Source organism: Platalea leucorodia (genome assembly GCF_965183815.1).
Source record: "Platalea leucorodia genome assembly, chromosome: 5".
In the NCBI taxonomy this organism is placed as follows: domain Eukaryota; kingdom Metazoa; phylum Chordata; class Aves; order Pelecaniformes; family Threskiornithidae; genus Platalea; species Platalea leucorodia.
Genome location: NC_138827.1, coordinates 3,566,725 through 3,638,813, shown reverse-complemented (window position 1 = coordinate 3,638,813; position 72,089 = coordinate 3,566,725). Strand labels below are relative to the sequence as shown.

At 42.7% G+C, this 72,089-nt stretch overlaps 1 protein-coding gene across 7 annotated transcripts; it reads right to left on the bottom strand.

The window, feature by feature from the left end:
- Positions 1-35,001: 35,001 nt before the first annotated feature.
- On the bottom strand, positions 35,002-71,643 carry LITAF (lipopolysaccharide induced TNF factor). Of its 7 annotated transcripts, none has more exons than XM_082313965.1 (6): positions 71,462-71,643; positions 46,046-46,114; positions 45,702-45,811; positions 37,295-37,477; positions 36,748-36,904; positions 35,002-36,414 (listed from the first exon to the last, which is right to left on the bottom strand). In XM_082313965.1, exons 4-6 carry the CDS (start codon positions 37,470-37,472, stop codon positions 36,306-36,308), a joined length of 444 nt encoding a protein of 147 aa, XP_082170091.1. In that variant the 5' UTR covers positions 37,473-37,477; positions 45,702-45,811; positions 46,046-46,114; positions 71,462-71,643; the 3' UTR covers positions 35,002-36,305. The 7 variants fall into 7 exon arrangements, with proteins under 7 accessions (XP_082170091.1, XP_082170090.1, XP_082170089.1 ...); XM_082313964.1 differs by lacking the exon at positions 71,462-71,643 and adding an exon at positions 54,492-54,643; XM_082313963.1 differs by lacking the exon at positions 71,462-71,643 and adding an exon at positions 50,365-50,442.
- Positions 71,644-72,089: the final 446 nt, after the last annotated feature.

The window sequence follows — 72,089 nt, the reverse complement described above, 5'->3', positions numbered from 1 at the left end:
ATAACTCTTCATGTGGACATTTCATTGCTATGTAATAAGCAGCAATCCTTATTTCCACATCTTCGCTGGTTGCTTGATACAGCTGAACTAATATAGCATTCTAAGAGAAAAAGATAAAAAGATAACCAAAAAAGACAAAGACAATTATGATATTTACTCCTCTAAAACACCTCATGTATACACTTTCAGGTACAAGTGTGTTTTTCCTTCTGAAAGAGATAACCATTGCTTTATACCCGACAAAGTCGCTTTGTGCAACACGTATGCAAATGTATGGACATACTCTCTATACTACCTTATCCACAAATTTCCGGAACAAACTGTCGTTACGACCTGAATCCTTTACTGACTCATTTGTACAGGACTGTCTGCAACACAGAGCCTCGCTCGCTAGCATTGCTGTGAACGATGGTGTTATCCCAGCGCAGGGGACAGTGCCACACACACGTGCCACAGCTAATACACAGACAGCAATGGCTACATTTTTGTTAACAGGCTATTGAGGTCATTACTCCTGGTCTCAATCAAAGGGTAGGACTGTAACAAGTTTATTCCGTTCAATACTTCCCTGGTATCAACAAATAGGAGTTGTTTGGTGAACTTCCAGGAATTAAGACATGGGTGACTGATACTATCAACATTTCTATGAGCATTTAACCACCCCAGTCCACCCTCAGGGTGTCGGTTTAGCAGTTCATTTGGTAGACAATGATGGGGTGTATGACAACATATAGACTTCATGCTTTCAACAGGTCTAAGGAGCAACACCGAGCTTCATAACTGCAGAACAAGCAGATTATGCCAATCCGTGCTGCGATTAAATTTTAAAAAGCCATAGAAAATGCTTCTCCAAGTGCAAGTCCATGTGGAACCTCTTGTTCTTCTGGAGCAGGACTGCCAGCTTTGCCCAGGCTAGCACTCATGGCTTTGCCATTCTTTTTAGTATCAAGTTACTTGAGATAAACAAGTTTTGTGTTTTTCTATTAAACCATTAACAAAATGTTCCAAGTATGACAGTGTATTGTCAATTACAACAAGCTTCTGGCATTAATACTTAGCATTTCAGAGAATGACACAGTGGAACAGACTACAGGAAAAATCAAGCACTGCGCATTTTCAGCCACTCAACTGAAGTAACTTTTTAAGAAGTCATAAGCATTACCTCAGCCACTGGATGTGTCACCTCAACTATAGAAAAGCATATTATAGGTCCGTTCATCGGGGTGGTCCTACCAACCTCTCCAACAGCAGAGGAGCTCTGCTGGAAGACACGTTTGCACTTGTTCCTTATTCGTTTGCATGTTTCATAACTATTTCAGAAAGTCAAAACTCTGGGACAGCGCCAGGAAGCCATCAGTCACCTGCTGGCAATAAATCACTTACCCTGACAGAACAGGGAAAGCGCCTGAAGGCCTGGATAGCAGCTAGACGAATTTCCATCGGATTACTTTTCAGGGAAGCACACAAGCTCAAAACAGGAGCTAGCGAAGCTGCTGCCAGGCCCGCATTTCCAATGGCTTTTAACACCAGCTGCATCTGTAAATACAAAGCAAGGTAGAGTAAAAAGTTCTCCACATGTTGTCAGCTGTACATAAAATTTTATTGCATTAACATTTTCTGTGCAAAATTCTCTGTTTAAAATGATCACTGATCGTTTGGGGGAGTTACTGCAGCCCCTGTTGTACCACCTATACTCTGGCTTTAGTGTGAGGACGAGACTCATATGAATATGGACAGCTCTTCTAATGCCACTTTTAAGTAAAGTCTGGCTTAGACCTGGTGGAATACAAAGGCATTTAAAAAAACTGCATTGCAATGGAAAAACAGAAGTCATGGATTTGATGTACAGTAAAAGTTTTTCAAGTACTTTGATATTTTGTCTCTTTTGATTACAGACATTTTGACCTTTTAGTGATTCAACACAGAGTTCTGGACACAATAACAATTTAAAATAATAATTTGTCAACAGATACCATAACATTACCAGTTTTCTTCGCTTAATACACAGAAAACCTGTGCAACTTCGGAGCCCAGAAAGCATGATCCTGCTGGAAATCAATGAACTCTTAATGACAAGCTCTGTATTAAACTTTAGAGCCCGGGGACTTCAATGCAATATGGGGCCTGATTTTCCTTTTACTGGCTGTCCCCTAGAAAAAGCTATACTGAAGCCAGCAGAGTTAAAATGTTCAAAAACCTTCCACAACTGTTTGGGTCAAAGACTCCATTCACTGTTGGTTTGAGACATCAGGCGAGAGGTCTCTCCTATTCTGCCCTGCATATTCAGGAAAGTTGTCGTAGTCAAAGATACCTCTCCCACACATCTGTACGCTCACTCACGGCAACACGCCGCTGAGTTTCAATCTGATTTGTTGGAAGACAAAAAGGGTTTAAAAAAGCAAAGTTTTCATGAAAACAGGCAATTGGGTGGGTGTACTGGTTTTGGCTTGGATGGAGTTCATTTTCTTCATCACAGCCTGTATGGTGCTATTTTAGATCTGTGACCAAAACAAAGTTTTAGCTATGGCTGAGCAGTGCTTGCACAGCGTCAAGACTTTCTCTGTTTCTTACTCCACCTGCCCAGCAAGTAGGCTGGGTGTCGTAGGAGGCTGAGAGGGGACACAGCCAGGACTGCCGGCCTGAATTTACCAAAGAAATATTCCAAACCATACGGCACCCTTCTCAGCAATAAAACTGTGTGTGTGGAGGGAGAGGGGGTGCTTCCAAGGTATCCACTGCTCAGGAACTGGCCGGGCATCAGTCTACTGGTGGCAAGCAATTGCTTTTGCATCACTTTGGGGAATTTTTTTGTGGGTTTTGGGGGTTGTGGTTTTATTTTTCCTCTTTACCTCGACCAATGAGTTTTGTGTTTTGCCCTTCCAGTTCTCTCGCCCATCCCACTGCAGGGGGAGTAAGTGAACGGGTGTGTGGTGCCTAGCTGCCTACTGGGGTTAACCCACCACAGCAGAGCCCAGAAATTAGTGCTCTTCCCCACAGAGAAAGATTGCAATGTAAACTGAATAGACATTTGCTTCATTTAGTCAACTGCTAGCAAAATTGGCACGTACAGTCACCCAGTCCAGCAGCACAATCCTAGCTCGGAACTACCCACATGGCTCTCCTTGCCCAGCTGGCAGCAAGGGGCGTAAGAGGAAGCAGGGAGAGAGCAGATGCTCAGGTCCCCATGCCAATCCCACTGACAATCAGTTAGCGACATTGAAATCAAAGCCTCCCTTGAAAATCCCACCCCACATCCATCTTTGGGAACTTAAATGGCTGGTTTGACTTGTTGAAACACTTCTTTTTAAGAGCTCAGTAGAGACCAGTGAGGCACCTCTGAGAGACATGAGACTGCTCACCGGTGCAGTGATGCCTCTTTCCGATGGAGAGCACAGACTTTTAAAAATACATCATCTATTCCAATTTTTTCTAATGAGAGTAACGTATCCCGAAACCACGTAAAATCCCGATTCTTCCAAAATGAACTAGGTAATTTCATACAGCACAGAGTAAGAAACCAAAAACATACACAGAAACTACGATTCTATGGTTAACAGGAAGACGATAAAGTTCAGCAATGGAATCTCTTTTGGGTTTTTTAATTAAAATTTTGTTCAAGGCTCCCAATACATAAAATCTGTTTTTTAAAGTTATTCCTTCAATAAATGGGGTAAGAATTAAAAGTGAACAGACTGCTCACACTGTGGGACGAAAAATACAAATCCTGCGGGTTTAGCTTGCACACTGGAAAATTAAACAGACACAAATACATGAGATAAACTTAGCTCTTGGGCTCTTACTGCTGTCTGATGCACTGTTGCCAGTATCTCTATTTTCTAAGCATGATAAGGAAGAACCGATTGTTTAAGTAGATCATCAAACAGAAGATATAAAGACATTTCTTCCACAACAAATGTCAATTAAAGATAAAAAGCCCCAGAAAAGTGACAGGAATTACTCCTAACTCCAGATCACACACAGCAACTAAGAACGATTTTCCTCCTCTGTCAGTCCCCCAGTATCGTGACTGACTTACAGCCAGTAACATTGCGACCCAGCAGAACTTATTATCCAGTAATAACACAGCTACCACTAACTGTACGTGAATTTGAGTCAACAAAGGAATAGGAAACTTTCATCAACGTGCCATTTTACAGGGGGGCGATGGGTGTTCTTCCGTAGCCCAAGTTATGAAGCTTACTTCATCAGAAGACCCAAGACGTTTCCTTATTTAAATACACAAGAACACCCATGCTGATAGGTTGTACGTGTTGGATTACAGAATTTTATCTGCCCATCCTACCAAAGACTAGTCATTTACAGAGCTTGTATTCATGGCTTTCTGGAAATCCACTGAATGCCATTTTTATCAAACAAGTTCTAGATCATAAAGGGAATAGAAAAGTAAAGCATTATACCATACGCTTCCATAGGATTGATACCTGGCTGAGTCCTTCTGAATCTTGCACGGTACAGTTTCCTCCCAAAAATTTCCCAAGAGTCCTCATCACACTCTGCACGGCAGGCACATCATCACAGGAGCTGTAAGCTGAGCAAAACCTATGCAAGAGAGCAGTTACTCCTAAGAAGCAGCTCTGGCTTGCTCCCGGTGCCTTCAGCAAGGGCTGTAAACAAGCACAAAAAGAACAGGGTGTTTCAGAAAAGCCATTCTCATTATTACCGTAACACACAACAGAAAATAAATGTATCAAAATATTTACCCACTAAAACTCAGTCTCAACAATGCATATTTTCAAACAGCCCTGAAAGGATTTAAACAAACAAACAAACAAAAAAGGACAACCCTGCAGAGATACACTGGAAAATTCTTCCACCTTCATATGTAAACATATAGGCTAAATTAGTGTCAACGTGATATAGACGTCAGTTCTTTTCACAAGAACTCATGCCCTGCGCCCTTCGGAAGGAGTGTGAAAACAAATCTAAACTATTTACCAGGACCCTCAAAATAGTAAAACCCCCACCGGTACACAGTTTCTCTAAGTCCCACCTCAATGCTTAGCAAAAAGCACTGACAGCTCACTAAGTCACGAGCAGTTTACCGTTTCTAGAATGAAAATATGTTTTTCTGTACCATAAACCTGCAAATGCCAAATTTCTGTATCTTCTGAAGCAAGCCTGTTACTGTTGAAAATCCCACCACTTCAGCCAATGTTTGCAAAGCCCAAATGAACCGAAGATGAATTATTTCACACAGATGCTGTGGAAAGCCTGCTAACACTGAGAGCTGTTTTTTGTAATCCTGGTCCGAACCTGTATGATTTGGAACAGCAGGTTGTGATATATTCCGCAAGATCCTCCGTGACTGATCCGTGGTTCATCAGCACACAAGCCAAGCAGGCATAACATTTTACTTAATTAAAAAAATATTCTTAATGGCTTATTTAAGCTACAAGAACATGATTTTACCACCTGGAACACTGCAGCTTCACCAAAAAACATAGCAAATTCAACTTCAGACTCTAAGAGCGTGACAGATTACACTGTATAAATCCAGCAGAACAATAGATCTTTAAAGGAAAAATATACTATAAAATGGAGCCAGTATTACTCTGCATACAATTAACTTAGTTAAGGAAAAATATCAAAAGCTGCAACAGCGCTGCATATAAAAAGGACTGAAATGTCTCCAGGTGCTAAATACAAAGCTCGCAACAGACCAAACTGGAGAATAAAGCTCTCTGTCCAAAGCAGGGGATAGCTGCAACAGCATCGTTCCCCTCACACTGACCTGACCTTCAGCCTCAAAACTAATTAGCCCAAACCAGTCTCTGGAGTCCACAGGGTAGTTCACACTTTTTTTTTTTCCCCCGTAAAGTCTCTAGGCTACAAATGCAAATCAAGCTCCAGTGACCAAACATGACTGCATCCTCCTTTGCAATCAGGATTAAAATAGCCAGTAGTCTCACTACCAAAATTACCTGGACAGATAGAGTTTTCTATATATCTGTGAAAAAGGCTATTACTGTAAAATACAAAAATTATGAGCCAGCTGGACTGATGATAAATTAAAAAAGAAAAAACCCATCTGCTCACAGCAAGAGATTCGATCATGCCCAAGGTGGGTTTAGGAATGAATGCAAATGACCAGAAGAAATATTCCACTTTCTCTTCCTCGACTTCTCCAGAAGCTATAATTTCTTTCATTAGGACAACACATGCCTCTGTAGCACAAGCTGGGAGAGCATCTATTAGAGGCTGCCTGTAACGAGAAAAAAGTACAGCAAATCTAAAATGACCAGAATACTCAAGAATCAAACAACAAACACATTGAGGCTGGGCTTCTTTCAAAGTAAATAAAAGTCCACAGGCTTAGCAAATGCCAGATTCCATAGAAATCAACACTATCCTTTGGTTTAGTGACCTTACAGAAATATGTCTCAGCCAAGATGTGATGAAGTGTATTGGTGTTTCAAGAACTGTGTGTAACCAGGCTTTTAAGAAAATATTCAGTTGCTTTCTCTGAAAATGAAGCCAAAACATACCCCAAGTTTGACTTCTACAGACTGAGGTATCTTAAAGCACTGATCTTTTATTAAGGTGTTGGGGTTTTTTCTTTCATTTCACCAATAACAAATGAAAATACTAAAACTGAATTGACTAGCTTTTACTCCCCGTGCTTTTTTAGACCTTATCTAAGTGGAAAGGTTACACCAGCATGACAGACAATGCACATTTCAGTGCTTAACAGTCCCTCTGTAAACATTCTGTACCTACCTGCTCTGCTGGTGGATGGACACTTTTGCATTAACTAGGAAGCAGTTAAACTAAACTGGGTAAAAGCACTTGCATCAGAGTAAGAGTCTGCGTGGGATTCTTTTTAGCTCCTAATGACCTTGTCCTAGTAAAATTAGTCTAAAGTTAATACAGAAAGAGGCAGAGTAGTTTAGACTACTTTCTAATATTTAAGAATATTAACATGACTATTTGTCAAAAGCTGAGAATAAACCTAAGTCGGAACAAAACTTGCCCCTTTTGCACGAAGTAAAGTTTAAGATACCGTTACAAATGTGAAACCTGACATTAGATGAATTTCAAACAGGCTGATGACATTTTGTACTGGAATCAAGTAAAAAAACCTTGTTTCTTTGTTTACACTTTTCAGAATATTGTTTTCGGAGGGAGAAAAAAATTATATTGATTTTAATAATACTGGATTAGTATTTCTGAAAGTCTCAAACCATTGGATCAGAACTATTCCTGGCTGCAGAGGAGTGGGGGCCTTCATCTTTAAAGCTGCAGGTCACTGATCGGTGTAAACCATCCTGAGACCAGGCTGCTACTGAAAGATGTGGCCCCACCATGTCCACGCTCCTGGCCTAATGTTTGTCTCCTCTCCCCCATGAGGACTAAGGGCACTGAAGGTACAGATCCAGGTAAGCTTTTTCATAACAAATAGCAGGAGACACTTAAAACCAGCAGCACTAATTTCCATCTAAGCCATGACTCAAGTTTCCTGTTCCTGAAACAGGAAACCTGTCCATGGGAATGGGCATGGGACAGGAAAGCGTCTATTTTGTACACAGCGTTCATTCAGTAAGGAGAGAATATCATCCTTCTGTCACATAAACAAGATCTGCAACACACATTCTTCCTTTAAAGTGCTCCAAATTTAAATCCAACATTTGGGCATGGATTTAAAACATTAATCTATTTTAAATATTTACAACACACTTCTTTCCTTTTTTTTTTTTTTTTTTTTTTTTAATGCAACTACTAGCGGGGCCTTACCAGTTGTCTCTGCATTTGAATGCAGATCTTTGCCATAGCGCTTTTAGGGCCTCAAGAGAAAGATGTCGAAGCTCAAACACAAGAGTCGTGAAAAGGTCTGCGGTCTGTAAGGGAGCACAACAACGAATGTAATACTACAGCTGGGCAGAAAGCAGCTTTAGAGAACAGAGCACAACAAGAGACTTTGCGTTATACCAGCATTGCCATTCATTTATAAAGTAATCTGAGAGTAAAACCTCCTTTCTTCCCTCTGCTCCTATCTTCCTTCCCTCCCTTGCTTTTCTCTTCAGGCTGCAAACATGTAAGGAGAAGGGCTTTCACTTAGGATGTCAGTCAGTCCCTCAAGCAACACTGCTCAGCGACCGCTGTGCACACCACTAGCATACAGATGAATGGTATGTGTGAAAATATCCCATCTTACTGAGGAAAAGCTCAAGCATAACCGCTCTTACCTCCGCGGGCAGCACAGGATTAGTTAAAACTGAATAGAATAGACTATTTCAGTCGGAAGGGACCAACAACGATCACCTAGTCCAACCGCCTGACCAATTCAGGGCTGACCAAAAGTTAAAGCATGGTATTATGGGCATTGTCCAAATGCCTCTTAAACACCGACAGGCTTGGGGCATCGGACTGTAGTAGCAGAAGAGCTGTTCCCCCTGGCTAAGCTGAATTGCTACACCGTAGAGCAGCGATTTTACCTGCAGTACATCATCACACACACTTTTCAGCGTAAGGGAAGCCTGGGCCTTCATTCACAAGCTGCCCCTTGCTCTTGTGGGCAAAATGGAAAAACCTACTTTAGGGTTACTTCATTAAAAAACCCCTAAGTATTTCAATCTGACTGTACAGTTGAAGCTGAATAGTTCTGTTTAATAATTTATTTGCATGTGCACGGCTGGAAGAAATTGAGAGCAATTCAGAGCTGCCCCACACTTTTCTGTTAAGTGAAGTAGCCACCGGTACTAGCCTTTACATTAAAAAAACAAACGATCACTCCCACCCCCCAACTTCACTTATATGGCACTATCAGTTTCCTATTAGCCGAAACAAATATTTTTTAGAAACTACCATCTCGAGGTACTTTTGGATGTGTATTACATTGCCAGCAAAAATTTTTATTTTCTAAAATGTGATGCTGGAAATCAAATTAATCAAATATTAAATTGAATGTTATAATTATTAATATATTATTAATATATTAAATATTAAATTATCAAGAAGATAGAAGCCTTTCTATTTTTATGCTTTTTTCGGGTTATTTTCATTTGCACATACACATGGTTATTTTGGCCTCAGTAGAAGCTTTTGGAAAATGGTATTTAAAAGGCTAAATAGCACGTAGATGTGTTCCTCTGTGACCTGATCCAAAGTTCAAGAAGGGAGATGGGTGTCATTACTTGAAAAAATATCAGAATGTTAAATACAGTAGCTTTTATGTTCATTGTAACCTAACTTTATAATGTACAAGTTTTCATCATGGTCCATGTCATACAGATTTACTTCAATTCTTCATTCACTTCAGACGTGACAGGCTTGGAGAGAGGACTACTGCTCTGGTTCCAAAGAAAACATTTTTCTTTGTGTAAAAATCATACAAACAAAGTCTAATTCCATTAAGTGACATTTCCAAAGGTCTGGGGAGAGACCTACTTTGACTTCCTGACCTTCCTTCCAGAGGCTGCTTCCAAAAGCAATGAAAAATTAGAATAACCCAGTGCCAGCATTTGATTTTAATTTAAGACTGCCAAGACATTTTCAGTAAAAAGAAGCTGTCTTTCAGTAAGAAGATGGAAAAATTTCTTACTGTGTTGTCTGACAGGCTGAGGGAACAATTTTTCAGATCCAATACAAACATTGTTTATGGTTTTGTTCTTTTGGGACTTCCTTTCTTTTTAGCAAGAATATATTAATTTCATCAAATTGAAATTTATTCCTGTACATGAAGCCCTACCTGGGTATTGATTCCGATAACATTTATAATTCCACAGCTACAGTTCAGTTAGATCCACATGTATCCCATTCCATTCCATCATTACCTTTAAGGTCTATTTTAAAAAGAAATTGCCAAACCCTGGGCACTACGGAGCTAGTGAAACAGATTACATTTCATGGTCTATAAAATATTCAGAGAACTGTATTTAATGAAGTTCTTCAAAAGCATTTGTAAAACACAGGCCTTACGTGCAAGTTTACACGTGCAAATATGCTACGGGCAGCAGGGTTAGGGGAGCTGGGGAGCCTCACGGATCTCAGCACAAGGAGCTGTGCGTGCAGCAGCTGCTGGGCTCAGGTGGTTCATCAGCTGGAGGCCGCAGCACAGTTCAAGATAAAATTTCCAGACTGATATATTTCCAGGTGATATAATTTTAGACTGTAGACTGACTTCATTCTGCTTCACACCTGCTGACGAGACAAGGTCCCATCTAATAACTCAGTGCAAAATTTCACAGAGAAACAGCTATATTTACTTCCTAATAACAAAGCTTCAAAATGAACTGTCTGGTCAGGTGGGCTGGTTTTATTTTTTAAGGTAGGTTGCATTGAAATTGAGCTGTCAGAGAAACAATAACCTCATTGTAAATTCCTCTATTTATAGTATCGTAATAACAAACTACATGCAAATTTGGCTCCCATTCCCACACCTAAATGAAGCATAAGGAAGCCTGGCTTTTATTCTACATAGAAGCTTGCTTTTCCTTCTACCTGTAGACTTACTGTAGCTCTACTTAAAAAAAAAAAATCCTCTGGAGGCATAAACGTGGTATAGTTTAGATTGGAGGGTAAAGCAGTAAAATGTTTCCCAATAAAAGTGTTTCATTTACCCTTTGAAAGCTTGACACCTTATTTGCTGCCAAGTATAAGCCCACATAATCACAAGGGAGGTCGCTTTGAAAATGTGTTCAACGAACACCTTTGGTTTTGCCTACTAATTTATGTCCTCAGTGAAAGGATGACGCCTTCTCTCCAGTAATTTTAGTATATATAACTTTGGAATTACATAGTTGTCTCTTCTCCATACTTCTGGTTTTCAGCTGTCTGATTTCTTTTTTCAACGATACATATGTTAAAGAACAAGTGATTTCCTTGAATTGAAGGCCAAGCGTGAAATCAGGTGGAGGTCACACACTCTTCTCTCTCAAGTCTACTGGTTGCACAGCTATGGTTATTCTCTCCCTGCCATGGCATAACTTCCCTTCCTTCTGATCCTCACCGGTTCTTTCTTATTTGGTTTCTTACCTTGCCAGTTAACCTTATTTCAGCCTCGATTTCAGAAAGGATGTAATTGTGCCTGGTCATGGACCAGGTTTAAGTGACCTAACAGGCCATTCCCAATACTATCTTCTAAGGCTTTCCAATTCACAGCAGACAGAGATTTCTGTTCCTGGTGAAGTTATTATTATAGTCATACAGAAAAAGAACAGTCAAATTTCAAAAAGCAAAATCATCCATGTAACTACAGTATCTTAATTCGTCTTGATAATCAGAACATCTTCCTTACCTGGGAAATATTCTGTTCTACTCCCTACAGCCACAAGTTAGAAACACGCAAATCCTACCACCCAACTGGGTAGTAACTAGCAAGTAGAATGCCTTATGAGAAAAACAAATGGTGAGACCATGCCCTAAAGGTAAACTCTTTTGGGTCAGACTGGGGTACAGCAGTTGGGCAGAGTGAATCTGACACAACTCTTGCCCACACTGCTTAACGCGCACACAGCCACATTCACTAGAGCTGCTAATCCAGCATCCAAATCCGGACGGCCAAATGTAAATGCAGCCACCAGGAGAAGCTGTGTGACAGGCTTCCTTCAAGCCTCTCTCAGTTGAGGGTCCCTTCTCCCCGTCCCTTTGACCATTCTTTGTCAGTATGCGGCTTGTTCACTTAATGGTCCATTAGCTAATCTACATCCACATTGAAATTCAGTCTTGGCTCATAATAGCATTAAAAAATTAAACAACAACTTTGCTTCCTTGGAAGTGACACAGTCTCCACCCCCATTTTCTCAGCCCTTCACTGTTTTCCCTGGAGTTGGGGATTTTCCCTTCCATTTAGTCCTGGTTTTGTGTCATGAAAGAAATGCATAATCTCGCCTCATTCAGAGGCAAACAATAAGGGGACAAACAAGCTATACATGCGTAACAGCGGAGCTGTCTCCCAAGCAACGCTGTGGGCATTCCCATAACTTCTCTCCTGGCCCAAAGGACATTTTATCGGTTGGAATGAGGGATAATAAAGATCCCCTTTGAAATGTCTTGTCACACAGAAGGAACACCCTGAAACAGTGAAAATGGCTGACAACCAATCGAACCCTGTCCTGGGACAGGCATATGATGAATAATTCACCTCTTTTTGAGGCAGTGGCACAGACAGCAGCCACTTGTGCTAATCTTAGTAATTTACAAAACAAATTTCCCACACATGAAGCCAGTGGGCCTCTTTGGAGACAGAAGTGACATCCCACTGTTACTGGGAAAAATCGTCTCCCATTCTTTCAAAGACACTGAATTATGGGTGTTCAAAAGAAGGTAGGATTTAGAGAAAGTTTCTCAGGTCCACTGCAGTAATTTCTTTTTTCGACATTTTCCAAGCAGTATTTAGGTTCTCTAGTCTGTTCCTAAATGCCATTATATACTGCTGTTACGATGACAGCCACATAGAATGAAGCATTATCGGACCCAAAGAGGCTGCTTTTATTCTACGTTAGCAAGAACCATTACATTTATGGCTCTGTTCGCTCTCCATAGCCCCAACCTCTCTAGCGTGCAGCTAAGAAAGATGGCAGAATTGCTTATAACTCAGAGAGAGAAACCTATTGCATATACCACCCCTCCGAAAGGCCACCTGCTGCTTTCTCCTCAGCCCTGTGCTGAGGTCTTTGTCAGGCTGTGATACCAGGTCAGACTCTGATCACCATTTAATAGGTTGGGAGTAACTGCTCGGGTTGTAATTTATCATAGCTGACTGAAGTTGCGTGTTTCAGTTGTCGTGACTGTGATCCTTCTCCAGCCTATGCCTTTACCTTAAGTCTCACACCACGTTACACAAACGCCTACTTGTGCTCATTAATCACAGCTAAAGCTAAGAGAAAGGTGAATATACACAGTATATTAATTTTTGAACAGGCACCACTGGCCTGCAGAGCTGTAATCCAGCTGCGCGCTCTTCTCCAGTCCCCATAAAGCCTGTGCTCCATCTCCCAGCATCTGTGTCCCCCCCCAGGGAAGAGACAGGCAGAGCTTTTGTTGTTTGACATGGGACTTAACCTGGACAAAGGAAGGTGAAGTGCCTTCTCCTAGGCCAGGTCTCAAGCTTTTTGTTAACGTCACTTGTACCTACATGCATTTACAGGAGAGATCACAGCCCCACTGCACAAGAAATAACCCTGATCGAAAGTACGAGCAATCTAACAAGACAAGAACATCAGAGGACAGGGAATATATCAGGAATTAGATGACTAAACTCATCAGTGGCAAATTCATGGAGGAACCAAGGCCCAGTTCAGTGCTTTCCCCGTTAGATCATACTTGTTTTCTAGTAATATTCTGACCATGAATGACTTAATCAAGAAGTGTGTGCTATTTTCAAATTTACATTTTTTTCCCATTGTTCTGTATAGGAACTTCATTACTAGCAAGAACCACTCCATCTGAAGCAGAATGGGATATGAAGTGCCCTCTCTTTTAGATCATTGCCCTCAGTTCATCTCAGGTCAGCAATGATTAAAGTGCCATCATCTGTTGATCCTTCTGTATTGCATATAACAGGTGTTCTTGGTAATGTCTGAATTTCACAGAAGATAGGGATCTTCATTTCAAAGACAGTGACAAATACTGATCCAGCTGCTGCCAGTATCAACAAAAATTACAAGAGCTGAGTGAGCTAAGGAGACAGGCAGACCCTCATCTAGAATGATGGTCATCATAGAAAAAAATGAAGCCACTGCATGTTCCACATGACCAGAATATTCCACCCTGTCTTAGCAGCATTCACCAATGAAAATGGTTTAGGTGAGAAGACATTCCCTTCTGGACCCAAGCAGCATCCCCAGAGAACACGATGGTTATTATTACAATTCATCAGAAGCACGTGGAACCAACCAGACAAGATCCAGAGGCAAGGATTTCATGTGCAAACTATTTTGAGGGGATGAGGCAACAGAAGGACCACAGAACTCCAATAAATATGGAAACAACAGCACTACCAGGGGCAGTATCCCACGCTAAAGCTGTAGAAAATGGTTTTCACAATTAAGCATCAAAACAGTCAGTGATAATCCAAACCAGACACTTTTTTTGTTTGGTTTTTTTTCCACAGCAAAACAAAAATCCAGAACATCTTCCTCCAGATTAACTTAGAATATAGTTCAAAATTGCTTTTGCCCAATATTCAGGGGCCATATGACATTTTGACTCTTCAGTTTGATTTATTGTTTATATAGGAAAATGATACTTCAAAGCATCTTATCTTTCTATAATTCCCAAAACAATGGAAGGCTTCAGTATTTCAAAATTGCTGCTCTCCTGGTCACCTCTTATCTGCGCAGGAGAACTCTCAGACCCCAAAGGGCCTTACAAGGAAACGGAGGTTATGTGTAAAAGCTTACCTCAAAACTCGCACTATGTGCCAAGCAAAGCTTCCACACTAGTTCAGTCACTTCCCCTCCAGTGACTTCCCTCTCGGTTTGTTCCCTTTCATAGAGCATGCTGGTCACATACAGATCCTCGGAGGCCACTGGAAGGACATAAGGAAAAATCAGATATCTGGTGGTTGCTGGCCATTTGCTACGGTTAACCCTAAATACTAGGGGAAAGTTTCTCTCTCAGCTTTATTTCTACAGGTAAGAATCTCTCTAGTCTCAGTAAAGCCAAGGGATGAATATGAATGCCTGCAGTCAGGTTGAATTTAAGAATGCAACAGAATAAAGGCCTAAAGATAAGTGTGACCTGAAAGAAACAGTCAGAGAAACAAGACGAAGAAGATGATACACATGAAAAAAGTCCCACTTTCATCAATATGCCTCTTACAATGGCCCTGCTACTTTACATTCATCACCCTTTCCAATTTTATCTAATCGCTTGCTCCCCTCAAAAACTCAACAGGAGATCTAAGCACCAAGAAAAATAAATAGTTCAGCTCTTAACCTCTTCCTGAGGAAGAGTCTTGTCATCTTATGTCGGTGTAACTATAAACAAAAAGCATCCTGGAAATTTGGATTTTCCTTTAAAAACAAAAAATCTGTTTAGTAGACAAAAAAGTAATACAAAATGTTTCTCAACATTGAGAGCTCAACTTTAAACCTTTCCTCAGGCAAGCCTCCCATTGACTTCAGTAAAATCGTTCTCCTAAGGAGAAGCACAGAGAGCAAAGAATGAGCAAAAACTGAAGCAGTTCTCAGACACGGCATGTCCTTAGTTCCGTTAGGCCTTGCAATTATTTAGGCTCCATTTGTACACAAACTAGGAATTGTCCACAGACACAGGAAGGCTGATGCTCTGCGTACAAGGGAGTTAGGTATGTCAAGTAGGTAAAAAAAGGGTTGGCCGTTAAGGAAATCTATCACTTTTGGAGACCCACCCAGCTTCCAGTTATAGCAGGCCCCAACTCCCAAAGAAGGGGCAGCTCTCAGTAGCCCAGCCTGTAAAAACATCCACTTTCACATAGTTTAATGCATGAAAGGAAACATCTCTGCAAAGGGTTCTCACAGGCAAGACACCGTCCCAAGATTTTTCTAGGAAATAAATGTACTTTCTTTTAGCAGAAACATCACGTTACCTTTTTTGTACAGTGTCTCTGTTTCCACTTGAAAGAGTTTCAGCGAAGACTGTGTCTGCGTCTTTGCCCCGCTGCCCTTCTGAGAGAACGCTGTAACAAGGTTGGACTCCGTACATTTGGCCTCCGCCAGGACTCCATCCTTAACGCTCTGAACACATTCCAGATTGGAGGACAGGATCTGCTGCTCAGACTGAGAAGAACAGATACTTCAGGTAAAGTCCTGATGACCTATGTCAGCCTGCCCAATCTTTTCTCTCCCAGCTTCATGGAGGATTCCAGTTCTGTGATACAGGGTGAAGTCTCTTGTCCAGACCTCTGAGAGCCCCCAGCCTGTGGAGGTTAATACGCTCTTTATTTTCAGTCTAGTTTCTCCATCGCTGAAATGTAACTGCTACTAACTTTCAGTGTCAAATGGTCTCAGTTCATTTCAGCTCACAAAGCATCAGTTTTAAGCAGATCTTTTTGGTAGGCAGAGTAGGGAAAAGCAAAAGGCTGGTAAATTACGACTAGCTAGTACAATACAAGAAGCAAGTAATATTCACCTGATAATAACAGCACAAGATACAAGCATAGACTGTATTTGCCATGAACAGTGGAAAGCTGTAAGTCTGGCTTTTAGAAAAGCTTCTATCTTTCCAAAGTTTTCTGCAAATAACAACTGTCCTTGCACAATGTATTTTTCTTATCCACATCTCTACTTCCAGTTTACCACTATAACATATTTTAATGACAAGAGCTTAATCCAGGTGCCTAACCACCTCTTGCATTTATACTATAATGCTCATCAACTACAATGCAAATTTGCATGAAAAACAAATTCTGTGAATAACAGGCATTACAGGGACAATAATATTCATCATTTCTTTGCTAAGGATTCAAGTTTGGGCAGACACACACAAATATAATTGAGCATAAATTACTATTCAAAAATGTTTTCATTAACATTATGAAGAACGTTCCCACTAGCAGAAGTACCTGACGTGAATTGCAGACCTGGCACCTAGACTCTTCAAAGAAATTAAAAGGCCCTGTGGAAGAATCAGTGTCGTTCCCTAGCACTTACCGACATATGAGGAAGAGGAACAGACTGCACCGAAGTAAAACCAGAATAGCGGTGAGAGCAGCGGTTTAAGTCCCTTGTCTTGACAAGAATAGGGCCTTGTCGCTGATACCTGGTGGGGCATATTCCCAGAACATCCACCTAGTAAGAAAGGTACAGTGTTCAATCACACATGCACACATACAATACAAGCAGGCATTATGGGCTATTACAATTAATTTTAATAATTGCTTTGTTGTAATAACAATGCAACAGAGACCTAAATTCTTCCTTGCAGGACACTGGCTTCACCACAAAAGCCACGGGAAGGCAAATAATTTTAAAGGCCTTAGTCAAACTTTATAATTGCCAGGGTGTCTTGATTTGTTTAACTTCATTGTGTTATTCTGAATCAGATCATTTACAGATGAATGCTTTTTCATTTAAGATTTTGTGGGTTTGCAGGGAAGCATTAATTCAGAAGAGCATTTCTACTCAGAAGAAATGTAATTACATATGGGTGTCCCAAGCATTATTGCAGAACCTCTACTTAAGCACTGATATGTAGCAATAGCATGAGAATGAGGGAGCGCACATCATGCTGAAGGTCAGTCTAGAGATTGCTCTTCACAACAGAAGTGCAGCCGTTGAGGTACCTCAGCTGCACTCACACAAACACACAGGCGACGGTGGGGTACTCCGGACTATTATTTCAGTGTATCACAGCAGAACTTGAGCTTAAGTATTCAAAAAAAACAATTGCAAAGAGCTCTGAGAAGCCTGATCTTAAAGCCTCCTTAAATTAATGAAAAAAAGTCATGATGAATAATCATGAATAATTAATAATGCATTTTCCCCAGAGAACAGGTAAAACACAAGCCCTGGTGTTACAACTCCTCAGAGAACTCTGCAATACACAGCTTTTCCTCAGATAACATGGTAGTGAATTCCAGCCTTCAACAAGAATGTAAATTATAGATAATTTCATAACATTCACTACAAAAAGCAAGCAGATGAACACCACTGGCTGCTGACCAGTCACCACGCGGCAAAAACCTTTAGTTATTTAAAAAGGGAACAGACTTAACATGCACAAGGGCTAACAGCCACCCTAGAGCATGAGTCTACCAACGGTCTCACCTCTTCAACGACTGCCCTAGCAGTGGACGCTTGCGAGGTCTGCAGGACACTGAGAATGCCTCGCTTTATGTTCAGGGCCCAGGTCTGTTCACTCCTCACAGGACAGAGCCTCAGAACTTTCCCATCATGGAAAGAAAAATGAAGAGGATGCTGTTCTAGTATTTTCCTGCAATAAAATAGTTTATAGTTTCTTGCTTCGAACAGTGGCCACAAGTCAGTTTATGACATTAGACTCAGATTTTCTGAACAGAGCTGTTCCTCTACAATGGATCTGTCTTGTTCTGTACCTCCTTTCTTTATAGCAAGCCTCTATTCATGAATTCACCCTGACCCTAAAAGCCCTTAAATAACAAAACAAAACAAAACCTATCAAGATATCACAGCATCTTTGACGTAACTGTAGCACTTAATAAAGCCAACTCCTGGTAAATTCTTTACAAGTAATTATACTTAATGGCAACGATTCTTGTTTAATATAAGCGAGGAATTCCATTTTATGATTGCATTAATGATTCATACCTTCCTGCTCTGCTCTGCTAGGTGTACATACTGGGGCTCTACCCCAGTGTTATCCCCCAGTCTCTGTTGTCAGTTCACTCCTTGATTGCTTTTGCTATCCCGGATTGAGAGTACAGTGTTTTCTACTTTTGCAAAAGATCATTTTTTAACATTGATTTTCACTCCTAATATAACGCACTTTAATCATATATTTCGCCTCTAAATGGGGAAAAATAAGCCATCCAAAGGAAGAAATCTACAGTAGCCCAATGGGCAGCTCCCTTACAGGGAGACACGCAGTTCATCTGCACATTAACTGTGGAACTAATTGTTTGGCTAATCAACCGGGTCACAAAGACAATGTAAGAGAAAAACTTTTAATGCACAAACACCTGGATAAACTCTTTCCAGGAGAAGAGATTGTGCACATGGGATAAGGGTTTCTGAACTCCTAGGCAACATGGTTGCTTTTGCTACTATCTGTGGAAATTACATGCATGTTCAGAGGACAAGTTAGACCACTGTATATTCACAATAGGCTGAGGCAAATGCTAATAAGGTTCACTCGTCTGAATAATTATTTTCAATAGCCAAGTTTCACTGAATGCTTTCTTTGCTACCTTTATTTTTTGGCTTCTCCGCAAAGAACAAGACACAACTGCTCTTACCTCTATGAAAATCCTACAAATAACTTCACAGAAGATGTGCCTGTACTCTGATTTGAACTCTGATACCACTACCCGTACCGTGGAACACAGAGCTCTTCCTGATGAATATAAAAGCAATGCATTTACTCCAAACTTGCTCTTTTTGACCCTTTGAATTGAGTCAATTATCTCAGTTCTCAGTGTTGTTTAAAGGCTTAGAATCCAAGTGGCAGGACAAAGAGGAAGATTACAAGGCTGAGCTTAATCAGACAACAGAACTGGGGTTTTTTGATGACACAAGAAGCGTCAGCTCTCTGGGAAAATACCAGACCTCCACAGTTTGAAGAGACGTTTTTGTACAGGCATCTTCACTGGAGTCTATACCTTTGCAAGTCAGAGGGAAACTTACTGACATATGTTATGAATGAGCTATTAAAAACAAAAACATCAAAGGAAGAAAATGACATTAGACAAATAAATGCAATTGAAATATCCCGGAAGGAAAAAAACAACATTTTGCATTGTGAGAATCCTCCAAACCAAGAACTTCTGAAATGAAAATTACGTTCAAAAAAAACTTTTTTGGACCAAATGCCTCTCATTTTGCTGATGGTGCTCATATCTTGATCCTTGCTTTTTCAAAAAAAAAAAAAAAAACAAAACAACTAAAACTAAACAGAGTATGAAACAGAGGGAACAATATCAAGTCAAGCTGCTGCTAAGCCACAAAGCTTAAAAAAAACCCAAGAACTAGACCAGATGAGAAGTTTTTCTACCTTAGACTGTCCATTTCCTTCAGAGGCTCCTCTCTGGATGCAAGACTTTTCTTAATCTGTACATCTTGCACCTAGGAGCAAAGATTATAGAGCAACAAATATCATTGTCAATAGGAACTGGTTGACTTTGTCACATAAGGATATCTACACAGAATGTCACAGACAATGAAAAAAGGCTCAGTTTTGCAAGCAACACAACCGCCAATAGCCACATCTTCAGGTTGCATATCTGAGAGAGTTTCCAGAAATTTCTTCTGCAAAGAAGTTTCACTCACTATTAAATACATTTTATACGGCACTATTACATCCCTTTCATTTTCAAGCCAGAAGCAATCACCTACTCTGGGGTAAAGTAGGAGCCTGGATAAACACAAGTCCTTTCTACTCCAGTTGAGAAGCAAAATGACTGTCCATCTCAGTTGACTCTTGAGACTATACCTGCTAAAGTTCTCAGTACTCAGTAGCCATTTCACAGCTTACTCTTACTGAATTCAGAGGAGAAAACCCGTACTTCAGTTCATTATGGAATTTCCTAAAGTACTTGCAGGTCAGCTGGTTGTGGTAAGGAAGAACTGTTCTCAAATGGTAATGGTAAAATGGTAAAAATGGTGGTGCTCTGCCCCACTTTAAGTACAACATAGACTGCAACTTTTTGTAACTTTTTTTCTTAATATCTTCTACTTTTTTATTTTTTATAAAGACAAGCATTCAACTACATATTGGTTGGCATATCTTAGGAGGCCTCAAATTAAGATAAAGAGCTAGAAGTTGGGGAATCCAGCCACTGATATTGTAAGGCAGAAGAGAGTGATTCAATCTGAAGACAGTACCCAAGTTCTCATTTTTTGTGTAAAGTCACGGGATCACTGGCCAGTTAATTTTATCCATATGGCCATGTTAGGACAGGGATAACTATCCTATTCTTCGTTGGCCTCATGTATATGTGTATATAGGACAAACATGTCAACCCCCCGCAGAACCCATGAATTATCCCCTCTGTTAATCTGAAGGGAAATCAAGGCAGATGAGAGAAGTTTATTTTCCATGCTCCCCTGCTAAAGCACTGTAGCTCTCAAACTGACCTGCGGCAGGGCTCACCCCAGGAAGAGGTCTGTAATTTGAAACTGGTCTGTTGCTCTTCTCTCCGAGAGAGATCTCCTGGCGAGATCAATGGAGTGTTTGTTACAAGACTGAATTTTACACTGTGCTAGGAATGGCACCGATCCAGCACATCCTACAAGTTTCTCGAGTTCTCTTTAAAATGCTTGCTATTTTTAAATTACTGCTACAGATATGAAAGTGCTTAAAAATAAAACAAGTTCCTTTCAGAGGGACTAGCTTCATTGCCAGTTCTGCACTTCATGTGACAAAACAGTGAAACTGTCATGCCACTTAGGAAACAAAACAATGATCTGTTTAATCTGTCTTTTAAAACGGGCAAATACTTAATTTGAAGCCATGCCGCATCAAAGCAATTCTGCAACTCTAATTATGAGATCCAGAATTGAACTGGCCTTTCATTACAAGAAAAACAAATGTTCTAAATGTAGCAGTAATCCCAAAGAAAGATGCAGTTCCACATTAGCTCATCCCAGTCACTCAGACGATTATGACAATACTCACTTTCAAAACCATCTGGCAATTCCCCAGTACCTCAATGATCGCTGTGCTCTCCAGAGAGATGCCACTGCTTTTGTACGTACTTCCCTGCAGGAACGTGCTGGTGCCTGCTGAATACCTGTAGCTGTATCTAGCTCTTCTGGGGAAGTACGATGCACTGTGTCCTAGGAAACAAACAAAAAAACCTTTTTTTAATCTGTTAGGCTTCCCCCTCCCCCTACTTTTTTTTCCACTTTTTAATCTTTTGGCCACTAAAATCAGCTAAACAAGGGGCTGGATATTCAGAATGATCCCTTCCCACTTGGACTTACAATTGAAAGAACTGGGTTTCTGAAAGCGCCCTGCATGCTAGCGATAGCTCCTGTATGGAAAGTGAAAAGAATTCCCCACTCTCCTATGCACATAACCTCGCAATTTCCATCAAGGCAGGAATCTAATTTCCAAGAGCAGAAAAGGAATGCAATGCATTTATGGCATGATGCTCTTTCGACACCTTTCAGAGAGCATCAAAGCAGGACCTTTTTGCAACAGCAAGATGAAAAAGATCTGCTGATGCATTCGGTGTGTTTTCATGCCCGTGCTGTGGCTACACATAAGCAGGCAAACCAAATGACGTGCTTTTTAAGTAAAGAACTTTGGTTCTGAAAGCCTGCCTGAAAAGATCCACGCTGAGAAAAAGAAAGCACGGAAAGATAAAGATTATTTTTATGAAGACATTGTAATGATCTGGCGTGTCCATGGGTAGTACTGTCTTCTAGTGAATAAAATGTCAGACACCCTCATGTGTGCTCCATGGTCTCTGTATTCCTCTAAAAAAAGGAGATTCTCTTCTAGACCGGGTGATAAGAATTAACCCCAAAGGGATGAGAAGATCAGAGTCATAATATCTTCAATGCCATACGTTTTGGTGGCTGTGGTGTGTGAGATTGTAACACATATGGTGTCCCTAAAAGAGAAGACATCATAGTACGGCCTTAACTGGGACCACTGAAGTGCAGAAGAGGGAAAATTCAAAGAAAATACTCTCCCTTCCCTCAGATGAAGACGACAACACCTAGGAAAAATGACCACTGTGGCTCCCATAATAGAGAGCTGCTTTTTCTCTGCCTCACAGCGGCACTGCAACACTCGAGCGCTTTCAATGACAAAGGCACAGAGAGGTGAAGTACAAATGAAGGGCCTCTGAGCCGCACTGTCTGAGTAGGGAGCAAAGAGGCCAGGGCAGGATCTCCTTGGGAGAAGAACATCCATGTGCTGCCCTTGCTGTTACACTGAAAAGCACTTTTGCACATTCAAGTACCTGCTGGCAATGTAAATGAGAAGCATAAGTTACAAACTACACCTCAAGCCATTCAACCAAACCTTTCCAGGTCAGTTCCAGTATCCTGTCTTCCCGTCTGTTCCTCCTTTGCAGAATAGAAGTTTTGTGCCTGCTCACTGAAGGAGAAGACTTTCTTCATGCCTGTTTCAGTATGAAAGGAGCTAACACTGGGTACTGTTAAAAAAGACACTCGTACATGGCTGGGTTTTGTCCTGCACTGGTTTAGTAGTTTGCTTAGCTCAATGTCTATGAGTTTTCTGAGTTCACAGAATGCGAGCTTTAGGCAGGTCTGGGCCTGGTAAAGCTTAGTGGAACTTCTCCGCTACTTCCATGAATGCCGATTACTCAGACATAAGGATCGTTCTTCTAAGAACACAACATCCCTGCTGAAGAGAAGGAAGTTTTCAAATCCCTCCTTCCTTATCACATGCAAGGCCTGAATACAATCTTGTTTTACTCACCTGCGCACTCTGCAAAACAGGAAGATCCGTAACTTAAACTCTCCAAGGATCCTGCAATGACAGGTAAGATAATAGAAAAGCACTGAAAATTTGTGTGCAGCTCAGGACAGACCCGCTGCTTTTCGATTACAATGAAATAACTGAAACCAAAGCATGACCCTCAAAAAAAAAAAAATCCATGAGAGTTTTGCTACAAAGTATACGGCGACCAAACTTTGCTCTTGCCCCTTTCCACACATCTATATCATACAAGCACATACATAAAGGAATTACATGCCTTAGTGTATTTATTGAGGTAGGTATGGAAATGCAACAATACCATGGATTACCAAGCAAACTAAATAAAGGGGTTCTTAATCCAAGACAGAAATATGCATTTTATACACCACACTTCTTCACATCTGTAGGCTTTTACCTTTATTGCAGTTAGGGAAAATTTCTACTCAGCTAAGATTTTTATTGCATGTGGCCATTCAAGAAATCATAAGTGTCATTTAAAGCAGAACAAGAACAAGCTTTACTGCCCAAGAAAAACTTTTCCAGCACCAGCACACTAAGGAACACTTAAACATCACAACTCAAGGGCGTCAGTTGGTTAAGACATCCTTTAACACTGGAAAGCCTGTTCTCCAGCATGACTTTCATTCAGGCTTTGACCGGGAGGGCAGCGAATTCAAGGGGATGCAGAACACACGTACACCACACAGACGGAATTGCTTCAGGTTCGCATTGGCAAGAACAGAGGAAACAGTGGAGGCTGCTACGTACAGGGCCTCCGTTCCTTCTCTTCATCTGCACAGCAAACGAGTGAGACTCTCACTCTAATGATCTGATGCTGAATGACCTTAAATAAGCCTGGCAGAATTACATTCGTCAGTTATTGCAGGCACTGCTAGACAGCATAAAAGTCCATGACGAACTGGAAGAAAAACCCTGTTTTCGCAGAGAAGTTAAGCAACAGTGACGTTTTCAGGGTCTCTCTTTCCTGTGCATCACTGTGATTGCCTCTACAAGCACGATGCCTGGGCACCCAAAGGGCTAGGCTGCTGTAAATCATGCTTCAGCTCATGAAGCAAAATCACGGCAGATTGCTTTCACTCCTGGCAAACACACAGGTACTACGTTGAAGACTGGCCTACTGGTCCCGACCTCTTGAGAACTTCTGTGATAAACCTGAGCTGAATTACAGGAATTTTGAGAGAGGAACCCCATGATGGACACATGTGAGATGCACGTTCCAGGACCTGATCCTGCACTGCTAACACTCCCCGGCACTCAGCTCAGCAAGTTACCCCGAGACCTAGATATTGATAGGAACGCGCACGTGGCAAAATCGGTCAGACCCCAGCTGCTCATATGCACTGCCGTGATATATGAGGAACAGCCAAGAGCAAATATGTGAACCTGCTGCACTTCAATACACGGCGCTTGTATGTACCGTAGTGAAAGAAAATGCTACTTTACTAATTAAAATACTAATTAAAACATTTAAATTAAAGTATGAAAAGCATTCAGCCCTAACTTGCCATTATTGGTAAATTTTTCTTAAAAGTAACTCCCACAAGAAGTTCAATAGCAATTATCATCGCCCCCAACCCCTGTGCTATACCATACGCTACTGAACCTCCCTGTTAAGCCGTAACCAACACCTCTGCGTTGCTCAGCTTTGTCTCCCACTGGAGACAGAAGTTAAAAGAGCCTCTTTATTCCGGTTCTGTGCTTTTGGATGTTTTATATACGCTATATGGCTGAAGGAAATGTTCTTGTCAAACTACAACACTTAAAAATCCACATTTATATTGTTCATTGTAACCGTATTTTCCCTTCTCTTAATCCCTTTTTTTGAAATGTCAAAATTATTGGCAGGAGGAAAGAAAGGAATTCACTGGTTTTGGAACAAAAATAAGAAAGTGTTTGTTTCTTCAGCACCCACTCAAGCTTATACACATTTCTATTCCCAAGTTAAAATTTAAGTTTCTGGAGAGTAGAATTACATTTTTCATTAAAAGGTCTTACCCCACATTTATATTTTCCTCCCAAGAAATGTTCCTTTTTATTTTGCAGAATTAATTCTCTATATGGAACTTCAGATTTTACCTTTAAAAAGTATGAATAACATGTTATTTTCAAGCAAACTTGGTCCTAGTGCTACAGATATCTGCAAAACTAGAAAACTTTCTAGCATAGAGAGACCAGGTCATGAGAATTATCACTCGACTATTAATTTTTATAAATGTACCTATCTATACATAAAACATGCATTAACTTTAACATTCCAAACACACTGCATTTGGAGAGAAAGAAATACACTTCTCAGTCTCCTTGGGGGAAAAAATCATCCCTAATTATGGAGCGGTTCAGGTAAGACAAGGGCTATCTACCTCACCCTTCTCTTTTAAACAGTGGAAAAAAGCAGCGTTAAGTTAATGACTTTTAAAGAAATCAGTACAAATTATTCAGCAACCTTGAAATAAATATGGTGAGACAAACTTGGAAAATTCATCTCTGTTATGTAGCATCGGATTTTTAAGATGCTGAGCGCGCCTCTCCAGGACCGGGTTTAAGAGCTCTCTCAGCTCCCGTGTGGAAACCTGAATGCTGTGCTCAGACTTTTTAAGCGTGCTTACCACAGACGGGTAGCGTGGTAGGCTGAGCACCGTCGACAATCAGGCACTTTGTTAACTTGGTTAAGGTGCCTAAATTCGGAGTTTCTGCTCTTCGCTTTGTTCTTTTTGAATTTTAAATCTTCTTCCATGATTTATTTTGGTTCTAAAAAGAGCATGTGCTTATCTCTTTTCAGGTGACAAGAGTAACAAAGGACCACATCACTGACATTTCACGACCTAGTCACACTTTTCAGAATCCTTCATCTGCCAAATACCAAAGCGAGCACAATTTCCGAACATGATACTGATATCTTATTTTCAGGTGAGCTAATGAATTGACTGGCACAATCTCGCTGTTTCTGCTGCTTTCCCTAGTAATGCTGAAGGACGATGCACGATTTAACTGCACTCCTTTGCAGGTAGGGTGCTCCCCCACCTGCCCAGTACCACCCAGAGAGCTCTGTAAAGCAAATTGCTCCACTACACTGAAAATCAACACAAAGCTGCTACAGGAGTTACTGCAAACCTACAAGTTGTAACATAATTTACGGCATCTCAGAAGTTTTGCTAGTGACATCATTCCTTAGCAGAAGTATTTTGCATTGAGAGATATCAATGTTAGCAGAGCAAAAAGTTTCTTCTACTTACTCCCTGAAGCTCCTGCCACAACAGCACAGAGTAAAGTGATGGCGTGCAGCCCCATGGCCCTCGAAATCACCTCCTCAGCCCAGAAGTTAACAAAACCACATCAGTTCTCCTCTCAAAGGCACCTCTGAGCAAGGCAGTGAAAGAAAATTTCCTTTACAAAGCAGGAGCTCACTATTTCAACTCCCCTCTTCCAGCCAGAGGAGGGGCTCTGGCAGGGCAGCCTGCAGAGAGGGGGGTGCATGCCTATAGTAAGGGGGAGAGAGAGACACGCAAATATCTCATCCGTTCTCCAACAGCATTTCAGCCTTTTTGCAAAAAAAGAGAGAAGTTAACTCATTAGGAATTTCACAACACTGCAAGGAAAAGAAATTAAGTATACAGCATCATAACATAGCAAATGCTCAGACCAATCCCACGCAGTAAGTTTAAAATAAATAAATAAACTAAAAAATCACCCTAGCAATCGTTCCCTGATGATCAATCAATCAAAAAGCACACAGGATGAAAGCAAAAGCTTTGGGGCTGAAGGCAAGGTGTTTCCATTGGGAGCAAGCAAGTTCATGGGAGGCAGCTCATCCCTTCAACCAAAGTCCCAAACCTAAGATGGATGAAATTGTGCATAAATAATACACAAAACCACTAAACTCCAGTCCTTCTGGTAGCAACCAGGTTTTTACAACACGTCAGACATAGGTCTTCCAGGGTTCACCGAGCTTGCGATAAAGACCTTCCACTCCTGCCTGAGGGAGATTCACCATCTACCTCCTGTTCTCCTGACCCATTCTTCGAGAACTGGGGTTCTCGTCACACGCCTTCCCTGGCAGCCTATGGCCGCGGTTACTCTGCACACCTAACAGGATCGATGATCGCTTATGCCACGGAGGCATCCTCAAAACTCTGTTACGCTTGTGCACCAAGAGCTTCTGAAGGAAGCCGCTGTGGACAGGCAGAGTTACTTTCTCCCGCTGCCATGTCTCAACTTGCTGTAAGCCTCTCTGGTTTACCCTGAGCTACTGGTTACCTCACACCAGATTCACAAGCAGAAATCATAGATAACAATCCCACTCACCGGTAATACTCTCCCCCTCTAAGCTTGTGTTGTCACAGCCTCTTGCCTGAACTTACCTTCCCCATCAGGTAACATTTGCTCCGTTCAAAATGCTTATAAATTTTACTTAAAAGGAAAGCAACTTTTCACATGTGCTTTGCATAGATCGATGACCAAAGAAGATGAGAGAGAGCAAGTCAAGTCTAAAGAGTTAATGAAATATTCTATGACAAAAGCTGGGTCCCTCTATCCAAATCCCAGATCTACCAAATGCCAAACTCTGGGACAGCGCAGGTCTGAAACTGAATTAAAAAAAAAAAAAAAAAAAAAAAAAAAAAGGCCAAACAACAAAAAAAAACCCAAACAAACAAACCAAAACAACTTTACGTATTTCATACAGCGGCTCAGATTCCTATGATCAACCCAAAGTGGTAACTGATAAAGCCTTCTTCCATCTCCACTCTGATTCCTCAGAATACTCTAATTTCGAAACTGCTTCAGAGATTTCATTGTGGAAATCTTGCGACTTGCTGAGTTTGCTATTTTTATTCTGCTGAGTTACTCAGTCTTGTATTCATTCCAATTTTTCATTTTAATATTACAGCTCATCTGGGCATAGTACGTGCTCCGTACGTTACCCCGCAGTCATTCAGCTCTTGGTCTACTATCAGCAATGTGGATAGAAGCAGGTAAGTTAATACCTGGGCATGAAGATAAAAACATGATGAATTTACCAGAAAATTGCTCTATTGTGACAATTCTTTTCTTGAATCGCTACTATTGCCCGCTCTCCACAGCAGTCTGACTTTTAACTGCTTATATAGCAAGATGTTTCAACATATTTCACACAGCTGTTGCAAAATAACTTGAAAGCATAAAACTTAGACTGAAGTCAGTGGGAATGTCAAAATTGGAATTAGAGGGAATTTCTGGCTTATCATGAGTCTCCTGAGAACCGCACAGCCCAGAAGCAACAAGTTACAGGCAGTGTTTGTGTGCTCAGCATTGGTAACCCTACCCTCATATTAAGGACAACATTTGTAATCCACTGGAGAGGCCAACATAAGCTCCTTTTTATATGAATTTGACACTTTAGAGTAAGTTTTCCACTTAGTTTATGTTAAGCTCATGCATGGCACCAACGTCCGGAGTCAGCAGAGTACATAAATAGGTGCTTAATTTTAAGCATAAGCACACCCCCAAAATTAAGCACGTGCTCAAATCTAAATGCCTTCTTGGAACAAGGCCGTTTTATTAGTCATTTCATCCCCTGCTCAAACACCAGAAGCAGTTTCAGAAACCTTTTTGTCTCTAAATAGCTAGACTTGCCTTAGAGAGCTATGGGCGGGTTTCGCATTTAAAAAAAAAATTAATCAAATTTTCTCTTTCAGTTACATTTTTAGTTTTCACCCAGAATAATTCATGCAGGACACAGGCAACTCCTTTCCAACAAGGAGGGAGCTTTAGGAAAGAGGGTGGCCAGGAAAGGTTGTATGAACCATGCTGAGACAGTCTGTGCCCAAAGCCCCTGAAACAAAGCAGGGTCTAACCAGATGGACCAAAAACGTCAGACCTGTCCGCAGGACCGCAGCACACGAGATTTTGGGATGCCTCAGAACTGCCGCGCATGTGCAGGCCAACAACGCTGCGTGTCTGTCTTATCACGTGGCAAGAGAGCATCTTTCCAAGAGGTGCCACAACTGGCACCGCACTAAGAAAACTGGACTCCTCTGATCAGCTTTTTGGTAAGGTGCCATAGCGTTCGGTAAGAGCCATGTTTTATAGCTTTAAGACAGATATTAGCATTTCAATCACATTTCTAGAGTAACAACCTTTTCATTCAAAAATAGCTGGTGTGCCATAGAAGAAGGGTTCTCTAAGAATTAGCGAACAAGCTTTCTCAAAAGATTCAAGAGGGAGCAACAGTTTTCATTTGTAAATGCTGGACATTAATGCAGTTACAGACACAATTTTAAGCACAAGCAATCTTGTCAAATGTAAAGGATCAAATAAATGCAGACACACAACACATACTTGAGCGGAGTTAAGAGAAATTCAAATGTCTGTAAGAACAGAGCAGCAGCTCTTCAGAAGTCTCTACCAGAAGCCACCAGTGATCCCAGTGTCCGAGAACTGGACAGGTCCAGCTTCAGATACCAGCACGACCTCAGCGCAGCCGCGTCTCTCCCTTTCTGATACCAAACTGAGGATCAGCAGCCAGTAATAACACTGCGAGCCACAGTCTGAATATTGACATACAAGATCCATGCAAAATAATGGATGCAGCGAATACCTATGTAAAAACGTTAATTACAGAATGGCTTACATGTCAACATGTTAAGGGACTCCCAGGTCAGGCTCACATTCATACTCAGATTCAGGCTGTGATCCCAAGGCATGTTATATATGGAAAGGACTGCTGCAACAGGGAAGCTCGAGGATTTGGGCTTTGCCTGAAAGAAAGAAAATAGAATTCAGTGTTACCTGGTAACTGCATCTAATTTGCTATTTTGTTCAAATTGTCTTGCTCTGCTTTTTCAGTTACAGCTATAAATCACACTTTCCAAAATAACCAAACTTGCATTTTAATTTCAAGTTTTCGCTTTGCAGCTTCCCATTTCCTAGGGAAGAAACTATATTAATAAAAACGGACGAAAAATATCTTATTGTAGGTGTATGAGCACACTCAAGAATTTATAAATCTGAACTTACTTGAATCTTGACCATTTCATACACCAAAGAACAAAGTTCACAAACAAAACTCCAGGGCGTTTTTGTTGAAAATATTTCAAATGACTTTTTTCAGTATATCACAGACTTTGGGGCCCTTTGTATTGAAATTTCAAAGTTAGGAATTAAATGCCTGATTTGCAGTAGACTCTTGAATACATGCAGAAGCCAAATCTTTAAGATAAACCACAGCATAACATTAGTGTCCTGGGTACCCGCCCAACATCACTCATTTGAGTGGGCTGGTAAGTGCAGGACGCAGTCCAAGACTGAAAAACAAGCTCAACATCTTTTAAGCATTTTTTTCCCTACCTCCCCCAAAATGAGGTTTTTCTAAAAATAAAAATAAAAAATAAAAAATAAAAAATCAAAACACCACCCCCAAAACAGGCAGATAAAGAACCTCCCAAAGAGAAATTTCCACCATAGTGCTGTCCTAAATAATCTTAAAATATTGAAGAAAATCAGGCACACGTGCTGCAAACACACCAGTTTAAAGACACACAGGAGACAGACACTGGCGGTAAGTCTGATAAAAGTATTCATCCATTTAAATGGATATTATACTCAAGTTTGCAAAATGAATTTAATCAAAAATACCATCTAGCACACAACAGAGTAAGGATGCCCGTGGACATCTGAAAACTCTACGTTAGCATTGCCAAGAAAATCTGAGCTTTAACAAGCTGGTGAAGTCTGTAAAGGTCCCACAAGTTCTTTTAGATTAATGTTATAAAACTCACCTAATCGGCAAAAGCAGGAGGAAAGTCCCCAGAGCCATGGCTCCAAACTTGCACCTCTGAGCGCAAACACCTGTGATGGCGGCAGGGGCTGCTGCAGCTCCCACAGCGCCCGCCCAGGCCGCCTGCACGCAGGTGTGCCCGTTCCCACACACCTGTTACAAAGAGTTGTAATTATTTGGTGCCTTGACCAATTTTACTAGTTCTGGGCCCTGTAATAAGACCTGAGAAGAAACCTGCCGCACCCTACCGCCGCCGGAGCAGGCAGGTGAGGCGCAGGCCGCGGCGGGAAAACCCTCACAGAACGGAACGCTTCCCAGGGCAGAGCTTCGGGGAAAGCGTTCCCAATACGTTATTTCCCTGGGGAAAAAAAAGCCCCAAAAACTGAGTAGCGCTGTGGCACACGTACATTTTTCATGCTGTTTACTAGGAGGAAATTAAGCGATGAAGGGGCCAAGCGCCTGCCCTAGGGCTGTGGTGGTCGCCGCACACCACACCGCCTCCCCGCCGGACCGACCCCGAACGCCGCCCTCACCGGGCGCAGAGGGGAGGCCGAGAAACCCGCCGCATGGCTGAGGTGAGGAGACACCAGCCGAGAAACCCGCCGCATGGCTGAGGTGAGGAGACACCAGCCGAGAAACCCGCCGCATGGCTGAGGCGAGGAGACACCAGCCGCGAAACCCGCCGCATGGCTGAGGCGAGGAGACACCAGCCGCGAAACCCGCCGCATGGCTGAGGCGAGGAGACACCGTGGTGAGGAGGAGGAGGAGGAGGAGGAAAGGCTGAGCCGAGGCTGAGGTGGCCCCGCCGCCCCCCACCAGCAGCAGGGGCCTGGGTGCTGCAGCCACGACGGAACCAAGCACCGAAAAGCACCAAGAAGGGTAAATAAACTACAGCTTTGCGGAAATAGAGGGTGATCTCGCCCACCCGCTTGGTTTAGATTCTTCACCATTATTTATTTATTATCCCAGAGTGAAAAAATTCTTCGGTGCCGCTTTGCGCAGAACTAGAGCACCTGATGGAGCAGGAGCCTAAGGTAGCTGCTGTGCAACCAGCCGCCAAGACGCAGAGGGAGCGGGCCAGGCTTCGCCTGCCTCCCTCCTCAGGGCAGCGTGCCGGGAGAACGCGCTTCGGAGGCTTCGTGGAGCAAGAGGGAGAAACCACTTTGGGTTGGGTTGGTTTGGTTTTTTTATCCCCCAATGCTTTTGTGAAATCCCTGTTGTTGTCACATTTAAACGCACCATGGCTTTAGATCCAGAACAGTGTCTGTCATACACCCTGTTAATGCCATAATCCTCAGGAGATCATTGAAGCTCCTTTATTATTTTTTTTTTTTTTGGTTACAGAGACCAAGATGTTGCCTGAGGCAAAACATCCAACTGCAAAAGGACTTTCAAAAAGCCTCCTACTCACTCGTCGTTTATTCTAGGCTTGAGCCCAACTACTTTTAGCACCTCCAAACCACACAGCCACCTGTTCAAACAGACACTAGATTTTCACATTCTTCAACAACAACAACAAAAAAATTCATAACAAAAATCAATTATAAGCCGTAATAAGAAGCACTTCCTTTGAAATCAGCAGGTTTCATCATGCACCTTTTGGTGTCCTGGTTTGAAAAAGTAGCGAGACATACATTGGAGAATTTATTTCTACACTGGATTCACAGCTGGCACATCATACACGAGGGTATTCCCCTCACAAAAATACATTAAAAGTCATTCTAAAGATAACGAATTTGTATCACGTTGAAGGATCTTATAAAGAAAATGGGAACACTAAGGTTAATTTGCTATAAAATACAATTCACTTGAACTATAACACTTCACACCTTTGTCACAGCACTCGCACTTCAGTTTTTATTCCTAGGATGACAGTGTATACTCCGTTACTCACCTTTTGCTGCTCAGTTATGAAGAGTAATTAATTGGGTTTGAGTTCACAAATCACAACTCATTTCTTCAAAAAAGAACTTGTGGTTTAGACTGCCAGAAGTGCTTTCACAAACACTGCAACAAATAGCTTTTTGAAACCGCTCTGCTCTTGCTTAACAACTCCCTCTCGTAAGGCCATCAGCTGCTTTTTACTTGTTTTAACAGCTTTTATTTTGGATCCTCTTTGCATGACAAAACAAATTTTATTTCCTTCTGGCTCAAGCCTCATCAGAATTAACCAAGTTTGAACATTGTGCAAGTTCTGTCAATTAAAAATAGAAGTCCAATGGAAAGAACACTGTCAAGGCGTAACAGAAAGCAATGACATCGAAAGCAATGACATCTAATGAAGGTGGGGGTACGGGAAGGCTTCACCCGGATTTGTCATGCGAGGCCAGAGGATTTCAGGTGGTCTAATGCCCCTTCCTTACTGATTTGCGGAAATAGCGTGAGCGCATAAAGTCAGCATGCCGCTTCTGTATCTATCAACTATGATAAAAATGAGGAAAACCCACGTGTTCACGACTCAACTTGCTTATTAACAAATTAACCAAAATGTTGCTTAATAAAGATAAATAAAAATCAATGCATTAGAACAAAATTGTTTGAGGTATTAATCTTGCCTTCCTGTATTTTCTGCATCTCGGGGTGGGGAAAAAAAGGCAGGGGGAAGAAAAAAAGTGCTTCAGACATTATAAAAGCAGGGTATTCTTGCATGATTAATAGGGATTCTTTCCAACTGAGCATCATGATATTTGCTATCTATTTTCTCCCTACCGGTCACTGGTATGTAAAAGTGTAGCCGTATCTGTATGTGTTTGTTTAGTTGTATTGCAAGTGAAAGTTTTACCCAAAGGAGTTTTAACTGAAAAAATATTTAAAGGGCCCAAGCTGCAGGAAAACAACACATTTGCAAATGCGGCTCTGTGTGTAAAGAGTCCGTCTGCAAGCCAGAGAATGGCATCGATCAGAGACCTGGGCCAAGGGAGACTCTGAAAAATTTCACCTTGTGATTACATTTCTTGACTTCATTTTAACATTTCGGCCATTCGTGTGTTTGGAAACATTCCCAATGTTCTGATTTTCCGATTACAAGCACCAGGTACCAAAGGCAAAGTTTTTATTTTCAATATAATCCGTTTTAAAAACAAACAGTAACTTCAACGTAATCAAACACAAAGCACTTTCACACAAAGCAAGTCACATCCTGCATTTGTCTGGCTACAATAAGTTTAACAGAGCAAGTCACTTTGGCGCGTTCTGTAGATGATTCCATACACAAGAGAACAAACACAGGCTTTGTCTTTAAGGAAATTTAAGTATAGAAAGGGCAGCAGAAAGTTTTGCAGAATGCTTAATTAGATGGAATAGCCGCCAACATTGTGTCCCCTATTCTCAATCCATAAGAGGAATTTGAAGAGATGCAATGGACTGTGCCCATAAAACAAACCAAAGAAAACCCCACGTAATTATTTTTTTGATCAGTGTTGTTCTGCATTCTGGTGCCACCACCTCAGATTTTCCAACCGTCACTTTGTAGAAAAAAGGGGAGCTAAGGGAATAACAATTTGAAGACTTACTCACCAAACGAATATCTAGCAGGATTATCCAGACCAGACTGCTATGGATACTAAAAGAACTAAAAATCCTCCCCACCATGCAAGCAAACATCAAGTTTGGAAACACTGCATGCTTCATTGCTTCTTCTGTCTTGCTCTGATGATAAGCTGACAAGTAGTACATTTTCTGTGAAATCCAGTGGCGGGGGGGAAAATACTGCTTCACAGTAACGCATGTGACTTGCGTAAGTTAGAATCAGTGCCTGTGTCATCGGAACAGAAAATTCAATGGAGCATCACCCCGGCCCTAAGGAACATCGAAAGCATCACGGTGGTGCAGCAGCAGGCAAAAAGCACGAGCCAGCACCGCATCTTCAAAGCAGAACGCTACAAAACTACCAGCTTTTTATCTCCATCATTCTCTTCCCAGTTAGTAGCTACCGATGGAAATTCTTACGGTACAGGGAGACATATGACCAGAAACCTTTTCCAAATGCACAAGGAAGCTCTTAAACCACTTGCAGACCGACCCACACGCAGGAGCAGTTTACAAAAACTAATTAAGACAAGGCCTAGAGGTTGTATTTGTGATCCACGAAACTCCTGGATTTCAAACATGAAGTGCTGAAAGACTTTTGAAAAGTTAACTTATAGCAAATATTTACAGAAGGCACATTTGGCAAGAACAGTAAATGCAGTATTTTTTATTCGTATTTATTTTAGCTTTTTACTTTTACAGAGTTTAATACAGTGCTAGCATCATAGCCTTGTTTAAACACCTGCCTGCCTTTTCTAGACAGGTATCATTCAAATGCATAACGATGTTATTTGGACAAAGTCTGCTGCTTATGACATGGTAAAATACTTCAACCTTCAGAGCCTCATTCCCCATTTTTTGTGATCATCGCCTTAAATAAGCATATGCAGCTTAAGTTTCTGAAAACAGAATTTCCCTTTCATTTAGCAAAATCAGAGGACAAGTCTAAATAATAATCAGAGAAAATCCCTAACAAACGTATTACCTTCTTAATGAAGAAACAGTAATTAATAAACAGATCAACAATTATAAGCACAAGTCCTGTATCTGTGTTTTGCAGGTGGAATTCAAGCCTTAAGATAAAGCTGAGGTTTGTTTATGATCTATCAGTTGACTTACGTAAATGTAAAAGGAAGTTTTCCAATGCTGTAACCAAGGCTCTATGGGCATTTCCACTGAGGTGGAGAGAAGAGTACACTTCACAGACTTAGAAATCAGCAGTAAAAAACCCAGCCAAACAAAAAACACTGAAAAAATATCTATTAAAAATACCTGTAGGAACATCTTTACTGCAGAGTAGAGATATGACTAGACTTATAACTGGCAAGGAAATTCAGGTACTAGATTGAATCGCCACTGATGCACAGTAACACGAGTTGTCCATTTGGTAAAGCAGCCTCCAAGAAGGAAGAAGCCTTTAGGTTTGGTTCTCTTTCAACTAAGAAAGTTTTAAAGTGAATTTTAGTGCTCATGAAAAGATGACAACAAATCACTTCTTTTGTCAAAGAAGGGCACCTGTCTCGGAGGCAAGCAACTCCCTGCCATTTTGTTAACCGTGCTGTTGCAAAAGCATCAGCACCAGCCATGAGACTTTATAGGTCTCCACAGATGTTCTCCTCTCGGTCTGTGCTGAGACTGTAAGCAAGCACACCAGCGTGCAACATGATTGAGACAAGATTAACTGAAGAACATCACCAACCTGTTTTGCAGAAAGCAGAAGGGGAAAACATTTAGTTGCTATCAACTGGTGCTGGACTGAGCGGCCTGTAAGATTACATACACTTTTTACAGACCTAAGTCAGAATCCCCTCAAGCAAAGTCTTATCCAAACAACCTAGCAATGAACATTACGTTTGATTGGTTTCCAGGACAGGATGCACAGAAGCAACGAGAAGTCTCCACGAAGCTTCAGAAAGGGCTTGTAGAGGCGCTAACCAACTTCATCAATCAACTATCAATGTGTAAACGCTGCCTATAAACGTTTGTAAGAACCAACAAGAGTATTGCAGTTTGGACAGGTGTGATCCACATCCTTTAGGGCATCAATGCAGAAGGGAATTAAGCAACAGCCAGCTACACACCTGCAAAGAAAAAAAAAAAAAAACAAAAAACAATCCATTTTACCACTTGTTACATACTCAAGAAGGTAAAATATACTTCCTGCAAAAGCCATCAGTAACGCTGGTGCCATGAAGCTTTAGGAAGCACACACATGGCTATGGAGTCCATCGCTCCGGTGTTCTAGAGCTGCTTTAAGGTCCTATAGGACTTAAAGGCAGATGTAGGCTATTCAAACCATAGTCAGGTCCCAGACAGAATGAGAAAGCAACAAAGCTGAGAGCTCTGTTACTCCTTAGAGCTACAAAAGGTCATGGAAGAAGAGAAAAATAAAGTGCAAATTGGAATCAACCTACCCCAGCAGGCAGAGGCCACCACACGACAGCCAAGTCAAAGCTCCCGAGTCGTACGAGAGACGTGTCACTATCATCTGGTTACAGGAAGGGCAGCACATCTGAACTGGGCGGTCATAAAATACTACTGGCTGCTGCACATACACTGTCTGCACTGTAACTGAGCGGAGAAACACGCTGTTTACTCAATGGGTAAATAAGGAAACAAGGATAGTTAATCAACTTCCTCTGAGCTAGAACCAGCTACTACACTGAAATATTTGAGGCTCAGAACAATGAAATGCACAATGACAAAGAGAAATCACGATGGCATGTCCTACCGCAGAAACACACCGTCTTAAGACAGCACGAAAAACTGCAGAACGCCAAATGATGTTATTGATATTAGTGCACACCGAAGGAGTTGCAAGAATCGATTCACCTTATGCCCTTCAAAAATACTTTTGGAAGGCGGGGAGCACCTGTGAACCCCGATCTTTAATCTTCTGCACAGCACCTATTACATAGCCACTTGGCACCTCCTTAACACGAGGCAGTTTTTCAAGCTTACCAGGGTTATTCACTGGTGCAGGCTGTCCCATGTATGGGGGGGGGTTCATCCCCTTCCCCTCTGGTTTCAGGCCATGTTCTGGGACAGGATAGGGCTGCGGGTAGTTCACGTTGATTCCTGTTGTTTCCTCGTAAGAAGGTGGTGCAGACAGGACGGGGACGCCACCCGGAGCAGACATTGTACCTAAACATTAAGAGAGAGAAAATTGTAACAGAAGACGTTACTTATTGAGGGCAAGTGACAACTAATTAGGCTCTATTCAGACAGAAAGCAAGAAGATAACTAGATTAAAATGCACCTTTACCAGCATAAAATTTATTGACTGTTATTTGTTTCTGATAGTATTAAACATTAATCTTGATTTCATTGTTGGTGTTGCTTCCTTCACTCTTTCTTTTCACAGGATAGTTTTTACACATTTTCCCACCACCAATTCTTCCTTTATAAATTACAAATGCTAAAACAGGGACACTGAGCATCTTTATTAGTATACTAAGCTATGTGACAGTTTCTCCCAATTCTCCAACAACAGTATTTCAGACCCGTGTCCCCCGTTCGCCTGAAAAAAAAAACAAAACAAAAAAAAAAAAACAAAAAAAACCCACACAAACAAAAAAACCAAACGAAACAGTATGATAGAATCATAGAATGCCCTGAGCTGGGAGGGACCCACAAGGATCATCGAGTCCAACTCCTGACCCTGCATAGGACAACCCCAAAATTCACACCATGTGTCTGAGGGCGTTGTCCAAATGCTTCTTGGATGCTGTCAGGCTTGGCGCTGTGACTGCCTCCCGGGGGAGCCTGTTCCAGTGCTCCACCACCCTCGGGGTGAAGAACCCTTTCCTAATGTCCAACCTAAACCTCCCCTGGCATGTCCTCCTGCCGTTCCCTCGGGTCCTATCGCTGGTCGCCAGGGAGAAGAGATCAGCGCCTGCCTCTCCTCCTTCCCTCGTGAGGAAGCTGTAGACCGTGATGAGGTCTCCCTTCAGTCTCCTCTTCTCCAGATGAGCAGACCAAGTGACTTCAGCCGCTCCTCGTACGGCTTCCCCTCTAAACCCTTCACCATCTTCGTGGCTCTCCTCTGGACAAGGGCCACGTGGTAGTTGCTAACTAACATGAACCTGGTTTGTGGTAGAGCTCAAATATTTTAAAAAGATTATTTATCTCTACTGCGGTTTGAAATAAAAAAATATTTATATTGAAGGAAAAAGAAACCCCAAACAATTAAGTGCATCCAACTCAACTCAAAGTTCAAATATGTCTAAGGTTGCCATTTTTGCTGCTTACCAAAGTTTCAATGAGTTTGTTAATGCAACTTTCCTCCACCAGTTGTTATTTCATTACAGAGTGTAAGAATGCTAACCATCGCCTTCTCCCAAAGTGGAAAGAAATGACTGTTATTTCAACACAGACTTCCTCTCTTCCTCCCTGCCTCCCCACTTGCTATATTCTGCCCACCAAGCTCTTTACTGAACAATCTCATGGCATCAGTGCTTATTAAGCATCTCCCTTTTTCCCTTCCTCCTGAGGACCACCAGACAGCTCTGAGAGCCACACTCCCTTCTCTGTTGTTGCACATTCAATCCCTCTGTCTACACGCAAGTCTCTTCACTCAGTACAATCTGGGAAGGGCAACCTGTATCTGGAATATTAATTCTATGTTCTTATAGGAATATAGACGCTATAATTAACCATAGCACTAGTATGAATAAAAGAAATAAAAGAAATTGCACTGGGGGGGGGGGGGGACGGGGACATGGGGACACGGACATGTTAAGAAATAAAAATACCCACAACAATATAGCGTTGTTTTCAAAGCTTGCTGCTTTGAGAACAGCAGCTTGCTGCATATATGCAGTGTCTTGTGGTGGAACTACGCTGTAACTTGGCTGCCCAACGTGCAGAGTCACTGCACAGAAGGACAAGGAAAAGAAGAGCGAAGAATCAAAGAGAGTAACATTGTCCATGAAGACCTTTCTGGATTTCCGGCCCAGAAGACGGGGGGCGGAAAATCTCAGTATAAAACCTAGCTAATCCTTAAATTGTTAAATTGCCTTTGGGGAATTTAGTTCCTGAGAAAACGGAAGATCTCAATTTCTTTCACCCTGAAATCAATACACAGTCACAGCAGACAGCGGAGGAACAACAGTCAGTGGAGAACCAACCTACAGCAATTGTGCGACGACCTATTGCGCAAGTTTCCCACACAGCGGCCTGAATAAGCCTTTTACTTTTAAGTTAGAATGATTACTTTATCAAGGGATTTATTATTCCAAAGTAGAGATAACTGTTGTGAAACTCTGCATCTACAACCACCTTCTCCCAGATTACTTCATTCCATTCTGTTTAGGTGTGCAGATGAAGACCAGAATTTGTTTGCTGTTTCCAGTACCACTGTAATGCTTAAAAGCACCAGTTTAACAACCAGTTGCATCATTCCGATTCCAGGACAGAACGTAGCTATTCTGTGCACAGATCTTGAACTTTTCCACTGCCCGTTCTGGAAAAGGATCTTCTCATCACCATTTCAAGACATTTGGGTAACAGTCACCCTGAGGTCAAAGCATCCCGGACTTCTAAATTAACATATGGGGTCCTACTATTAGTGAGCTATGAAAGAACTGCCCAACGAACCTCTCTTTTCATTTAGCCTCCTAAAAATCTGGCTTTTTGTACTGTTTAAAATGCACCTCTTTGCACCTACCACCCAATAAATATATCACATTCTTCATTCAGAAGAACTGAGCACTTCACCAGACCAGAAGCTGAATATGAGCTGACAGTGCCATGAAAATGGCCAACACCATGCAGGGATGCGTAAGCAAAACCAGGATCTGCATGACAGCTGAAAGAGGTGAACAGGTTCCAGAGAAAAGCACCAAGAACAATCATAAAGGCTAGAAAAGAGGACTTCTGAGAAAAAGCCAAAGAAATGGAGTTTCCTTAGTTTCAAAAGACCAGGGAGAATAATGAAGACAGACAGGTAGCAATGAAGAAGAACTAAACTAACTCCTCCGAGAGTAAACTTTAAGGAAAACTGTAAAAAAAAACACCTTTAAAAAATAATAAGCTTTTCCCTATGTCTAGTAATAAGACTATTTAAGCACTAGATAAATTGGCAAGAGAGTTGTGGAGCTGTAAGAACAGTTACACATGTCAGAAATTATAAATCATTCAGCATTAAGTGGATTAGAGAACCTCTTCACATCCCTTCCAACTGTATTTTCCATTATTTCAACACTTGCTTTTGAAAAATAAATGCAACGTCTTTTAATTTGAAACACCTACTTTTTTGTACGCTCTTTCAGCAGCGAGATGCTACATGTTCTGAAGAAAGTAAGGCCCAATCCTGAACAAACTGCTTGCAAACCAGCCCCCTGCCTCTAGCGCTCATTGCAAGACTGGGTCTAGAATGAACTGCAAACCAGCTTCCTCTACTTATAAAAACAAACCAAAACCCCCCAGAAAACACAAATCAGAAAACCAAACCAACCACGATTATGAAGAGTTCCTGAGTATCAAACTCATTCAAGCTTCAGACAAGAGAGTAACTGCAGTAAATTGATATGGCAATAATTATTAACCCAAGGATTAGATAATAATGAAAACAAAGGTGAGAGGGACATTCTAGAAAGGATTTTCAGCGGTTTAGCTTAGGCAAGACTTACAGCCTGGCTTAGTAGTAAACTGCGTGTTGTACTTCCCTATGCAATCTCTTAAGGCACTAATAGACTTACCATAGTTTCCCTTTGCACTTTGCTCCCTGCAAATAGGCACAGAGCAGCTTATAACTTTAATCACAGTATGTTTCACAGATACAGTCTTATATAAAATACCACTGATAGAGACGTGCCTGGAAAGAGCGACTAATGCATAATGCCTGATTACAAAGACGACGAAAGATTACAAACCAAGACCAGATCGTATAAAGTGATACAGAATCTCAAGCATCCATATAGGATAGGGAAGATTTGAATTGCTCACACCTTAACAAACTACACCCAGCACCTTACAAAGCAGAAGGAATTTACTAATTGAAAGATAAACAGGCACAAAAGCAAGCTGATGGCAGGAGAAACTGAACCCACAAGTTTTGTCTTCTTAAAGCAGATGAGATCCAAAGTGCCGCTCCCAAATAATTCAAAAGGGAAGACTGTTTGGTGACAGGTACCTGACTGCAAAAAAAGAAAGGGTAAGGCGGGTAAGAGGGAAGTCAAATACACCAGAAAAGTATCTGGAGGTAGCATACCTGCAAACCATCAGGCAACATTCAAGCTATCTCAAACCAGGATAGGCAAACACTGAAAGACCAACAAGCACACTAAATGCAAGGCTGGGCTTTCTGCACTGATACACAAGAAGTTTCCATTTACATCTGGAAGTTTCAGATCCAAATGCCACTAAGCACAGAGAACTGAGCAGTTCTAGGTTCTCTTCCCAGAATCTCACCACTCTTTTGCTTTGAGTCTTTAGAAATGCACGTGGTGAAACAAAGGCCAACGGCTTCAGCTCCCCATCCCATGTCATTCCTCTGCTCCTCCTACAAATCCTCTTCTATTCCAGGTGCACAACGGTAAGGCGGACACCGACTCACTGGGCCCAGCTGCACTCTAACTTTGGGCAGAGGAGTCACTAGACGCCAGAGGAGAATAAATAAAGCAGTAAAAGCACCAGTTCCCTCCTCCAGATTTTTCTTTTTTGTTCATTTGCTCAAGAGAAAGAATCACAAGTACTCAGAGCTGCAAGCACTTTTCTCCGCCCAAATAACTTCCTTCACAAGCACACATCGGAACAACATCGGCACGGGGCAAAGAACCCTTCCAGTTCATTCCTTTCTGCTGAGGTCTAGTGCTCTGCATACGGAACAAAGTTGGCATAAAGGGAGGGGAAAGGCTGGTAGAAGCCACAGCACTCACAAACCACTCTATTCAAATGAAACCAGATTAGCTACGTGTGCTAGCTGGAGACCAGGAAGAGATGTAACAAATTCCACCGACGGAATGATGCATGGATACCCTCCTCTCCAACGGAGAGCGCAGCACAGCTCGATGTCACTTTTACAACTGCACTAAAGCCACATGAATTTTGGGGAATGGAAGCCTTTTGAAACTGCTGAATACTTAGTAAAACTCGGTGGTGCGCAGCAGTTTTTGCAGGGTTTTGCATTTTGCAAAACCATATTGCAGCTAATTCAAACACTCCCCTCCATCTTAACTCCCGAACTCTTAACTCCATGCAGCCGCCTGAAACCAGAAGCAGGGTCTGCGGGTGCTCCCTACCCAGAAGCGCCAGTTTTAACACAGCAAGAGAATTTGCAGGCTGTACCTGAGAAAAAAAGCACAACACTGGCTAAACTTTCCTTTTATCTTGCTATTGGAGAAAGTGAATTAAGTGAATCAGAACCTCTGAAGTAACTTATCTGAAGAACTTATTAACTAAGCATTCATTATAAAGCCAAGATTTCTCACAGCCTTCTATCATGGGCTTCAGGGCTTGTATCTGACTAAAATCATCCAAGACAAAACTTTGACTTGAAACTAGAAGTATGCTCAGAGGCAGCTACACACTGCAGACGGATTCAGCAGGGTTCTATCTCATCAGAGAAGACAACTCTCCAATAACGTTTATGTAATTAATTAAAATACAGGCTATGAGCTACACAGTTTTTTTTAAACAGCTGCATAGCGTTCCTCAGTATGCCCTCCCACAACACGGGTTTGTAAGAAGTTGGGCAGTTTCTACAGAGTGCTAACTGAAGTATCAAACTGTAAAACCTAGTGTAGATGAGGAAGACTCTCACTCTGGCCTTCTTCATCAAGTTGAATACAGACATTACAGAGAAAATAAGAAAGAACATATGTTTATCACGGTCCAGAAGCTACACGGGTCTGTCTTAACGTGCCCAGAACAACAGGCTGCCCTGTGACAACCTACACCTGCTACATCTGCCAGATAATACATACTCACACGTTAACTTATACCATTGTCTGTTCCAGGAAGGGAAATGTATTCACGATTCCCTTCCTCCCAAGGGGCAGATTTAGTGCAAGAACCTTAGGGCGCCATTATCTGCATCATGCTGCCGAACACAGAGATGCACAAAGCTACAGGGCTGCAGTCACCTTCCCCTTCCCTCCTCACACCGCGCTCACGATGCAGACCAGTCAGGGTCAGTCTGGCTCACGTGCCTTTCGTGCATTTTCACCTAGTGACAATCACCAGAACTACAAATTGTCCTCTCCACACCCAAAAGCAAACACGTATTTATGACCATTTTCTCACCATAGGATGCATCCCCCATCTTCTGAGAATTTTTTATATTGCCCAGATCGATATGTTAACGTTACGTAGTTTAAAACTGCAGCCTTTTTCTGAAGACAGGATGCAAACGTGTATTCTAAGAATGCAGAGAAATACCTTTTGCCCAAGGACAAACAGAAAAAAGAAAAAAACTGGGAGGGGGAACAAGTCAAAAGTGGAAAGGTAAGTCAAGTCATTCATGCCTTACCCAACAATTACAGATGAACCATTAGGCAACAATTTTTTTTAATCCCAGTGTTTCCTGACCTGCACAAGAGTCTAGTAGAAATGGATTCCACAGCAGCACACAGGTAACAGCACCATAAGGATAGCTGTGGGTAGATGATCTCTCTGCCCCTTATCAGGAGGGGAGAAAAGGCCTGTGCCATCCTCACACTAACACACCACGCGAGGAGAAGCTTACGGGCAGAAGTGTTGCTCCTGGGAGGCTGCAGAAGATGGAGACTGTAGAGTCCCCTGTCCAGCCAAACCTGAGCCTGGCACCTGCTTTTAATGCAATAGCAAGTACCGCTCTTCTAAGAATGGAAGAGCAAATACACTTACTACCTTACAGAACAATTTTCCTTATCTGAAATCTCCCTTAGCCACTCAGGTACAGACCAAAAATGTTCTGCTTGCTTTTAAATAGGCTCCCCTGAAACGAAATAATTATGTCTGTATTTGCGTGAAGTCCTTCCGAAACAAACTTTAGTATAAAGAAAATATAATTGTTAGTTTAAATCACAGTGTATGCCTGTCATAAGAAATTTTTATAAAAGATAAGCATAGTTAGCTATATGTAAGTTTGAACTAGAACGTTTTCATTGTTTGGTATGGATTTACAACTTTTCTGGTTTTAGCAAAAGAAATTTATATCCTTAAACCAGTGCAATAGCAAACGTCCTAAATCAATCTAAGACTATTTCTACCAAAAGGAAGATCCACCTTGCCTCTTCGGCTGCCTACCACCATGGAGCGAGTTTTCAGCCATATCAGTACGAGTTCCCAGCCACACAATAGCATAAATGCTAGTGGTACATGGGGAGATGGCAACAGCATTCATGCAAGGGCACATAAGCAGATCGCGAAACCAGACCCAGCATCTCAGACCATCTGTTTTTACTTTCACAGAGCATCATTCCAAAACTCAGAATCAATACATATGCACTCTCAGCAAGAGGAGGGACGTTTCCGTTACGCACATCTTTTGGGATGACTTAGAAAAGTACATAGTTTATTTTTATCTTCCACTGTAAAGAACGTTGCTGAATGTAAATTTATCTGAACGCGCTACATCAAATTGCTTTCTAGAGAATTTTTACTGAGAGGTACAACACACTAGCAAAGATGCCATGCAAGACAAGGCAAGGACACGAAAACAAAGGAAGCCTGTATCTGGCTATCCAAGTGATGAACAAGGTGGCAATATCATCAAGAAAGCATACTTTTTATAACAGCGTAAGAAATGATTATTTTCTTAGATTTCTTAGTTTTCATTTTTTCGGGGACTTTTATTGAATGGTATATATGTTGGATGAAAAGAGACAAGACATATGTGAATTCAGTCATTCACGTTTGGGTGCAAGACAGCAGATCTCAAGCAGGGACACACTAGCTTCTACCCAGGATGAAGACACAGTGCTGGGCATCACCTGCTGGGAGCACAGCAGAGGAGCTGGCAGGAGAAACGAGGCTGGGGGAAGGCTGCAAAACAGCATGGCGTGTGAGGGGCTTCAGCTGAGCAAGGGAGCAGACACCACTGAGAACAAAACCAGAAGATGCACATGGCTGCCAGGAGCACAAGAGCCAAGCCACTCTCTCCCTGCCATAGCCATCCAGCCCTGAAAGCTTGCAGCTTGTCTCAGAAACTCCTGCCAGACTCTCAGCTCCTGCTGCTCTATCCCCAACCCAACCGCCTTCTCCTGGATATAATACCCTTCTCTTATCCTCAATTTGAAAGACATTACCCTAAGCAGGCCTCAAAGTGCAGAGCACAGCACAGCCTGTACTGGGCAGGGAGAGAAATATGGGGGAAAGAAGTCTCAGGCACTAAGAAAATTTAAAAAACAAAACAAAAAAAAAATTAAAAAGAGGTTCGACTTACTTTGATTGTTGCACGTTTGTTACACACGGAAGAAAGTTGCTGGCTAGAGACAACTGTGGTATCTGATCTTTTAAGTCCAGGAAAAGACCCACCGGGAATACCAGCAGAATCTGTAGGCAACACACACAAGGGCAAAGAAAGGATTAGTCGGAAGGAAACAGAAGCTACGACTGGACAGCTTTTACCAGCAGCAAACAAAAGGTACGGTAAACGAGCCAGATAATAAAGCAGAATTTCCCCATCAGGGCTGTAGTTGGCTGTAAATAATTCTGTAACAGAAGTAGGAACACACTTTGAAACAGAAATCCGCAACAGAGTACAAAAAGGGCTTTGAACAACCTCACCTAAGCAGGTCCTAAGCAGGCGGCTGATCCAAATGACCTCTGGAAACCTCTTGTCCAACGTAATTTACTCTATAATAACCCAGAAAACAGAAGTTAGCTTACTGTACTAGAAAAAGATTACAAAGGTCCAGTTCTGTTTTTATTCATACACTAAAGACTAAATCCTAAGTTTTGTCAAAACTGATGCAAAAGGTACCAGTACAACGTAAACAAAACAAATTCATTTGCTTTAATGACTTCTTCACTGAGGACAGTTCTCCAGAAAACTGCCTGAACTGCTGGGCTGTCTCCACTGCTGCCAGCTTGGTTCAGGTCAGAGCAGCACTAATTCATCCCAGGTACAGAGACTGGCGGCAGCAGCAATAGGAACTGTGTGGCTATTGAATACTGCTTCTGCCCCCGGTACTGTTGTACACCTAGCGGAATGCAGATTCCAGATCAGTATCTTGATATCAAAAGGAAGTTGGGTTTTATTAGTGGACTTCACTTCCCCAACCCCCCCCCCTTACTTCACAAGACATAATGTAAATATATCCATTTAGGAATTTCAGATCATTTTAAGACAAGCTTGATTTTCTTGCTTTTTTGTGAGATGCTCTAGGAACTCCAGTCTATCACGGTTCCAAACTTTGTAACACGTTTTAGCCTTAACTCATAACCAGCTTCTCCTGTGCCTACCTCATCCTTTAAGCGGTTATGTATCCTAATGTTTGTCTCATATACCTCTACTACCGTAACTTCTCAACTAGAGCTCTCAACCACTGCCTCCTGTCTGGTAAACCTCAGCTGGGCTTACAACGTCCATGTCGCCTCCTCACCACTCGTGTCTGTATCGGTCCATGTCAATGCTGCTCTCCAGGATCACCCATCTCTTCCTTTCCACCCTGTGCCTCGGAATAATCAACACGGAGCTCAGTTATGCAGCCAGTCACCCTCAGTGCCTCTGCAGCCGTACGGGCCAATGCCTCTGCTAAGTCAGTAGCCAGTACTTCCTTTCCTTATCATATATACCACCTACACACCTGTCCGCATACCAAAAAGAAAAAAAGTAATCTAAAATTGTTGTTGGTTCCTGCTCTAGTAAGCTATTTATTCAGCCTTTCGCTCACTTACCATCCAAGAATCTCTCCCTTAAACCTTCAACTACAAGGATAAGGCTCTGTGGACACACATCCCCAGACTGCAAACCTCAAAGAAAATGTTATTTCTAAGCAACATAAACAAGTTCATTGGTAATCCATGACTGCTTTTCTCCAACCAAGCCAATTCCTGTACCTGTTTCCACAGTCATTCTTCAAAGTTTTAAAATAGGCCTCAGGTAGCATCTCCTGATTTTACACTTTTTCTGACCATGTCTCTCAAGTCAAAAAGCCCTTTCAACACCTGAAAGCTGCCTACAGAGAACTTTGCAGGTACAAAAGACAACAAGCAAAGACAAAGAATTTCAGGCTCAAGTATCCATTAGGGCTGGAGTCACTCCGTCCACACAAAGTACGGCTAAGACCCAGCGCACAAGCTTCCCAACAATGACACAAGCCTCTCTGCCTTCCTGGAGCGCGGAAAAGCCTCTGGAATACTGCCGATTGCCTTCCTCACACGACACAGCTTTCATCAGGGTTTCAGTGAAGTCTATAAACGTTTCTATAAAGAACCTGTCACACGTTTGTTCGCTCTTCCAGGTTACGCAGCACTAATCTGCTGCACTGGAGGCACGGTAACACATCAGTAAACACTACTAATGTTTATACACTTCAGTACTCCCTCAGTCTTCCCAGCAGACTAAGCAGAAACCCGGAAAGGTTTATTAGAAAGGGAATTGTGTACTCAGTCCAGCGTGGGTTTCACAGCAGCCACGTAGCTAGGACAAACACCGAGGCTGGTACAGAAGGACAGATGTGGCTGTAGGCGCGGTGTGTACACAGGAACAGCAACTGTAGTAACCCACCGCTTCCTTGAGAACAGGCATTGCTCTTTCACACCATTCTCATACTCACACCGCAGCTTTGGCAGACTGAAGAGGGAACAAGACAGCAGTCAAAGATGACTAAACTCAGTATTTTTTGTGATGATATTTGTAGTATCAAATATTCCACAGCTATATTTTTAAAAACCACTGACCTCCTGCTTTCTTTAGAAAAGAAGTTTCCCCTTGTGACTAAACTACAGAGCTGAACGCTGATCAACTGCCCCAGTCAGGGCCACTTCTGCTGCACAGACACTGCGCAACCAAAGACCACCCTCACCTCTGCTGTACTGAAGTTCTAAGAAATCAACACCCTTTCATGGATTTCAAAATGGTCATGATTATAACCTCCAGCATGAACATGTCTAGTCTCAATATTTAGCATTCAATACTTATTTTTAAATGATGTTGCATTTTTCGTTTCTTACCACGGACTAGTTTTGGACAGCTGGTTCAATTTAAAAATGACTGCTAGGCTTTTTCTGCCTTTCTGCTCCCCCCCCCCGCCGAAGACAGATGCAAAGAGGTCTTAAGTCTTCGCAGTGCTTGGCAGCATCCCTGGCACATGCAACCACCTCTCCTGGGCCTTCCGTTTCTTTTTTTAAAGTTAAAGTTTCAAATCAGAAGCACAGATAATGTTTACCAAGTGCTAGAGTGAATGGTATAAAACTAAAAGCGAGTATCAGTCCCTTTAAGTTATCTATCAAAACAGAAATTCCTAATAAAGAACAAGATGACATCAGGATTACAAAACCACCTCTTCAAAATGCTGAGCATTGTGGGGGTAACCACAACTTCAGATTTTCAGCTTAGTTTTGCTAGTGTCCCTTCTGCTTTAAATGTTGACTTTGAAGAGATATTTGAGATATTACTTCACATAGCCAGTGCAAACATGTGCCTCACAATCCTGGGCACTACTTGAAGATTAGCCTGGGGACAAGAGAAAGAGAAGGTAAAAACCCACCTCTCTGCTTGGTGTTAAAATAAAAAGGAAAAAAAAAAAGAGTTGCTTACAAATACAGCTTTCCTAATGCAGCGTAGCCAAGCAAATACGCTGTTGCCCTTCCCTCGCTCTTTATCTCTTACTAAGATTTGACATGATTTAATCCCTTAAATGAAACAATTCCTACTCAGCCCTCTTCACTGGAAATCCCAAGCTGCTCTCCAACACCACGGGTAACTGTAGGGGCTCCCTGCACAGCAGGGTTTAAGACAGCTGCTAATCAGCAGCACCTGGAACGAAACACAGGTTGAAGGCTAATCTTTTCTTTAAACAATCAGGCAGGATATACAGGTTTATCAGAGCACTCGGGATTTTTGCAGTGCACAGCAGCAAGCTGTAACACAACACTTGCCTGGGCCACCATCTTGGTTATCTGTACTCCGGGCAGTAACTTCCTATTTTACCAACCTGCTGAGAAATAGTATTTTAAAGTTGTCTAAATTTCTCAGGCATTTGTGAGAGAATAAAATTCAGTAATAATTACAGAAAAAAAGACTTTGATACATTACTATTTTAGTAAGACAACCACTGCCATTCGGGTCACCCTGAATTTTACACTGGCAAAATAGAAATGGTACTACACAGCGCGTTCTCCCTAGCAGGAGAGGTTACAGGCGTTGAGTACGCTACTTTTACCAAGTAACCGACGATCTCGGAATAACCCTGCGAGTGGCTTCAACTCGGGTCTCGGTGGGGCCGCGGACCCCCCCTCCCCGGGGCAGGGCCGGTTTGACAGAGACGGCTGCTGCCCCGCTCCCCGAGGGAAGGGACGCTCCCGCCCGAGCCCGCCTGCCCCCTGCAACAGTTGGGTTCCGCTTCTCTCACAGCTTCGGCCCCGGCCCCGCAGCCCCTCAGGCAGCAGCCGCCGCCCGCGGCCTCTCCCGGGCCGCCCCGCCGGTACCGGGACCCGCGAAGCCCCAGCTCCCCTCAGCGCCCCGGGGGCTCCTGCGCGGCGGGACCGGCCCTGCCCGGGCGCCGCGGGAGGGCTGGGAGCGGCCCCGGCAGCGGAGCAAAGCTCCCCCCCGGCCCTGCCCGCCCCGGGAGCGGGGCCCCTCCGGCAGCAGCCGGGCTGCGGGCGGCGCGACAGAGCCCGCTGCGCCCGGCCTCGCCCGCAGCGACCCCCCGGCCCTTACCGCTCGGCGGCGGCTGCCTGCCTGCCCTCCTCTCCGCTCGGGTGAAGCCACCGTCCCGCAGGGCTTGTCCCGTCCCCACCCTCGCCTTCCTCCTCCCCTCGAGCGGACGCCCGCGGGGTGCTCCCTCGGGCCGACGGCCCGCCGCCCCCGGCCCCGGCCCCGGACAGGCCCTGCCCGCCGCCCCGCCGGAGCCGCCTGCCCCCCGCTGCCCCGGACCTACCGGCAGCGCCTGGGCCGCTCCCCGCCGAGCTGGGCCGCCCCGCGGCCGGGCTGCGAGCGAAGCCGGCGCCGTCCCCGCCGCTGGGCGCTGCGCGTCTGAGCGCCGGCGGGAGGAAAAGGAACGGAGAAAAAAAAAGCCCCTGGCAGGGGGGACATGACCGACAGACAGACAGACGGACAGACAGACAGCGCCGACGCTGCCCCGCGCTGCCAGAGAAACGGCCCTAGCGATCGGGCAGCTTCGCAGCCCCTGCCGAGGGGCTCACTCCTGGGTTGACAAATTAAAACGAGCGATCTGCAACTTTCCCATAATCAGCGTAGCGAGGCTCCGCGTCTTGTAGCACAGGGGGGAAAACCCTCCGCTAATTGTACAATACCCCTTATGTTACCAAGATCCGTTATTTCAGACAACACCGCATGCAAGAAGACATAAAATGATCAAAGAAACCTTCAACATATATAGTGATTTTAACTAGTGCCCTTACAGGCAGTTAATTGGAGTTAGTCTTTGGAAAACGCTATGTCATTCCTTCCCCTACCCAACCCAACAGCTCCAGGATAAGAGAGAAGACGAATGACTGCCCAGATCCCTCAAAGGGATCCGACAAGGACTGCTGCACTCCGACGTGTAGGTGAACCAGCCGGCAAGACCTGGTGTTCAAGTGCTTTAATCTACTTCAGGCTGAAGGGAGTCAGTAACCCCCGAGGGCGCAGCGGGGACTGTGCGTTAGGCCTTTTGACTGAAAGCATCTAAAAATCCCTTAAAGTCCTATTTTTATGTTTAAATCCTTTCTTGGACCTCAACCTAAGTAACATGTATAAAGCTCCAATTCAAACCCATCCCAGAGCCAGGGTTCAGGTTTCGTAGGACCAAAGGCGTGACAATACGGCCAACAGCGGGCTGACCTGCTGACGCGCCTGCAGGTGGGGGTACGCGGGGTTTTCATCAGATGCTGGGGACGGAGGGCTCTGGCAGCGTGCGTACTCCCAGGCCCCTCATTTGGGGGTAGGGGGGGTTGATTCAGCAGCATTCGCTCCTTCCTACGAGTTAGCGTTTGAACCTGAGAGCAGAACTAGACTTAGAGGTGAATACATTTTCATCGTTATAAAGAAATGACATGATATATTATGATATTTTTCTCAGGAGCAGAATACAGGTAATTTTGGCTTTGGTGCCCTGGCTTAACTAAAATTGGAATAATTGTTCTCTTTGTAACTAAGTCCCCTTCCCCAGGTGGCTATGAGCAGCTTAGAAGGCACAGGAGAGAGAAGCCATGACCGAACGCATCTCCCAGGGTGAAATAAGGCTTTCAACTGAAAGCCTTCTTACTTCGACTGCCGCGCTCTCCCACGTGTTTTGCTTACACCTAGGCAGAGGCTGGCTCGTGCTACAGCTTTGACTCCTCCTTGGGGACCCCAACAACGTTCCCCCCTTTTGCCCTACGACTGTTTCCACCGAATGTCCAAACACAGCAGGCACGACTACCCAAATGTCCACCAAATGTCCAAATACACCAAATTGTCCAAATACACCAAATACATCCATTTACCAGCGCATGAGCGCATTTCCTCTCGCTACCCCTCCTCCGTCCCACCTATCTCACCAGTTCCTCCCTTTCCAGCCCTTTGCTGGCTGGCACTGGGTGAACGAAGGATCAGCTTTAGCCAGCCTGTGCCCGCAGGGCAAACCCAGCACGGCTTCCCCGGAGCGGCCGCCTGTGCCGTGGGACCCAGGGAAGCTCCCTCCCCGCAACGGACCAAGTGACAGGGTGGGGACACGGGCAGCGCCAACTCACCGCACGCTTGAGGAAACATGGCTAGAAATTAAGGTAAATCTTTATTATCTCTCCCCCCACACCCCATGAGCTGTGTAGCTATTAGAATATTTTTGTTCTGAAGATGATAAACATAATCTGTTTTTAAAAAAATCGTACGAGAAGAAAAAAGGCCACATGGCAATTTCAGAAGCTTGCCGTAAGTCCGAATGCGGTATGCTGAACCTAGGAGAGCTCCCCTCCACCTCCAGCCCGGTGGGACGATGTGCTGGGCAGCCCCAGCCGCTTTCCCCCACCCCGCTGAGCCATCGACGGGGCTGCTAACAGCGCCGCAGGAATGGAAGCGTACACAGAATATCGTGTCTGTTTTGTCACCACGCTGATTGCGTGTATGGTGTTACAGAACACCAGTAGATGTCAGTTTAGCCCCAAAAATGAATGCATGCTAGATTTATTAGCTTTTGCTTTTACGACAGTGAGTGTCCACCAAAGAAACTAAATGAAGTTTAGAAGTTGATGTACACTTAAAAGCCTATTAGCCATACTTTAAATAAGTAAAATAAAGCGAGTAAAATAAGTAAACCTTAATGTCACCTTATTTTTCTCCTGCCTGGAAATCGTAGAACTTGCACAAATCAAGTTTTTTTGTGTGTGTGTCATTTTTCCTATACTGATTTGTTGAGGCTAGAAAAGAATTTCTATGAGTTCTGATCATTTCAGTAATACTGGATACTTCAGGAGAGTTGTGCCAGGATGCAGTTTCAGACCCATAATCGAAAGAAAGCAAGGTAGATACATGAAGTCAAATATTCTGAAAGAATGTTTGGTTTTCTCCCCGCCCGCTGTTGCAAGGGCTGATTCAAGTTGCAAAGCAAACAGAACAAGAACTCTGACACAATTTGCACAGTTAGTACAAGCAAAATCCAGCCAGGCATTTGGTATTACAATTGCCAGTCAATATCCTGACCAACAATAACAGCTAAAATTTAAGCCACTCTTAGGGTTGCTTTTCACAATATAAATATTTTAAAAGAGAAACAGGTAAACTTGATAGGGTTAAAAAAAAAAAAGCCACAAACAGCAGTGCCATCTAGAAGAGTAACACTTCCAAATGTTTTGAAAGATTTATGTTTAAAGTAATGAACAAAACCAAACCAGACCAAAAATCCAAAATTATCATTTCTACATAATTCACTGCTGCAAGCATCAGTTGGTTGAAGAAAACCAACTTCAAAGTCCCAAGGGGATGAACTTCCAGATGCGATCAATGCTGATGAAGAACAAATTATTTACACATACAATGTCAGGTGGTAATTAATCAAAATTCAGCTTCTGCCCATGGCAACACCGACTGCCTGAGAAAGCAGAGCTTGAGTTTTGATTAAAGTGGTATAACTTAGTGCTGCTTTTGCTAATTCTAAATCTTTTCTCTGAGCCTCACAGCGAATTTAGCTCACCTATGAACTAAATTCCCTCTCATGTAATTTTGTGTATAACACTGACAAAGAGTTAACAAAACTGGAGAGGACTTACATGTAATTATTTAAGCGAGTCAAAATAATCTCTTCCCCTCTTGTTCTTTTGCCCTCCATTATCAGATACTGTTCTGCTCGGTTGTTACTGCTAAAGAATTTGGATAACAAGTTTTCTAGGAAGTAAAATAAGTTAAACAAATTTACCTGTACCTATTTGTCAAAACAATCAGTATATAGAATGCACTGGTTTCTCTTATGTTTCTCTTTAATTAAATAATACTGATGTGAAGATCAGTATTTAGTCTGAGTATTGAATCTCTTTAATTATGGAATGATACAATTTCTTCAAGTTTAGAAAATTATCGTCCCACATCACTCACTGGATTATAAGAGGAAAGTATCAGACGGTAAAGAGCTTTTTAATCAAAGAGAGAAAAGTATAGTAAAAACCTATGTTCAGAGGACACAGCTGCGAAAATGAAGATGAATGTCTTATTTTTCCATTTCAATAGTTAGGTGATAAGCAAGCGGAACAAACTGACTAAAGAAGTAAGAGATCCTACATCTTTTGATTACTTCCAGACAAACCTGGCTGACTTTCTGGAAAACACATTTAAGACAAGCCTAGGTCATTACAAATCACGTGCGTCACCCGCATTGTATAACGTGTCCAACTGGTGAGCGAATAATCCCATCTGGTTTAAGAAATAATGCATCGGTTTAAAAAAAAAAAAAAAAAAAAAACAAACAAAGCAAAACACACCACCACAAAACAGTAGTACAACTTGCTATTATGTCATTTGACTTCTAGTGACTTCGGTCAAACTTTGCTTCTTTAAACTTGACGTGCATTTTAACCAAGAATAAAATATACATACTGTCAGTGCCACGAGTGTAAATCTATATTCTGTTCGACGGGTCCGAGGTACAAATGAAGGTGTTCTGCTGCTTCTCCAGCCAACAGCAGCTGATCTTGAAGGGGGATTTTCTCTCTCTGACTAGCCAAGAACCACGTGACGTGAGCTTTGAGGTTCACACTTCAAGCCTCAAACCTGAAAACAAGATACACATCCCACGTTTCAGCACGAAGCCCATGTTCACGTTGCTGAGGTGTCCTTGAAGCACTGGTTGATACTTAGCTGTCTCGAGCGGGGCGCACAGCTTGCCCAGACGAGATGCGGTTACCTAAGCAGCTCCTTCATAGTAGACGGGAGCATGAAAACAGGAGTTTTGGCTGTCAGGAAAGCCGCCTGGTTGGGGGTGTGAGCTGCACTTAGACACTGGAGGGCTCAGGGGAGGGAAGGGGTGAGCCTCTCCGAGACTGCCTGACGAACAGGAAAAACACATTAGCCACAGCAGCAAACTCCCTTACCCTTTGCGAGGCTTTATAAAGGTGGTATTTGCATACATACATGTATTCAGTAGCCACAAAACTCGATTTGCATATCCCTACTGAAGTACCAACAGCACCCTCATTAGCACCCAGTAGAGTAATCATAGCTATCCTGGCTGAGGCTCTGAATGCAAAACACTCGTGGTAGAACATAGGGTCCCCTTAACTAATTCTGGGCGGGTTTATGCGATGTTGGTAATGGTTGGCACTCTGGGTGGGTTTTGATCAGGAAGGAAAAAGATAGGGTCACTGACTTTGGTTTTTAAATATGTTCTCATTTAGGTTGGATCTAGGGCTTAGAGCTTTGATAAAACAAAGACTGGGACAGCATATTACTTGATTTGGTAAACATTAAAAAAAAAAATTGCCAAATGCTTCATGAATCAAGGTAATGAAGGATAGGCAAGAGCTACATTTTGAAGGAATAACATTACCATGTAATAATTCTGTTAACTCGATTACATTACATTACCATCCTCTTTTCCCAAGCATACACCCTTCTCACTGTACGTGCCTTGCTTAGCGTGACCGTTAAGGAAAAAAGTTAACTAAAGTTAACTCGATTAACTTTAGCGCAGGAGAAATTAATTTCAACTGCTACGCGGTCCTCTCCAAGCCTGCTGGGCAGAGAAGCAATAGCTAGAGGAGCCACTTGAACCAAAAAACCTCAAGCTTTTGTTGAGCTCGGGGTTGAGGGTTTCATCAGCTTCCAAACCCGCTCTGCAGGAACTTCAGCGCCTGCTGATTGGGCTGGGCAGACAGCTTCAGTTTTATTCTCTAAGCTACTTTTAACAGCGAGTGCACATTAAAATGTCTGCAATAATTCAAACTAAGTAGTGCCATCGTACACTTCCTCTCAGGTACTGCTACAGAAATACGAATCACAAAATACTTCGGAGCTAGCAACGCAGCAATTAACAGCTTGCAGAGGCAGGCCTGGATAACGCTGCTGTACTGTTTCTGCTCGGCTGAGCACTAGCCCTGTTCGATATAAGCAACTATCCCAACATCTGCAGTTATTAAAGAGTCTGACATTATAGGTGCCAAATTCATTTCAAAGTATGGTGCAGTTTGCTTGTGCGAACAAGAGCAGAGCTGGGTGTCAAGGCTGCCAGGATGTGGGTTACCTTCAATGCTGGCTTCCAAACACTTGGCTTTTAAAAAAGCTGTGCTAGGGGGCTTTGCAGTGTTGATTTGGGAGTTAATAACTTCAGCTTAAATTATCCCCGAATAAATTCGGTGTGTGACAGAGGGGACAGGGGGAAAAAAAGAGAACAGAGAGCCCACAAATACAGCCTTCCTCTCAGAAACTACTTCATGAAGATAAATACCCCGTGACTGACTGCGTCACTGCTTAGGTTCATGTAACAAAACAAAATAATTGCTCCACACCAATATGGAACTGGTAGCGAAAAAAACCCAAAAGGAACCCTCGTGACAAATAAATAATGGCTTCAGGTCAGCTCTCAGACACGTTATCTTAGATAAAACCATCTTCTATCTCAGTTCCCATTTTCTTCCAGCGTCTGTCACGCTTCCCCTGGCGATCCCACCACCGCCTGGGAACTGGAAACCAACGGGGTGAAAAGGGTGAACTCTCCCAAAGCTTTGAGCTTTTAAACTGCTCCGAGGCCTCTTCACGCCCCACGCCCCCCTGCCTCGGACACCTCTGCCTGGCGCTCTGCGGTGAGGCAGGTTCGAGGCTGAGCTTTTCCTGGCTGCTGCCATTCTCTCTTTTGAGGCTGCAGCTGCCCGTTTACTGCCGTCTCGGCAGGTAGGGAGCTCCTTACCCTAGGGCCTCTCCGTGTGCCGGGCGGGTGAACGGAGCCGGGCTTCCCTGCCTCCACAGAACAGGGGCAGCGACCGGTCCCCTTCCCGGGGAAGCCAACTCTTAGTTTAAGGAATCGCAACAACTCTTCCTAATACTAAACGTCTGCCATCCTCTTACCATCCTCTTTTCCCAAGCATGCACCCTTCTCACTGTACGTGCCTTGCTTAGTGTGACCATTAAGGAAAAAAAGACTTATTTCTTTCATCCACAAGTTGGTAATGTGTGGGGTAATATGCTTGTGGAAGATTGGCATATTAATGGATTTACTACATGAAAAAAGAAGTAGCATATCAAATCTGAAACTGCAAATGATCCCCCAGGATTGCAACTGGTTGATAGAATTGCTAAATTAATCCAAACCTAAATATTAATACTTTACTGTCCTTCTTTTAGTATCGCTTCCTTCTTAATTACCAACTCCCACAGCGTTATCTGATCATCATAACAGCTAATAACAGCCGCCAGATTGCAAAACACTATTTCACACTACAGCAAAACATCTAAGTATGTAAATCATATCATCTCCCCTAGAGAGCAGCACAGCAGCATGGTGTCAAAAGAGGTAACGATAGATTTATTTTTCCCCAGAACCCTTGGCACTTCACGTAAGGAATTACAAGGAGAATAACCATTCACTGCCAGCGATGGTTCTCCTAGTATAAACAACCAGAAAGAAATGGTTATGATAGAAAAGCTTCACATTTAAAAATGGCAGATCTGTCCTGATTAAGTCATCCATTATTTGATGGATTCTCTAATAACGCCATCAGACAACAGAGAGGACAATTATGATTCTCCAACCATTTACCCTTCAAATTCCTCTTCCTACTCCCTTGACAGGGTACGGGAAGGATGTGATTTTAAAAATAAAGCTGCCTGATTATTTTTCCTGTGGACAGAACTGAAGCATGATTTCAACTGCTGGGATGCCATTGCTGAATAAATCGGTGCAAAAATCCCATCTTCTCACCCTTCACCATTCTCCTTCACCCTTCCTCCAGAATAATGCCTGGCCTACTGGTTGGCCAAGCTGTGGTACAGTCTTGGCTGTAAATCAGCTGCCTCCTGTTGTAGCTGACCACTGAAACCACTGATCTAAACCTTACATTTAAGCTTTCTGTTGTTTTACTTAAGGCAGCAGCCAGGCTTATTTTAATGAATTGCTTTGATCCAACTCTGTGGATCTGAAGTGTGTGAGGAATGATACAGTAGTCTCTTGTGCATAATTCTAACATAATAATCTTTCACACAGCTGTCATCTGGACACCAGAATTATTACAGCCTGGTTGGGATATAGGCAAGAAATACAGAAATATATATAGAGAGAGATTAAGACCTTATTGCTAAAAATTCATAGGTGTCCAACGAGGCTTTCCTTAAGGCCACTTCTCTGAAGCTCTGTTCCCAGCATCACTCACACACGTTATGTGCAAAGCCAGATGCCAATAGGCATTTGTTTCCTTATGCTCCTCTCACTTCATGCTACAAACATTTGAACTTAGCAGTAGTAATACTTGCTGCAGCTCTGGCAATTGCAAAGTTCCTGCTATTGAATTCTGTCTTGGTTTATAATCTCTAGTTGTTATAACTTATGTTCCATGATTTAAGAATAGCTTTGACATAATGTTTAATATTTTAATTCCCCACCTCTGGCAGGCCTGCCTTCTATTAAAGGCACTTTAGTGAATCTCTCAGGTCCACATATAAATTAAATGGCCAACAGTCTCAGCTGGGAAGGTGTCCGTTCCTGTTCCAGAAACTCAGATATTACATATCATATCTTGTCCCTTGATATTGCTTGTCTGCAGGAAGCAGCAAACCAGGAGGCTTACCATCTGGGGACAAAACCAGCCTAAGTGCCGTAGCTACAGAGCCAAAACAGCGATAGCAATGTGAGGATTAATACCCATTTACCAAAGCGATGACTAATTATGGTGAAATGCAATCTCATCATCCATTGCTACACATTAAGAGAGCACTTCACCAAATTTGCTGGCAGCCTTGCGTGGCTTGTTACATATGGACACCAAATGTTCAGGACGCTCCTCGGTTGAAATGAATCCTCTCTCTTTTCTGACTAATCCTTCGTGACAAGCAAGGCAATCAGTAAACAACTGAATATCCTTGCGGACAAACACTAGTAATAAAAATAAGTGAACTAGAAACCCTCACGTGATGTTTGCAAGCACTTTGGGATTTTGAGAGCTGACTGATCTGCTGTACGCATGGATTCTGCGAGTCTCGATTGTATGCGCGGCTCCTCCCGAATTTGCCCTGCAGCGAATTCATGTGATCTGTGCCACAACCAGAACAGAATCTACACTAACTAAAAATAAACTGCTTCTCTGCAAATTCACGGCTCAGTTTAGTCCAGCTCATAAATAACTTTTCAGCATTGGTCAGCAAACACAGATCCTTATGATTCTCACCATGTACGTGACCTCGTTCACTGTCATACGGGTGGGCGATGTTACTATCTTCAAATACTTGCAACACTTGGTTTTGGTCCCAGATGTTTGCTCAGTTAAGTCATGAGTTCTCTCACCAGCTTACGTTACCCACATTTGTGTATCTCAACAGCAGAACCATCTCACCCAGCTGCTTTGCCGCTTGCTCGATAGCTTTCGGTGCCTCAGAGGTATCTGGCAATATTGGGTGACAAATCTATCACCAGAAGCCACTTCCACCTCTGTAGCACTAATTCTGTTATACAGGAGCGGTGGGAAGGCTTATAAATCAGCCGTCTTTCCAGTATCTCTGCATGACCAGTTAACAAGAACGTCTACCCTAAAGCTAGAAAGGGCTCTGCCCGCCGGCAGGGCAGACAGCCGTCCGCACAATGAACATCAAGGTTTCTTTAATCAGCACGTGATTGACACTACTTTCTTAGTCCAGCCATTTTTAGTCATTAAATCAAATTTAAATTACAGTCTTTTTTTAAACATAAAGTTGCTTCTAACTGAGTTCAAATTAGATTTTAACTCAGATCAACTTATTTGAGGTTATTTTTTTTGTTAGAATTGTATTTTCAAGCTAACAGCGAAAACTTCACCTTTGTAACCATCTATGTTTCACTTTTTACATGCTTGGTTTTGGAAACATTTGCCATAAGCTTGTCTTATTTTAAATTTTAGAAAAAACAGGCAGTGGGCTGTCTCTAAAGGACTTTTACAAGACAAGATCTGTTGATCCCTGATCTCTGCATAAAAAGGGAAATGATCTCATTCAGCAAGCACAATATTTTGACAAATGTTGATGGTTTTAGAGCCTTCCCTGTAAAACAAATCCTTATTGCTTTTGGAAAGGACTTTTCAGTCACTAAAGAATGTCTTCAGAGTTGTCACTTGCTTTCTACCAAGAAAGAATCAAACTAGTGTGGGTCAATAAAGAGTACAGATATCTTCATTTCAAATAAAAAGGTATTTGTACAAGTTGCTTACGTCTCTAACAAGAAGAATATTTTTGCTTTCATTCTTGAAGCCAGGAAATTTCTAAAATTATTTTCTTTTTATTATTACTGGCGTGTAGCAATTATGCTGCTTTGACAGATGTTTCTCAGAATTATTTCTGATTTGTTCCCAGATGAACATAATTCTAGGTCATTGATTTAAACTTAATTAAGAAGAAAACGGCAAAGAATTTTACATTTGATAGTTTTACAAGTGGTAACAAGTGATTCATATCCTAGCAAAAGAAATTGAGCATCCGCAAAAGTAAGGGAAGCAAGCAAACTCAAGTAACTTCAATTACAAAATCAGCGTCCAAGAAGAGGGATTGTTTGCCTTGAGCTACAAATATGTGCTATTTTACATATTGCACAACTAAGCAATTTTATCACAAACACAAAATATGATCTTTTAAGTACTTGTCTCAAGGATTCGGACATAATGTGCCTTGTCCACAAGGTGGCATATGCTGTGTCCAAAAGGAACTGACACAGCAAAATGCTTTGCAACATCTATGGGACAAAAAAGCTTCAATGTAATTATCCTGCTTCATCTCCTTATCCTTCTAGACAAGCACAGAAGAAAATCTGTCTGTAATTATTTTCATGATTTGCTTATATAATCTAAAAATCTGCTTGCCCCAGAGGTAAGCAGAGACTTCAGTTCACATGGAAAACAGAAAATGTCTGTCATCCAGGGGCACCAGTTTTTCTCTTTGAGATTTCAGGAGGCAAAGGCATTGTAGGGAAAAGGATTTTAACCTTACCAAACGTCTGGTTTTACCGGTGTCTATCTCACTGCCTAGGAGAAGCAGGCAAGAGTGGGAAGAAAAAGAGCATAAGGTTCTGAAAGGACTGACCAAACCCCAGAAAACCCGGAGTGAAGACGACAGTGCTTCATAGTTAGATGAAGCTTAGGATAAATTCTTCTGGACTATTCTTACCTACTTGATAACCAAAAAGGCATCAAATTCTTAGAGCTCTCAGTAGGTCTGCTCAGATTAAAAATAAAACAAAATACAGCCCCTCCGCCCCACCCTGCATCCTGCCACAGATGCTGCCAGAAATAGAAACATTAAATCATAGAATCATAGAATCATCAAGGTTGGAAAAGACCCTTGAGATCATTGAGTCCAATAGTTAACCCAGCACTGCCAAGCCCACCACTAAACCATGTCTTCAAGCACCGTATCTATCCGTCCTTTAAATCCCCCCAGGGATGGGGACTCAGCCCCTGCCCTGGGCAGCCTGGGCCAGGCCCTGACAGCCCTTTGGGGGAAGAAGTTTTTCCCAATACCCAACCCAACCCTGCCCTGGCGCAGCTTGAGGCCGTTCCCTCTCGTCCCATCGCTTGTTCCTGGGGAGCAGAGACCGACCCCCCCGGCTCCAGCCTCCTTTCAGGCCGTTGCAGAGAGCAAGGAGGGCTCCCCTCAGCCTCCTCGTCTCCAGGCTGAGCCCCCCCAGCTCCCCCAGCCGCTCCTCCCCAGCCTTGGGCTCCAGCCCCTGCCCCAGCCTCGCTGCCCTGCTCTGGCCACGCTCCAGCCCCTCCATGGCCGCCTTGGGGTGCGGGGCCCAGCGCTGAGCACAGCACTCGAGGGGCGGCCTCACCAGTGCCCAGCGCAGGGGCACCATCACCTCCCTAAAATGATTACAACCAACCCATCTCTCCCCTTTGGATCACAGAGTCATATTGGACTATACTTTTTGAGATAAAGTTTGCACAGAAAGGTAATATTCTTCTATTAGACACACCTATGAAGCTCACTTTCAAGTCTACATGCTCATCTTCAGGTGAGGTCCTATGTGCCTTAAAGTCACTTTGTTTGTGTCAGTTAGCCTAATAAAAGGATTTACCGCTCTGCAAACTTGACCTTGTTTCCATCTCTCATAACTTTAGCATTACTATCACTATACAGGCAGCACTGCACTTTTTTTTAATTCATATTTTTCTTCTTCTTTCCTCCTTCCTTCCTTTTTTTTTTCTTCTTTTTTTTTCCTTTTTAAAATTTTTTTCCTTTTTTTTTTTCTCTCCTTTAAAAATGAAACCACAACAGTTCAGGACGGTTTCCAAGCCACAACTAAGGCTGAAATGATCATAGGAATATGACAGTGTCCTTTTGACACCAGACTAAAGAGCCGAAGGACACGGAGCTGTCTGGGCTCCAGTACAAAGCTAAGCTCAGGAACACTGGCACCAAGTGGCTGAAGCATAAATGTTCCGACAGATACACTTACCAAGTTGCCAAAGTCTTGCAGGTTTGCTGTTACTACAATATAACATTTTCCACTTTTTTCTTCCAGTGATCAAATAATAGTCAAAGCCCCCTTATCATCCACCCTCCAGCCTTCCTCGGTTTGTTGATGTTTGTACGCATCTTTAACAAAGTTAAAAGCAACCAAAGAGCCAGGATTCTGACATTAGTAATGCAATTCTTCCATTTCTGCAAAGCAGCTAAAAGTCCTTTTGTTGTCATACAAGTAATGAACACATCCCATTCAATTACAGACATATTTGCGGAGTACTTGTAAACTAAAGGCAATTGTACCCAAAATAAAGCCTGAAAACAGGAGCACAGGGCTGTTCTGAAAAAAGAATTCCGAATAGGATGCTTGTTCTGTTCCAAATGACCTGATGTTATTTAAGTATGATTATGAATAAACTCTCTGTTTGGCATTTTCCTCACCAGTTTTTACTTCAAAACAGTCAAATAGCTTCAGGCCCGTAAACCCCTAAGACACATGAAATGCTAATCCAAAGAGCGGGATTAATTTTCTGATGATAAAGTCCTGACATCCAAGTTCATCCAAACCCTAATTTTATTGAAGATCTTTTTGAAGGTAGAGACAACGAACCTGGTAGCTACACATTCAATACGGAACGCTCTCATTGTATATGATGTGAAAATAACGTGCACTCGTGCTTTACTCTGCCTCCCACAGCTGATCCCACAACTACTGCAGCTATCCAAGTCCTTCAGCGAAGCACGGCATGTACAGTCCTGCTCTTTCAGCAAAAAGGCCAGATGTGGCTTCCAACCCCTTTCCAATTCAGCAAAAGTCCTACAATGTCTTTTTTTTTTTCCCCTCCAGATTGACGTTGTTATTGCAAACTGGCATTAGCCTAAACCAAGACCGTTGGACAGGTTTTCCTACCCGGCTGCCTTCAAGCAGCGTGAAGAAAACTGGCCTAATTAATTGTCAGTGGTGGCTCTTCAGAAAACTGAAATGTATTTGGTTTCTGTCCTATAGGCAAACTTTCTAGCAGGAATTTCTTACTGCCTTGAATGGGCAATTCTATTAGAAGTCTCAGAGGCCAGCAAGGGATTTGACGTGTCACTCATGAGGTATCTTCAGCTATGTCTATGTGAAGCGGCTAAACCCACAGAACTATAAATGCAGCAGTCACCCCAGGTGTGGTAACACCACCACGGCTCCCACAAGACAAGGTCCCTTGCTAATGCTGACATCACATTTCTGTTCGCTCTTGATCATTTCCCAGAAAAGAGCAGAGAATCGCCGATGCGTTGATGGACACGCAGCCTGGAGGGCAAGGGGTTATTCTGCCTCAGTACTGCTTCCTCCACCGGCTGCGGCTGAAATTTGGAGACGAAATCCACTGGGCGATAAGACTGTGCAGAGTGAAAGGAGGTTTCCAGTAATGCCAACAAGGGCGTCTCTCAGCTCAGCACGGTGACGCTCAGAAGTTACAACGGACAAACGTACAGTCAGTGCTCCAAGCTGTGAACTAGCTAATAGTGAGTGTGAAGAGGAAATTACACTTAGAAGACATTTATTTTAAGGTTAACAGCTCTACAGAACTTGTGAAAGTGCCCAGCAGTGCTATAAGAGAAACAGATATGCACTAAAGGCACTTTTTTTTTGACATTTAAACTAAAGAGACTGTGGAAACTTGGGGCTAAATTTCACCTTACACAAGGTTAGAGCTCTTTGTGAGAGTGAAGCAATATTATTGCTTACAAACATCACTCACTCCTCCGACTCCTACTTGGCACCCCTATGCTTTATTCCAGCTAGTAAATTGTTAGGTAGGTAGGTAGGTAGGTAGGTTAGTTGGTAGGTAGGTAGGTAAGTTTGGGGGATGGACTAGGTGACCTTTAAAGGTCCCTTCCATCCCAAAGCATTCTGTGATTCTCTTAAGCACGCGTAAGGTCTGCTTACAGGCTTGGGGCAAACAGGAACCACTGAAAACCCCCAACAACAAGTCCTTGAAAATAAGCAAGCTACGTGAGGGGACAGCCGATAGGTACAACAAAACATCGGTAGTCAGAATACCCGAGTTTACCTTCCGACTTCCTTTAGTGAATTGCTCTGTCATAGCAAGTAATTCCGCTGCACAGTACTGCCACTGACAAAAGAAGATTAATTGCCTTTACTCGGAGGGCCCGCAGAGCTGACCTCCAGCAAATGCCACGGGAAAGCCAAGGCCACAGTTGCAAGACGGGCTGACTCAATAACAACATGGAAGTTCTTCTGTGGCGGATGATTATTATGGGACTGTGTTTTGAGCAAGTGTGATGGACAGTCTATTATCTATTAGTGTATTTCATGACAAACAAGGGGAAAAAGATCAATTTTAAAAATCACCCAGGTGCAGGGGTGGAAGTTACACCAATTGTCCCTTAAAAATAAAAAAAAAAAAAAAAACAAACAATCCACTCCCAAGCCTCCCAACAACCTTATGTCACACACACATATATCTATATATAAAAAAAAAAATCTGCATTAATTATTCCAGCTCTAAAGTGGGAGCTACATGTCCACGTAATGTCTCCTCTCCATTTCAAACTCAGACAGATTTACACAGCGTGCAATGAAAAACCCTCATCAGAAAAATCTTGTACTCAGGCACACGAAATTCTCTTTGGTATTCCATCTTACTTGAAGTTATACTGCTCCATGAGGTTACTGGTGGCTGTTGGCAACAATAACAGTATGCTGCCTCTCCTGAGAACTTGAAAAATGAGATGAAAAGTTGCTCGAGCAAACCAGGCATTTTATTTTCTCGTCTATAAATCAGTATGCGTGGACCTATAACTGTATATGATACTACTAACAGATTCTCTATTCATTTATTTCTGAGTTGGAATATGCCTGCTTCCTTCCAAAGCGCCCAAATCATTCAGTGTTCAGCCATTCTTGATGAGTGCAGACACTGGGCCTGGGTACCCCGGGGAAAGGCAGAAATGTCACTTGCAGGAGCAGACTGGAAGAGCGATGTTAAATCAGTGTGAAATCAGCATCGAATTTCCCCATGCAAAGGAATAATGGCAATGCTACATACTTTTTAATTAAATGTCAGCCTGTTGATATTTTTCAGATTAGTCATGAATATTAAAAATTCCTAAGAAAATGGAATTAAAATGGACAAATCGGTGAAACTCCTGTGGACACATTTCATTTCTATTCACAGTGTCCTACCACGAGCATTCTAAGAAACTACAACATATCTTTTTATTATAGTAATGAATCAACTTACAGATTCTACATGCAAGGCACAGAGCAAAATAATATATTTATTCCAGTTCTCTCCAGCCTGTTCCCACAGAACATCTTTTGCGGTACTGTATAATAAAGTGTGGGTTTAGGTCAGGCTTTATTACAGATTCAGTCGTTAGTTGTTCTTGGGGGTAACGGAATGGGTCCCATTTAATGTGAATGAATTAGTTACGGTGGAGAAAAATGGAAAAAACAAATTAAGTGTCTTTTAAACAAAATTAGGGGGAATTGTGTTTTCTTGCCACTATGCCTTGTGCCTTCCCTGAAGAAAGGGCTGTGTACACCAGACTGGGATCAGAAATTTGTTTCTACCTGTAGCAGCTTCTGCCAGGTCTTATTGTTGCTACAGCATGGAAAGATGCAGGCTTTTGGTTTTTTCCCAGTTTGATAGCCCGGATGCAAGGACTCAGTATATATGGAATTACTATTTCAGAAACTGCACAAGATATATTCTTTGAGGATTATCATCAAGAATCTCCAAACGCTTTGTACACATACAGCTCAATTAGAGACGTCTCTGAAAGCGGTAAAGTTGCAGAGGTTTCAGACTCAACTCTCTAGAAATGCCGAAAGAGAGGGGCTGATTACAGCGTACCAGGAGCCAGCGTGCAACCGCAGCTGGCAGTGCAACACCCCTCTGATGGTCAGCTGCTATATTATGGGTCAAGAAGAGAGGACAAAAAGGAAAATTCAGGATAGATATTATGAAATTATTACTTTCCTCTCCATACCAGAATTTAATTTTAGCAGTCCTAACAGCATATTGAAACTTCCAAAGGAAGCAGTCAGCTTTCAATGGTGCAAGTCTCAATTGAAAAATGCCAAGGAAAGAAAGTATGGACTTTCAAAGATTTAATAACAGACATGAATTTACTCCAAAGACTCTTACTAGTTTCCCAAATCCAGACTAATGAGATTGAGGCAGATTTTGAGATGCCCACCAAGCCGGGTTCCACCACATTCAGGGCTTTACGGATTAGTCCATCGGAAGGGAGCGATGTTGTAGAGCAGGAGGCAGCTGGCAGGAATCAAGAAGAATCAATTCACCTGGTATCATTTACTGCCTGCCCCCCGCTATAGCCAGAAGATGGATGCAGATATGAAACATTACATAGATTCAAAGATTTTTCCTTATTTTAAGAAGCACTGAGCAGTTTTCTATTAGAGCAGGAGGGGCTGAATTTACTTATTCATAAGCACACTGCTGTGTTAACAGGCTGCTGCTGGACTATGTTAATTTGGTAGCAACAGCCCTATGTTGAGGCTAGAATTTATAGTGCCCTAGTGTTAAACATTTAAGCTGCAATATCATCCTTCTGGGAATGAGGCTGTGTGTTCAACCATACATTATTATTCTGGGAACCACTGACCTGAAAAGAAAGAAAAAAACCCGCTTGTCTTTGCTTCAGTACAAGCACACTGGATGCTTTTAGCTGTGGTTATCTGAAGCACTTAGGAAATCTCAGTGCAACTCGGAAAACTCTCTTTCTTCAGCAAGGGCTGCATTGAATTCTCAATTATACAGCAAAAACTGGATGGGTGATAACAACCCTGCCAGGACTGTAGCTGACAACACTTTAATTGCAGTTCTGCTCTTTCAGCAGCTATGTGAAAGCAAACTTGGAAATACAAATGATTCGTTCAAAACTGCAGGATATATTAGCTAAAGCTGCCCTATTTGGGTTTCTGGCTTCACAGGTAAGGATTAGAAATCATCATACCATCTTTTTTCACTTGAATTAGTTAAAATGAGCATCTGAGAAATACGCTAGTGCAAAAAGATGCAGCTCCAGCACTTCATCAGGACACTCCCTATCAGAATCCTACCAAAAGGACTCAAGCGTCAGTTCTTAGGTCTTCTTTCAGGCCTTTATTTGCAACACAGCATTAGATGTTCTCCTTTTAAGTGAAAGGCCAGAGTGCTGCTAGCCACTAAACCCCCAGAAGATCACTAACGCTCACAAGGAAAGTATGAGATCAGCACTGAAAGCAGTGGGTGAAAGATTCTTGAGAAAGCATAGTACTTGGGGCAGGAGGGGGGAACCTCTCCGCTTTTCTCACCCTTCAGAGGTGGATTTGCGGGAGCACCAGCGTACCTCCTGACCCGTGTCCTGCTGCTCAAGTTGGGAAGCGCCCGAGGCTCTCCGTGGCCAGATCTCGCTGGTGCCTCGCTGGGGCTGATGCCCTGCCTGAATACCCCCCGGGAGCACTGCGGGGAGCTGCAGACTTCAGAACAAGAACGTGGCGGTGCATCCACAGCCGGAGCTCCCTGGGAGTTTAGAGGAATTGCCCACAGGCAACCTGCACCCAGTTGGAGGAGCACACCAGAGGTACTTAAACACCTGTGCTGTAGTAGCCTTCGACAGCAACAGAAACGGTAAAACGACACTTTTCTCCTGTGAAAATCCCAGTTACTCAAGTCAGCGAGATATCTGTGGTCTCCTTTCTCAAAACACGGGTCCACCCTTAAGGGAAATGAAGTGGTAGTAAGTCACTTGCTTCTATCCCAGAGAAAGAGAGGCTGTACAAAGGATGTTAAGATATATGTTAAGACATTCTGATTGAGGGTTATATTAAGTAAAATAGCGCCCTGCTACTCTCCTGTCCCTGCGTATTCCCTCTGAGTTCTCATGAAACTGGACTGCCTCCATCTATTAAGGGCAGACCCAGAACTAGCTTTCTAGATTCTTTCTGGTCATTTCTTCTATGCTGTTATACAGACTGTGCACCATTTGTTACCTCCTATGGCATATGTCCGAGCATGCTTCTGCTTGCAACATGCTGTTGTTGAAGGTTTAGTTACCGTGGTGCCAGACCACGGGATAAGCGACAGAAGGGGCCGCGTCTGTAGAAAAGCCAAGTGACCGCATCCCTGCCAGAAAGCGCGACGCTTGCGAAGTTGCCTGGCTGCTTGTTTCATGACGAAAAGCGAACTCCGCTCAGCGCCAGAGGCTGGATTGCTCGCTCCCCTGTCCTCTCCTTAGGCTGTAACCTGCGTGCCAGTAAGCGAGCAGGCTGTGGCCCTAACTACCAGCTACACGGGATCCGTAAAGTTTTGCTGCTCTGGCTGCAAGGTCACGCAGCACAGAGGAGCCGGCGTGCCTGGTCCTTGTCCATGCAGCAATAAATATTTTTGCCTCTGTGCAAGATTGCAAACAAGACAGATGCACCTGCAGCCTGGGTTGGAAAGCTAACTGAGCATTTTTGCCTTCTGCCCCAAAAGAAAAGAGAACAAACCCCAACACCTTCAATCTGTTACATTCAATGCACTTATTAGGTGATAAAATTTGAACAGATTTCGTGTCTCTGTTGAAGAGAAGTCACTACTAATGATTAAGGACCAACAGCGTATACGCAGCTGTAGATTCTCTTGCCTATTTTATTTTGTGTGAATTGCCAAATAATGGCAGTGCTGCATGCAGTACACCCAGCTCCTTGACAGCTCATTGCCCTGTTTTAAACTCAGCTCCACTTTCTAGCAAAGAGTTTTCTTAGAACTGATGCTTCTGCTTAGGTGGAAAATGAGATTCCTTTAACCCGAGATCCAGGTTTTTCAGGCTCACAGAAAAGGCACCGAGAAAAGGCAAAACTCCATTTTATAACATCAACTTGCAGAGTTATCTTTGCATTTGAAATGTAACTTCCCGAAGAAAAGACATGCAAAATGCTAACTATAGACAGCTAAGATTTATTAGGACAGACAATATTTCAATGGATTCCTACAACTATTTCCTTCCTGCACATATTAGCTTTAAAATAGATTTCTACATCCTTTCCAAGTTGTATGGCATCTATTTTTTCCCCAGCTGCAAGAGCTCTTTGTAGCTACCCACACCTACTAGCTTGCTACAAAACATTATTCTCTTCCATATCACCTGTGCTCCTTTTTTAAATTGTTTTATTTTTAAACTTTTACAAATAGATTCTTTCCAGATGATACAAGCCATTCCCTATATGGGAGCTCAGTCATCTTTTTCTTCCTTCCACCTCCATCGGGGTGGCAGAACTACCATCACCCTCTTTCCCTTTAGCTGCTTTATTAACTAGACACAAGTACGTGACAGCTACTAGTAATTACAGTATGACAATAAAAAGAGAACTTAATTCCACTTCATCCTTTGCTCCCACCATACACGAGATATTATTCCCACTCCTGACGAGACCTGTCATCAATTCCTGATCCTTCAATCATCTTTCCTCCTCCAGCTCGTGCTTCCATGCCGTTCCACCTCTGGAACCGCAGCCGCTCTTCTCCGGCCACCGTCCTGCGGCCCGCAGCCCCTGCTGAGAGCTGCGGCAACCACGCGTGGGACAGACTCTAGCCTTACGTGTGTTCAGAGGTGAATTTATGCTTTCAAGGTTCCCTGCTGACAACAGGATTTTCGCAGGTTGTGAGTTAAAGAACCTATTTGCAGAAAATTACCGTGCAGCTCCTTCACGGTAATTACTCTGACAGCTCCTCAATCATCTCTCTCAAAGCAACGCTAAACGCATCAAGTTCAATACCTGTTTTAAGACCATGAAAGAATATATATACCAAAAATAAAAAAGGAAACACATGCAGGCATTCTAGATCATCAGTAACACAGAATGTTATCCTCCTAGGCAATGAAAGTGGCTGAAACTCATCAGCTGCCTCTAAATAATTCAGAATGCTGTTTGACCACATCTAAGCTCAGTGTTAATTTGTACTCTTGCTTTCCTCTTGAGCCATGTATCGCTGAACATTGATTAATTCAGTGATGAATCGCAAGTGGAAGTGAAGTAAGTAGTTTGAAGGGGGATGTAACATGGTCACAAGTGGGTTTAAGCATGGTAGCACACAGTCATTTACCAATGACATTCAGTTTATTAAGCTTTTACTTAGATTCACCCTAAACGGTGTACAAAAATCTTCCTCCTTCTTTCTCCTTAGAAATCCACAGGGTAATCTGGACACTGCGTGCATAGATACAGCAGTTTGGAGAAGCTTTATTGTAAAGGGATATTACAACTGTATATTCTCCTAAACTAAGGTTTTTTTCCAAAAGAAAACTTTTGCCAGTATTTTGAACCTTAAAATTATTATGGATGTACCAAGCAACAGCAGTAGATGAAAGAGAATTCACCAATTAAAGTGAGGATAATAAAAGACGCTCATCAAAAAGGCAAGTTTTATCCAAGGAAATACAAGAAGGGGGTAAGTAACTTCAGGGTCAAAAACACTTAACTTTGCCTCTACAGAACACCGTTTATTTTGCAATTTAGGAAAGGAGTTGCTTATCATGCGCAGATGGATGCTTACTAAAGCCATGCCCCAGTGAACGCAGTGGATGAAGCCCGTGTATCAAAAGTAATGGAAGTAGCATTTCATCACAGATCTTAATATAGGCAGGCCTTACACTCCAGTGGTAAGTCCTCAAACAAATGACTGCAGGAGACATATTCTGAGCCATGAAAAGAGAACACAGCAGCCTGTGAGAATTGAGTCATACTTCCACAAAGAATGGCAGCATAAAAACATCTTCTTAGATTCTTAAAGAATAGGATATAAATACTTTTTTCATAGCACCCCATCACCTTTCCAGTGTTACTGAGAAGTCTTCCCAATCACAATTCTTTCGTAAATATAATACACATCCCCTACTCTCCTCTCCGGTTCCCGTGTGCGTGTAACACTCACCCTGTCTCCCAAGCTGCAGCAGAATGCCGGAGTCTGCTCAGACACCCAGGACCCTCACAGAGCTGCTGGGCTGGGCAGCTCTTTAGGGTGGATGCCGTAATGGTTTGCAGCTGAAAGGGTCCCTTTGAAACAAGCTGGTTTTTCAGAGCTGTATACAGCCTATTTACTCTGGTCCAGCTCATCTGGAAAAGAAGAGATAATACAAAAGTTCCCACTGCTCTCCCATGAATTGCTTGAGTTATTGAAGTCCTGGACATGACAAAAAAATGGACTGCATAATTTTAGGTGTTAGGATTGCATATATTAAAATATTCTCTTTTTAATCACAGGAAGAACTAGGGAGAAAAAATGAGACTTGAAAGCAGATTATTAATTTTCTTTCTAGGCCATGTAATTCCCCATCAAACATGCCTAGATAATGCCTTGCAGCCAGCAGCACCAAGACGCACACTGAGCTTTGTAGTTCATGTAAGCAGAGAAGAGGGTAGTTTGCATCTAGGACATAATTGCTTAGCAATGTTTTAAATAACATTCCAAAACCTTCAATAAAGTGAAAACTAGGCTTTATGTATTAAAAGCCTGTTGAGACTTCCAGAGAGCCAGAGTCTCTTTTAAATTTAACAAAACA

What these genes read in the sequence shown, in the direction of transcription:
- LITAF (XM_082313965.1), bottom strand. Translation starts at nt 37,472, where the DNA reads ATGTCTGCTCCGGGTGGCGTCCCCGTCCTGTCTGCACCACCTTCTTAC. An exon ending in TGCACCAGTGAATAACCCTG is followed by an intron (nt 36,905 to 37,294) that starts GTAAGCTTGAAA and finishes TTCTCCGCTCAG; the next exon opens with TTACAGTGCAGACAGTGTAT. An exon ending in GGTGGCCTCTGCCTGCTGGG is followed by an intron (nt 36,415 to 36,747) that starts GTAGGTTGATTC and finishes TTTTCTTTGCAG; the next exon opens with GTGTGTAGCTGGCTGTTGCT.